The sequence below is a fragment of the Thalia democratica genome, chromosome 4 (genome assembly GCF_965202585.1).
Source record: "Thalia democratica chromosome 4, ktThaDemo2.hap1.1, whole genome shotgun sequence".
Classification (NCBI taxonomy): domain Eukaryota; kingdom Metazoa; phylum Chordata; class Thaliacea; order Salpida; family Salpidae; genus Thalia; species Thalia democratica.
The window spans coordinates 38058900-38128093 of NC_139168.1; the positions used below are offsets into that span (position 1 = coordinate 38058900).

General features: G+C 26.3%; 2 protein-coding genes across 3 annotated transcripts; one reads left to right on the plus strand and one right to left on the minus strand.

Annotated features, from left to right (window-relative positions):
• Positions 1–11327: 11327 nt before the first annotated feature.
• On the minus strand, positions 11328–30942 carry LOC145833878 (TBC1 domain family member 2B-like). 2 transcript variants are annotated; one of them, XM_082941116.1, is made up of 19 exons: positions 30622–30942; positions 30081–30180; positions 22597–22790; positions 21520–21691; positions 20478–20579; positions 20135–20224; positions 19813–19895; positions 19688–19745; positions 19224–19378; positions 18457–18588; positions 17843–17953; positions 17350–17546; positions 16931–17098; positions 16343–16456; positions 15585–15788; positions 15325–15463; positions 14853–15038; positions 13354–13475; positions 11328–12288 (listed from the first exon to the last, which is right to left on the minus strand). In XM_082941116.1, exons 1-19 carry the CDS (start codon positions 30673–30675, stop codon positions 12105–12107), a joined length of 2565 nt encoding a protein of 854 aa, XP_082797242.1. In that variant the 5' UTR covers positions 30676–30942; the 3' UTR covers positions 11328–12104. The 2 variants fall into 2 exon arrangements, with proteins under 2 accessions (XP_082797242.1, XP_082797243.1); XM_082941117.1 differs by lacking the exons at positions 21520–21691; positions 22597–22790; positions 30081–30180; positions 30622–30942 and having other exon boundaries at positions 11330–12288; positions 20485–20539.
• Positions 30943–68185: 37243 nt separating this feature from the next.
• LOC145833346 (serine/threonine-protein phosphatase Pgam5, mitochondrial-like) lies at positions 68186–68974 on the plus strand. Its single transcript, XM_082940527.1, has one exon. It carries the CDS (start codon positions 68186–68188, stop codon positions 68972–68974), a length of 789 nt encoding a protein of 262 aa, XP_082796653.1.
• The last annotated feature ends 220 nt before the right edge of the window (positions 68975–69194 follow it).

Here is a 69194-nt window from a genome sequence, read left to right on the forward strand (position 1 = left end):
TACAAAAACTTAAAACAATGCTTTTAACTAATTGGATTAATAGATAACAAGAGTAGCTGTTTTTTATAAAATATAATTTTTTACAGTTTTATACCACAAAAAATCTCAAACATTTAGTGAACAGTATTTAATTAACTTTAAAAATTTTTCGTATAAAAAAATTAGCTGATAGTTTATTTTTATTTCTAATGTCTAAATTAATTAGCTCTAAAAATTTAGTCGAGCAACTTTTTGAGCTGTTTATATAAAAGTTTAAAGATATCAAGGACATAAGATATACATTAAAAATGATAAATTTAAGTTAAAGTATAATGTTCTGTTGTATAAAGTGTATACAGTGTAAAGTAAATTATGTGTAAATTTGATAGTTTAGTAAACACTTTTTAAATAATAAAAATATATTATACAGGTTTCTTTGTATTAGTTATTACAAAAAAAAACGTATATAACTAATTAAATGCTTTTGAAAAACAGCTTATGAAAATTAATCAAGATAAAAGTTTTATTTGCTATAGAATATTTAGTACAAATCATAAAAATTTTTGGGCATAGTAAATTGCTTCACGCACACTCTGGTGTACAGCTGCTTTTGAAAACTAAAAATGCATGTACTAAAAATATATAAAAACTAAAAGGTTGTATACGAAGTAAATTAAATTTAGAACAACTATAAGTTTTTTAAACGAACAATCAAATTGAAAACAGTAAGAAATAACAAAAATTTATAGTAGAAGTTAAAACTACATAGTAACACTACATAGCAGGGACGTAGCTAGCTCAAAAAAGTTACGAATCTACAAAAAAAAATCAAGAATAACATGTGATGACGTCATAACGGGAATAGAGTAGTTTTAACTACCTTTAATTTTATATGAAAGTGTGCAGTTTTGTTAAAAATTAAAAAAAAAAGAATGTTGAAGCATAATGAATAACTGAATACAAGGCAATTTGTACTGCTCTTGACCCCCTATAATTTTTTATGTGTTGAGACTTTATGAACCTATAAAACCTTATATTTAAAATAAAAATATTAATTAAGAATTTAACTTTAATAGTATTGCTAATAGTCCAAAAATATATAACTTTAAAAACAGTTTCCCCAATTCAGAAAACATTTGCAAAAATTGTTGCTTTTATTAGACAAAAATCATAAATTTTACGAGTTAAATAAAAAACAAAAGAAATTTAAAATAAAAAAGTACACAACTTTAGATAAAAATAGATTTACAATTACTTTATTTTGTCAAAAATAATTCATAAAGAAAGAAAGAGTACACTTCGTTGTAAATGTTATTACTAGTTTTGGTAGCATAAAGATTTAAGCTGTAAGAGAATAAAACTTTGTCGTACTAAAAAAAATTGTTAAATAAAAGCTTTAATAAAGAATCAAACTTTTTTTTTTACAAAACAAACTTGTTAAATAAAACAACTTAGTTAAATAACCATAAACTTTGAATATTACTCATCAATGTTTTTCAGATGTATAATATATAAATAAATCAAACATAAAGATTTTTAATCATAAAATTTTTTTTTTTAATACTTGTTATGAATTAATAATACAACTATACACTTGTTAAAATAAATAGTATTAACATATTCTTTTTAATCTAAGATTGAAAAAGTTATATAAAACTTTTATCATTTATCAAATATAGATTAAAGAATTAAACTGATATATTTTATAAATTTAATAAACCACTCTAAAATTTATAAACTTATTTTAAAACAACAGATACGATACATATTCTTGATACGGTTAAAAAATAAATAAAATACAAAAATCTTTATATTGTATACAACAATGCTTGTAGAAAAATAAAATTTACAGTAATATTTAAAAACAAGTTGAAACAAACTTAATATTTTACATAGTTGTCTGAAAACATCATTCAAAAAGCTTTTTCTTGAAGTACTTATCTGGAAGTTTTTGTAACAAACTGAACTTCAGATTGATTGACTTTGTTAATAGCTTTGAGAAATTAGCTCTTAGGGTTAAGATATATCTAAACCAGGGTTTCCCAAAGTGGGCGATATCGCCCCCCTGGGGGCGATTTTAGTATTTTGGGGGGCGATAATTAGTAAGGGGGCGAAAGGGTGGGCGATAACTAGTAAGGGGGCGATAACTAGTAAGGGGGCGAAAAGGGGGCGATTTTAAAATTTTGGGTTGTCATAAGATTTTTACTTTTTTTCTTGCTATTTTACTATTTTTAGCTTGCTATTAATTATTTGACCCTGAGGTAAAACTTAAACAAAAAAGTTTATTTTATTTATGAAAAAAAAAGAAAAAAAATCTAGTGCTTATGACTCCTACTTTCAAGTAAATACTACAATTTCATTTATATATTTCCATATTTAACAATTACATATATCATAGACGATTGGAATCCCTTACACTATTTTATAACCTGACATATATGTTATTTGGGGTTATAAATGGTTTGTAAAAATCTATGTTATTTATTACTATCTATCACCTCATGATATTTCCAGTTGCTTTTTGAAAAGTCACTTAGTTAGACTAAGAAATAAAACTATACAGGGTTGCCAAATTACCTAGAAACCTGGAAAAACCTAGAGTTTGACAATTTAGGCAAAAAAAAACCTGGAAAAAATATGGAATTTTTAACAATTTTAACATACTAAGTAGTAAAATTTAGATATGACACAAAAAAGCTATCATATAGAATATAGATAAAAGTATGGATCCCTTCGAGGCAAATACTTTTGAAGGAAACGACTTACAGGAAACCTTCTCAGACTTACAAACTGACCTTGAACTTAAAGTAAATTCTTCCAAAGAACGATATGAAAGCTTATGGAATCAACAAAAACTAAGGCAAAAGTATCCAATCATTTTAGAGGAATTAAGATTGTTGTTTATAGCTTTTCCTTCTAGCTATGTTGTTGAGAAAGCTTTCAGTTCAGTTATCAACATCTTGAGCAAAAGGTCTAATCTAGATATTTATAAAGGAGGTGACTTAAGGCTCTATTTTACTAATTAAGAATCAGATTAGAAAAACTTGCAAGCAGTCATATTCCTCATCCTCCACATTATATTAGACTTCAGTAGCAGACATAATTTTATAAAAGTTTTTTAATTTCATTTGATCTTTTGAAGTATTTCTTATTTCACCTGGTTTGTATTGTATTTAAGTAGTTTTTTTTTATAATAACAACTTTATTAAGCTATTAATTCTACAACAGGTTTGCATAATGCCTAATAAATATTATTTACGGTAGACTTCCTCTTGAGTTCGCACTTTTTACCCAAAAAAAAGTGCAAATTTATATTTTATTAAATTTAACTAAAGTAAAGTCTATTACTTACTAAATATTAATAAAACAAAATATATATAATATTTAATAGCTTATATAGATCTTTTTTTTTTATGAAAGTTTGTTTTATGTTTTAATGGATTTCATGATTATTCATAACATCATTGCAAATGACATATTGAAATTTGTCATTTCGTAAAAAAAGATATGGTAATAATTTTTTGATTTTGCACTTTTTGATTTTTTTCAAAGTGCGAACTCAAGTGGAAGTCTACTATATTTATTAAATGGTTTATGTTTTAAAGATTTTAATAATTTTATTTTGACCTGGTTAATTTTGTAGTTGATATTCGTTGTTTTACATTACACTAAAATTTTTTAAAGCATAGTGATTAATTTATTTGTTTGAAAGACCTTTATTTGACAGGTTTTTGTTATTACTAGTTTAATATGTATACAACTTATATCACTATAAAACTATTATCTGATTGTAATATTTTGACAACCATTAAAGTTTTTATTTCTAATAAAATTTTTTTGGTTTTAAAAGAGTATAAATTTGAGGTTTCTATTTGAAATGACTTCTACTTTTTCATTTAAAAGTTTCTTAAACACAATTTTATTTTCTAACTTGATTTATTATTGTTCAAAAGTTTATTATAATATAAGGAGTTTTAAACTATTAATACAACTGTTTTTTGTTTTATCTTAATTCAATATATATTAATAATTAGAATATACTTAGTTTATTTTAATACTTAAACACTAGCTTTTAGTTTTTCACTATTTTCCTCTGTTAAATTATTGTAGGCTAGTAGCTAGAAAAAAAAACTTTTTAAACAGAATTAAATAAGCCATCAAAAAGACTGCTACAATTACAGAACAAAATTTAAACCTAGTTAAAAGTTTTTTTAAATTGATTACTTTCTGTTCACAGAATTAACTGTAAAACATTGGATTTTTTTTTTGAATTTCAATAAAGAAAAAAAATTGTTAGAATTAATGTTCAGTTCCCTATAGATTATTCCAAGTCAAATGCTATTTCATGGTACTCTACTACTAAACAAATAGTTTAAAAAGTTAAAAATTATTTTTTTAACTTTACAACTAACTTGCTTACAATATATCTTAGCATTGAAATTAGTAAGTTTACTGCATTAACTAAAGCTGTTGATGAAACCACTTTTCATGTGAGATAATCAACCAGTCGGTCAAACTTCCTTTAACTAGATCAGAAATAATGTTTTAATATTTATTTCATTTAGTGTAAAATAAACTGTTAATTCTTTTATAGCTTTTTAATCTCTGGTATAGATATCTAAAAAAAGCCTATTTATAAAGTAATTTAAGTATTTTGTGCGGCTCAAATAAGTTACTTAGTATTAACTTCTAAATGTCCGAAATTTGTTATATGAGATATTATTAAAATGTCAGGTTTAAGTTAAAATTTCAGGTGGGTAACGTACGGCTCAGATCCAGTCGCAGATCCAGTCGAATTTCGACCCGCTAAGTAAATTGAAAACTACTTGTGCAAAATAAATAAAATTTAGTTTTTTGATATTTAATATTTTGATATACGCTTTCATTTCGTTTTCAGTTCACAAATGTATTTCCTAGATCACAATGATACTAAATCATTTTATTACAATTTTGCTCGAGTTTTTTAACTTTCTTATTTGTAATTTTTCTAAATCATGCAGCCCGCAATTACATTTTCTAACGAGTTGAAAATAGAAAATGTTTTTTAGTAAATATGAAATGCTGACTACAAAAGTTGTCCACCACTGACCTAAAAGTTTCAATAGTTTCAAAACAGATCATATTTAAACAGGATTGGTTACAGATTACTCAAGGATTTTTAATAATTAAGTATTTTAATACTTTTACTGGGCTTCTAAGAAAATAACTGTAAATTATTTTCTCAAGCCCTGTAAACTACTTTGAAGACAAAAGTGCGTGCATAAGAAGTACAAGACTAAATTACATTTCGAATACAACATTTTTTAGCTCAAAAGTTTGTACTCAAAAGAAAAACTACTTTGTAAAATCGTGGGGGGCGATTTTTTTTTCAAGTTACTGAAAAGGGGGCGATTTAGTAAATGAGTTTGGGAAACCCTGATCTAAACATACAATGCTACCATGTCAATTTAAAAAAAAACTGTCCTGAGTGAACTTTAACTGTCTGAAAAGTCCTATTTTTTTCTATATCATTGAAATAAAACTAACTTTTCAAAATTATCAATGTTTTTGTTTACAAAATTGGTTATAAAATAAAGATTTATTAAAACTAGCCAGCAAAATCTCATTCAAATCTAGAAAATTATCTGTTATGACATTATTAACAAACCTAAAAATGTCCTTAGTTTTTCATAAATAAAAAAAAATATACTGAGTCAGCCTGAATTCAAAAGTAAAACTCTAAATATCCTAGAGTTATCCAGGATACTATGAGTGTGTGGCAACAATATACAATTTAAATCTTTTAACTTTGCTAAAAAATGCAATGAAAACTTTAACTAAGGTAAGCATTTATAAAACCTTTAAAACAAGTTTTAATTAAAAAATAAAAGTTCTAAAATACAATAAAAAAACTATAATTTGTTTATTTTAATCTTGAAAAAATAAAAACCTTAACTAACCTAAGCATTTATAAAATCTTTAAAACAAGTTTTAATTAAAAAATAAAGTACTAAAATTTAAAAAATGAACTACAATTTGTTTATATTATTCTTGCAAAAAAATTATATTATTGAGTTTTTCAGTTTGTCTTCTTGTTTTAAGCTATTTGTCTTATTGTGTTATTTTTTCTGATTTAATAGATTCTAATCTTCTTAATAAAACTTCAGGAAATGATATTGTCATCACTGTTTCAAAAGTTAATCATTTTTGTATATTTGTCAACCACAGAGATTTAATCTTAAAACATTCAACTCAGAGAGTAAATTTGATTTAAAACAAAAGTTAATTCTTTATGTTAGTTTAATTTGAGGTTCATCTACTTTAAAATTCATCTTGATATATATCTTCTATATGTATTTGCTCTTTTGTAACACAAAAAAATGTAAATTTCAAAAAATGTTAAGTTCTTTTTGACTCACCACAACCATTTCAATAGTACAAGATCCTCTCTCACACTTACTTTTTGTATTTACTCACATCATTTAAACCAAATCTATAGCTGTGCTAGAGAGTACCGTAAATGTGTAAAAAATATCTATCGAAGTGCAAAACTAAGTATAAAAAGCTAAATAAACAAGGTCTTAAAAGCTGAATAATCGAAAGAAAAGCGAGTTTTCGCACAAATGTTTACGTTTCTGTAGAATTGCAGAAACGTACCAAGCTACGTACCTGCTACATAGTGATAATCACAATAAAAACTAACAAAGCAATAAGAACTTTAAAAATAAGTTTTTAGTTATAAATGAACAAAACAAAACTCAATCGTATGAAGGAATTTTCTTTTTAACTACGAACTTATTATTTTGCTCTACTCAAAACTCAAATATTAAAACAAAAATTGATTTGATAAAATTGAAATAGAAAACGAAAATACAATTATTACAAAAAGTTTATTATTACAAAACTAACTAAATGAACTTATAAAAAAATTAAAAGTTAGTAGTTTTGAAATAAAAATACCTTTATTTTAATTCAGCAAAAGTAACTAAAAAACTAGAATAGTAATCAATAGAACCTTAAACAACTTTGCCTCTATAAAACAAACAAAAAGAGTTATTTAGGCTTTTTTGTACAATCTTCCAGCATTTTTTATAAGTTATTTGTTTTCTTTTCTTGTTTTTAATAAATTGATTAAACTGCTATAGCTTTTTCTAAATCTGTTGATTTGTTTATTATGCTAGTATAACTTATACAAGCTTTCGATTTTGTTCATATTTTTTTAAACTCATGTATACATATTTATTAATTTATTTTCGAATATGTAAAAAATTGTAAAGAATTCTTGAACAATTATCGATGTAACAAAAAGACTGGCTCTTTAGATTTTTGAACAGAATTGTTTTTAAGATAAGTTTTAGATTAAAAAATCTTTAACAGTTAAGTAGGTGGTTAAAGTATTTTAAAGAGGAATTAAAACTTTTCCCTTTAAGTAAAATATCATTTACAAAACCAGCGAATTTACGAAAACATCTAAACAATTATAGTCAAACCACTAAACAAAAACAAACAAAGACTATTTCCAGCAAAACGTGTAAAAAATGCGCACTTTGTGGAAATCATGCCCAACATAAAAACATGGTGTTAGATAAAGAAATTTAAACCATTTATAGTAAAACAGTACAACTGAAATCAATTCTGAAATGTAAGAGTTATGATATTTACGTAGCAGTATGTACAAGATGTGATAGCAAATATGTAGGAAAAACTAAAATTAGCTTAAATAACAAATGGACAGCCCACATACTTAACTGGAGTATATCAAAATCTAAATTTAATCCTAAAGATATATTAGATGAATATGAATTGTATAAACACTATTATTTTAATCATAAGAACAATCTGAAGAGACTTAATTTTAATGACGCATACGAAGTTGCTTTTTGGAACAACCAAGTTTTAAGAATCTAAACTATAGAGAATATTTTTGGATAAATAAACTAAAATCAAATATTAATATAGCTAAAACACAATACAGTGAAATTATAGGGGTATAATAGTAAAAATATATTTTGTAAGATAATGCATTTTTTATAATTTTTCACATATATATAAATTTTATTGTATATACATTTGTAATTTAATAATTTTTATCAGCTAAAATTTATTATCTAAAATTAGATATTAAAACTAAAAATCTATTAAAATTAGTACAACAATGTAAAAATAGAAAGCAAACTTATCGTTTATTTTGTGCCTTTATTTAAATATCAAATTTTTTCTTGTACTTTTTACAACTTTTTTTTTCAGTTGTTATTATTTTATTGAACGCCAAAAAAAAAAAAGCTCAATACATTTCTAGGAGCTGGTGCACCGATATCCTTTCGATTATCGAGTCGCACACCACGGATACCTCTTAACTTCTTCTCAAGGACAGCTATCTACCCGTAAGTTTGTTTTTTAGTGTATGACAAAAAGAAGCTTTTTTTTTCTATGAGGGTAAAAACAAGAAATTTCTGATATTTAAGTTATTTAATAAGTATCTCGCAAATTAAAGAATATAAATTTAATATTAAAACATTAATAATAATCAAAAATATAAATATATAAAATTGAATTTAGTTTTATTTACTACATAAGGATGCTTAAAAAGAATATTTATGAATTTTATTTATTATTTTTTTGATGTATCTTAGTCATACCAAAAATGTAACGTCAAAAAAGTTGACATTCGCCCAAATTTTAATCGTATTTTTAAAGGTTAGATATAAGGTTGAAATGCGTAGTTAATTTGATATAGGTCCAAAACTTTTTTTTATATAAACACTAAAAGTAGTTGACAAAAAGGTAAAGGTTTCAAATGAACTAGAACTTAAATATACTAAGTAAAATACTAATTTTTTTCATATTTATTTAAAATTTGTCGTAAAACAGTAGTTTTATTGGTGTAATTAAAGTAACATAACAGTAACTTTCTTATAAAGTAACAACTTTAGCTATCTAAATTCAAAATTTAATCTTCATTCAGAAAGTACGGTTAAGTATTAGTATTTAATTTGTTTAGATATCAAAAAAAAAAAAAAAAAATTTCTATAATATTATTTTTTACTTTTTTATTCCTAAAACAACTTAAGGCTTGACAGGGCTGTAATAAACTACTTTTTTATTCAACCAAAAGATAATCGAAATAAACCTTTTTGACGCATTCTATCAAAGAAAAATGCTGCTAAAATCAAAAACAATATTCAGGAGCTTTACAACAAGGCACCCAAATATTACTACTATATGTAGTTAAAATTATCAAATTACAACACATAATTTTAAACAATTACCTTGCTGAAAGTCACGTCAAATACTGATCATCTACGTGCGCCGGTCAAGATTGTCAAACCTAGTAAAACAAGTCAGCATATGTGAGTACTTTAGAATAGACGTCTGGGATGAAAAACCGTTCAGGATACTGGTTTTTGTTTAAATACATTTAATGTAACTATCACAATTCTGGAGTCCAGCAAAATTCCTTTTAACTTCCATGAAAAATTCAAAGTTAATTTCAGCGGAATGTCTCCATAAGGGGTTGTGTATGTCAGCAATTCTTAAAACGTTTTTTTTATGAAACGACAGTTAAGCTCCTGATCAGCAACTCTCATGCGACTATGTTTCCACTTTAACATTATCATTCGAAGTTGCTGTGAGTTTAAATAAAGATGATCCAGCTAAACTACACTCATATGGTTGTTATGCATATATAGTTGTTTACTTATTTTGATACAGAGAAACGTTTTTTAAGAGTAAAATGTGTTCTTATTTGATATGAACAAAAAAAACTACTATAAGTTCAACTACTTATAACTTACTAAAAATATCACCAGTAGTTGTTTTTTATATATCAATAAACCTATAATAAAATAGATACCCCTGGGTCAAATAGTCATGCAAAATTTGGTGATTAACTAGTGAATATAATTGTAGTAGTGTAAACAAAATTTTATGTTATACAAAATGCTTGTGTCTCATTGCTTAACATTTTATATAGCTTTAGAAAAAATAAGACTAAGATTACTTTATTTTGTTTTTTTAAACAGTACTTTTATTCATCTTATAGAAGTACTAACAGTTTTGTGCCAGCTTAAAAATTATAATATAAACAGATTTAAATTTATTAAAACTTGTAGTAATGTTTTCGATTTGATTAAATTAGAAGTCATTTGTATTTTGACAAGGAAACCTGTTTTATGTAAGCAAAAAGTTTTTGACTATACTGTTTCTTTATTTCCGTAACACTATACAATGATTGCTTTCATTTTATTTATGTTTAGGTTTACTGTAGATCACTTATAACGTAAGTGAACTTATTTGATATTAACTGTTACTAATTGCTTTTGTCTTTTATTAATCTCTTGATTACTTTATGATCACTTGGTTACTATATAAGTTTGTAAAATCTTATCTCTTTTTAGCTTTGTACTCTACTGATCAGAATTGCTCGAAATATATTTAGTGTTTTCAAAATTGTGTGTCTTGTTGTATAATCTAACCAAAAAAGTATACTTATATAATAATATAAGTTTTTGAATATCTTCTTTATTTTTATTGTATTTGTTTCTTTGTTTCAACATTTTCTAATGTAATAGATTATCTTTGAAACAAAGCAAACTAAAAAATAATACAGGATAATAACTGCTTTATAACCATACAACTGAATGTCTTTTTGGCACGAAGGCTCACCTTTACACAAATGATCACTTTTGCATAAGTTTTCAGTTTTGCACGGACTCAGTTTTACACGAGTAGACACTTTTGCACGGGTCTTAATTTTGCATGAGTAATCAGTTTTGCACGAGTCGTCAAATTTGCACGGATACAGTTTTGCATAAATCGTCATTTTTGGTTGACTTTTGTGTTATAAAAATAAAATTAAGTACATGGAAAGAGTTATTAAAATACACAATTAAACTATATAATATGTTTTATGTTTTAATTTAAAACTAGAATAACTTTTATTTAGATTCATAAACAAATTCTACTTATTAAAATTATAAACTTAGTTTTATTTGAGTTTCACAGCAATCATAAAAGTAAAGTTTATGCCGGGCAAATAAGACTTCTTGTGCAAAAGTTATTACTCGTGCATTTTCGCGCCTACTTACCTAATTATATACAGTACAAAGTTATACTATTCAAACTAATATTCAAAACCAAAATAAGTATACTTTAACTATTATTTTAAGTTAAATAAAACAAATTGAGTTTTGTAAAAGCACTATATTATGAAATTTATTTGTAAACATCTTGTACTTTAAAAAATTTTAGATGTAAAAAACAGACATAGTAATGACATATAAAGGAAAAATTTTAAAATTTTGTTCAAACTTATACAACTATACTTATTAGAGAAGATTATATGAAATATAAAATATTTTAATTTTAGCAGTTAAACAGTTGCAATCTTATCAGCATTAAAAATTTATTTTAGTCGATACTTTTTTATGATCAGGTATTAAACTTGACATACAACTATTAACATAAATGCTAAGGTGAATGAAAAAAAAACTTATTAAACGTTGTTATTTAAAAAAACTATAACACAAATTACTGCAAAAATAATAATTAGAACCATTATGAAAGTAGTAAAACTTTTTGCACATTTTGCTACCACTATAACACAAAAAATGATTATGTAGATAAAGTTTTAGCAGATATTTCCAGTAAGATTAGTATGATTAATTAGACAAAACATATATTTCTATCAGATATAATAAAAAAAACATTTGTTTTAAGTGAGAACTTTTATACGAAATGGCTTATTTAAAATATGCATTCTAACGAAATATTTTTTAAACATACAGAACAATAATGCTATATACTTTACAAAAAACAAACAGCATATAACACGAACTATATTGAATGATTACTGAGTATTGCAATATAAAAAACTAAAAAAAAAACTGTAAAAAACATTTAAGAAAAAAACATAATCTTATATTAAATCCTTCTTTAAACTATAATCTTTTTTTTCGAAATATTTCGATGTAGTAAGATATAAAATTTCTTAGTATACAAAATATTCAATTTCATTATAAAAAGAAACAGAATGTCATGATGTAATACACAATAACAAAGCATAACAACTAGAACATTTGTAATCAAAAATGACAGTAAAATAATTTTATATTTTTATAGAAATCTAAAACCAATACATTGAAAACTTAAGCTTCTTCGTCGCTATGGTGACGGGGGGTGGGAGGGTCAGGTATTTCCCTTACGCTTTGCTTGAACTTCTTGTACGTTTCAATTTCATTTTTTATTTCCACAAGGTGATGGTTTCTCAACCGTGTGATCCTGTGCATGGGGAAAGGATTCATTCCCTCGAAGGCGCATTGCGTCAGTTTCCTGTGTTATACCACGGTTTTATTGAACAAAAAAATATAATAACGTTTAGTTTTAATTATCAACCATTTTGTGATAGTTCGAGTAAAATATGTTCTGTATTACATAATTTTGTCACTCAAAAAAATTCAAGGTTTTTAATATTCAACTGTTGGGAATAAATTAAATTAGTTGTTAAAAACAGTTATACTCAATTTTAGTTATTTCCAACCTTATTTTTGTAGTCAAATTTTTCCTTAAATTACTTTTTTATTACAAAAATAATTGTTGATGGCTTGGTTATATTAACATAGAAATTAAACATATTACTGAATAAAGGGGTTGATCATGCCAATTCGTTCATCAGGCCACAAGTTTCTGTATACTGAGACCGGTTTCGTCCTTATTAGGACTCATCAGTCAGTCTCAACCGAAAAACTTGCAGTCGTCATTATACAAACAGTTTATGATGCTTTCACATGAAGCAACCATTTGCTGGCAATGATCAGTGACGTCAGCATTGTCATTTGCCGTGCAACGTTTAAAACATTGTCTACTAGGCAAGACATCTGGTACGCTCGTTTTAGTACGATCAACAAAAAACATCGGCGAAATTCTGCAGAGCAGAAGCCTGAACTTTCGTTTGCCGTGAGACAAGCTCAAGTTTAACAAAAGGGCTGATCATGCCAATTCGATCAGCAGACTTTCGCCGATGTTTTTTGTTGATCGTACTAAAACGAGCGTACCAGATGTCTTGCCTAGTGGACAATGCTTTAAACGTTGCACGGCAAATGACAATGCTGACATCACTGATCATTGCCAGCAAATGGTTGCTTCATGTGAAAGCGTCATAAACCGTTTGTAGAGTAACGACGGCAAGTTATTCGGTTGTGACTAACTGTTGAGTCCTAATAAGGACGAAACCGGTCTCAATCTACCAAAACTTTGGTCTAATGATCGAATTGGCATGATCAGCCCTTTTGTTAAACTTTAGCTTCATGGCAAACGAAAGTCCAAGCTTCTGCTCTGTAGACTTTCGCCAATGTTTGTTGTTGATTTTACTGAATAACTACTAAATTTATATTGTACCTAGAGTCGATAATGCTGTTAGTCATGTTTTTCATGAAATTAAAAACTTCAGCATGGTCATCGTATCGCAATATTTCTTCCTCGTTCAATTTGAACAAGGCCAGTGCAAAGCGAAACAGCACCTGTAAAAAACTATTTACTTATATTTGAAAAAAATCCCTTTAAACACTATTTTTATTTAATTATTTTACTTTTGAAAAAGAATCAGTGATAGATTCGAAAAGCTTTAAATTTTATATAATTTTTAAAAGTCTAAAATATATATATTTATTTTAAGTTGCAAGTGGTAGTTAAATACAACAAAACCCTTTCGAATATAGAATTATAATGATTATTTTTCATAAATATGTACATACGTACAACTTATATTAAAAAAATATACTTTAGTTTTTGTAAATTAATTTTTAAACACTTTTTACTTATAAAATAACCTAAACCTCAAAAAAAGATATTATCCACAAATTACTAAACTAATGAATTACTACAGTCATGATTTTATGTATGACGTAGTTAAGTTTGTGTGCAATTTATTGGACAATTGAAAGTAATTGTTAGAAATAAACATAGTATAAACTATTGCTCAACTAAGAAAAACTGTATTTTCTACATGTAAAAACCAAATTGAATGATTATTTATTTCGTTTTTTTTTCAGTTATTTTAAACAAAAAAAATATTTATTATATGTAATTTACTTTAGTAATACATATTTATTGTAAAGAAGAATATGTTAAGTAAAATAGATTCTAAAATGAACAAAAAAAAATCCTTTTATGTATAATAATTGTAAAAAAATATTAACAAGTAGTAAGCTACTACCACATGAATTGTTAAAATATCATTATAACCTGTTACTTTGACCGAAACTTAGTTTGTAAAATATATTTGACCGAAACTTAGTTTGTAAAATAAATTCTTGAAAGAATAAATTCATAATCTGTTATTAATAAAAAAGACTTGTCTATACATATATTTATTTATAAAAATAAATATAAACTTTCATGTTTCCTAATAATATTAACTTTTAGCAAATAATTATTTACGAAGCTGAAATATCTTAATTAAAACTTTTTTTTAAGTAATAGTAAATTAAATTACGAAAATAATTTATAAAATGAAGTATTTAAGTCTCATTAACATACTTTAAGTAAAAGTATTTTTTTAAAGTTTATAAATTTTGGAATCAATGTTTTACACTGTTGAAACTTTCTTTTTATGATAAAAACCTAGACGAGGTTGCCAAATGTTTTTGGCAAATTTTTTCCTGGTTTAAAAAATTTCCTCCAGGTTTTAAAAAGTACACACTTTTTGGTATATTTTTAGTTTAAAGTTTTCTGCAACAACAAACTACAATAAAACATACATACTAAATAAAGTACAAGGCAAGGAATTTTCAAAACTTTTGCTTTACACTTTTAAAAACTACTTCTAATTCATACATTTAAATATAAAATTTACTCTTATGTTTATGGACAACCATTTTAGATAAAAAAATATCTACCTTGGAACCTTCGTACAGGAAAATATCCCAAACATGGAAAGTTATGTGATGGTGTAAGTTGTCACAAAATATGCACAAAAACCAGTTGAATGTTATCAATGTGGTGTCCATTTTGTGCGACGTCATGTGACGCAACAATCGAGGTGACTTTTCGCCCAACAAGTCCTTAAACACCCGCTGGTCTGCCTACAGTTCAATTAAATAGCAAGATATAAATTTTTAATTTTTTAAAATTGTTTACATAAACTTTAAAAATTTAAGTTACTTTAAAAAAAATAGTTTAAGTTTTATAGTAATAAATTTTGTACATTCTCATCGATTACAAGGTAAATACTTTTAGAAATTTAATATCAAAATCCGTTAGCTTAGGCGAAAAGCAACCTAATTAAGTTAAGCCTAGTTTTTTCTCACTAGATTACATTATTTTATTACTATTTATGTAACAAATCTTTAGCTCAACATGCGATCTAACTTGAGAGGCAATCAAAGTTTCACTGTAGTAGCCGTTAGGAAGTATGCACTCAATAATAGCGACCAAAGTCCAAAATGCATCTTCTTCATTAGTGAATAGCAATGCAACTGCAGCGAGTCTGTTCAAACCCTGAGTATATCTGTTGTTTGTACGTCCGTTTACTTAACTTGTTTAATGATAACATGATACTTTTCTACTATGATTTCTTATAATGAAAATAAACAGTTTTTTAAACTTAATAACTCATGTCATTCGTTTACCCAATAGCGGGATTGTGATTACTGTAGGCACGAAGAACTCTTCTCAACGGATCGATACCGGCAGCACTGTTGGAGTTGAAGAACTTGTTGTAAGGAAGTGTTCTCAGCAAGTCCAGTTCTATTTGTTTCGCTACGAGCTCCGGTTGTGCCAACTGCACCATTTGCTCGTAATAATCTTCTCCGAACTTGCTCAGGATTCTTTCTCTAAATGTAGAATATAATATCAATTTTGAATTTCAAGTAGCAATTGATGTCGTACAAGTGGTAATTAAAGGTTACTACAATCAATTTAAATGTCTATTTCTTTAATCAAAATATAAAGAAAACTTTTTTATACGAAACTTAACTTGCAATTTTAAAGCAAAAACTAAAACTTACTATGAAAAATTGCTACAAAGGTAATTAATAATATTCTCTTTTTGTTAAGGATAAGAAAACTGAAATTTAAAACTAGTAAATTCAAAGCAACAACAAATCAACAATATATATATTAAAATTTTTAATTATTTAAAAGTTTGTAAAGTATTAAAAAAAATTAATAGCTATTTAAAATAAAAAATATATATATTAACTTACTTTTTTAAATAAAAAGTATTTAAACACACTTTTTTTTAAGTATTAAAAGTTATTAAAAAGTGTTTTCAAGTAAACAAGTAAAAACTATCAAATTTCACTTTATTAGTAAAAGTTAGTTTTTGCAAGATATGCTTCATACTATCCTTTACAAGAGATAAAATAAACTTTTTCTTGAAACTAACTGGATGTGTCTAGTTCTCTGTTTAACCATCCAGCCCCAAACTTTAGATCTCAAACTATTTGGTATTCCGTTTCGTATTAACATTTTCAACTCATAAGATCTTTCCAATTTTTCACTGAATAGTTAAGAAGTTATGACTTAAGCTTATTAAAGTGTAACTAAATTTATCAGAAATTAAAAAATCTTATGAAAAAAATTAGATGTTAGTTATTTTTAAAATTACTAAAACTATAACTTTGGTACTATTAGGTAAAACTTTATCTTAAATTTATCGGTTGTTGGACAGACGGTTAATTTCTTAATCAACATAACATATGAACTAGTACATACTTTATGTAAATAACAATTGTTTTAAAATAAGAATAGTAATTACTATGTTTAAAATTTCTACCAAATAAGAACGTCAAAAATTTAAGTTTAAATGTTTTGTATTATTTAATTAGAATTAAATAAAAAGCATGTAGTCAAAAGACTTTACTAAATAAATTTAAATATAAATAAAACGTTTAGAATGATACAAAAAGTGCCCAGTCTTTATTTAAAGTTATCAGTAAAGCTTTTATTTCAAAATGACAATAAAAAAGCTAACTGGTTGTCAATATATTGCTTCCAATTATTTATGTGCTGTTTCTTTTCGGCTAGAAATTTCTTGTCCATTTCAAGCCTCTGTATAGCGGAATGTTGAGCCGCTTGTTTTAAACTGGTATCATCTATCGTCAGTCTTTTGCTAAATCCATACTCATCATATTCACCACCTCTGTAAACAAAAAAGAATAACTTCAAAAACATTTTTTTTAATGACGCCCTAAACAGCTTTTTAAAACTCATACAAGTTTTGATTTTGTCACTATAAAGTTTAAGTAAATAAACATTTAAAAATAAGTTGAATAATGTGTGGTATATTTAAAAATTCAGCTCCTAGCATACTTACTTAACTTATTATTTAATTGTTTAAACACAACCTGAGAAACAAAAACTGCATTATTGCTAATCATACAACACACTGACTTTGCGCTGATTTGTACATTATTCTTTTCAATTTCGTTGTTGATCAAGTTCCTGATGTTTTCTTTGCGTTCCGCCTCGTCAAACCCGAGATTCGCGCCACCAAGTGAGGAAAAGCCCTGTTGGTCACGTGACTTGTCTGACAGCATGACCAGGAATTTGCTCTGCATCTGCAGGAATTCTGCGTCGCGGTTGAAGTACTGTTTTGTTGGTTTGTTTTTATTATTTACCTTTAAGAAGTATTATTCTTGTTAGAACGTAAATATAGTTATTTTTATTTATAAAATAAGGAAATCAGTTATGCAAAAGTCATGCTTACTTTTAAAATATATTACAATTTAGTAAAAATAACAATGGATATTATCAATAGACAAAACCTTTAAAAAGGATAATATTCGGACTAAAACTTGTAAAAAACAACACCAAAATATTTATTTTTTGGTTTAGTTTTTAAAAGACGCAATGTAAAACTATACTATTGTTTACTTTTAATTACCATGATTTCCAACTCTTTAATTTTTTCTTCATCTTTCTTTTTTATTTGAAACAAATCTACGATTTCATTGTTTAAAAATTTGTTTTGCAACTTGTAAGCTTCTAAATTATTCTGAAATAAAAATTACCTAAAATTTAGCATCATTTAGTTGTAATTTAATATGCAAATAGTTTATATATTTCTTTTTTTTTTTGGTTTTATTTAATTTTTGATTAGACTTTCATACGCAACTTCAACTAAAAAAATATGTAGTTAAACTATTTTTAAGTAAAAAAAATATTACTATGTTTTAGATATAATTTTTAGTATTTTTTGATTTAAATATACTTATATAACCGCATAAGCTACAAAACAACTTAATTGCATAATGATTATATTAATTTTACTACTTAAAAATTCTATAAATTAACGAAGGTTAAATATTAAAAAATTTCAACAAAAGATGAGTTAAAATTCTTTTTTAAAACTACCGTCATAATTAATTTCAAAGCTCTAAAACTTACTAGTTATAGCTTAGCACTTACACTTAACATTAAAAACTTTTTAAATTTAATTGAATTAAAGTTAAAGAAAAAACAATTCATTTCAGTAAACAAAACGCTAATGGTCTTCACCTTTAAAACTTTTATTTCTTCAGCTTGTGTGTCAACATAGACATAACTGCCTCCTCCCTCTTTATTCAAGTGACATTCCCTGGCTAAATTATTCGAAGAATTAGACGAGATATTTCCAGATAATCGTTTCAACTATAAACAAATAAAGTTCATGAAATTCAATTATTTTTTGTTATTTAATGAAACTGCAATTTAACGGATAAGAAAACAAAAATATATATAAAATAATTACTAGACATATGTACTTAATACTAATACAAAATAATTTTTTAAAGTTTAAAAATTCAAGCTTTAAAGGTGAAATATAACTACTAAAAAAGTTAATTCAGCACATTAGGGCCAGGGGTCGACAAACTGCGGTCAATCAGGTACTTTTCTGCTACGAACACAATTTTTTAAAACAATAAAAGCAAAAGTTTTTGTGGTGAAAAATCACAATTAGACTGTTAATTTAATTATTACCCCTTACTAGTTTCTTAAAATTGCTTATATTACATTTTGGTTAAAAATATAATTTTTATTCTTAAATAATTTTTGAATTTTTTTTTCATGCTACCCGCGACTTATGAAAAGCTGCCAACCCCTGGGCTAGACCGATTCTTTAAAATTAAAAAATAAATTTTATTATGTTTTTATAACAAATTTATTAAACAATAATTTTCAACTTTAAACTCAAATAAACCTTTTAAATTATTCAATTTAAAAAATGAAGCACAAACATAGACTTTAATTATTAAATAAAATTATTAAATTAATTATTTTTTAACTTTTTGGTCTAGATCGTTAGCTACGTTTTCCTTGATTTTAACTTTTTCTTTTAGCATTTCAACAGTCTCATTTAAACTGAGAACTTGCTTTTTAAGTTTTTGATTTTCATCTTTTAGTACATCTAAGTCATTTGCATATTCTGAAGAGAGGTTTTCTAAAAAAATGTGGAATTTAAAACTGATCAAAATAGAATAAAATACCATACATTTCTTTTAAATAAATCTAATCTCTGTAAATAAGAAAATGTATAGAAAACAAGAATGTTAGGTAAAAAATGCTGGGACAATTAACTATTTAGTTACATATAAAAAATTAGATAAGTAAAATATTATTTTTTACAACTTAAAATTAAAATTCATACAAAATCATAACCTTTTACAGTAGTATTTTTTTTAATTTACAAACAAATTTTTGCGCTAGACTATTAAAACTTTAGAGTATTCTAACCTATAATCAAACTAACCATTAAGAGATAAACTTTCGTATTTGCTAAATTCTCTTTTCAACAACAACATTGCTTCCTACAAAACATACAGTCAATTATACAAGTTAAACTACAACATTCAATTTCAAAACTGTTACTCTAACCTCTCTTGCATTAAGTTTTGTATTGAGTAATTCAATTTCCATGTCTTTATCACGAATAATACTTTTTAGTTCCTCTACTATAGCTACAAGTAGAACAGATTTATAACAGAAATATGTAAAATTTTTTTTTTACATTAAATTATCAAAAGTGAAAACTTTGTTATGTTAGCAAAGTTTTTAGAATTTATAGTAAAAAGTTTTTATCAATATATGAGTAGTAAAGTTAAGGCTAGAAAAGATTTAAAACTAATTTAACATTGTTTAAAATTAACAGCAATATAATTTATAAGTTTCAATTTAAAGTAACGTATAAAAAACATACGTAATTTCTCCATAATTTTATTTTTTAATGGATCAGCTCCTTTTGAAATTCCAGATTTTAAACCTTTTAAAGCGTTTCCCATCACATGTCCTACAAATTTTACTAGTAGTTTTTTCTCTTAAACTTCTGTTTTATATTTTAAAAGTAAACTTTATACAATGAATATCAAAATTGCATTATTTAGGTTAGACAAATAAAAAAAATTAACCTACTTATTTTCATTAAGATATATTTAAACAAAATTGTGTTTAAACGGTATTGTAACTATTATAATAAACGGTATTATTATAATAGCATATTTGTTATGCGCATTTACAAAAATTTCAAACTGAAAAAACCAAACCATAAACTTTTAAGTCGCTGGTTGTTCTAATGTTATTTTCCGATGATTCATTGTTTTTTGAAATAGTAGATGAAAGTTCAACTAATGAGCTGTTTTGTTTTTCTAAAATATTAAACAAAGTTTAAATTTTTAAGTAGTGTATGATCAGTTATAAAAATTTAATAAGTTAGAACCTATAAAAAGTCAACACGACTTAATTTGATTCCTAAAAGTAAAAAATAATAGACTATTAAGTTGTTATCTGTAAAGCAGAATTTTGATTATTGAAAAATTAACTTTAATTTCTTAGAAAAATCTTCAAATAATTTTTTCTTTCTTTTTGAGTTAAGCTGATAATTTTCAAGCAGTTATAAACAATTTAACTACATATTTGTACCCAAAGTATAAACATTTTCTCATAAAAAAGTATAAAAAAATATTGATGCAAAAAATGTAAAAATAATAAATAATAACAAATTAGTTTTCTTTTAGTTAATAAACTAAATTTATTCAATAAAAAAAATTTACTTAACATGTCAAAAGTTTTCAAACCAAGTACTTTTTTTCTCTGAAAACTGATAATTTTCAACGAGTTAGAGGAAAATTTGTTTTAATGAATACTAAAATAAATTTCCACAAAATTCATAGCTATAAGTTTTAAAAAAAATTTAAAAATATTATACTATATTAAAATAAAAAATCCTGTATTTGTCTATAATCGTTAAGTAATTTTTGTATGTTTAAAAAAGATGTTTTAGTGTTCAATCATAATTGTAAAACTATCATTAAAAAAATAAAAGCTTTCGTTGTAAATGTTATATGGTAAACGAGCATGTAAATCTGACATGAAAAACTAAACTTTCTACCACTTAATTATGTTTAAAGTTGATAACATCTTTATGTATAAAATTATGTTGTTTGACTAGTTTTGTGAACACTAAAATCTTAATCATTATACCAAAGTATTTTTTTAGAAAAGTTATTCATTTAAAAGAATTAAAACGAAAATAAAATAACAACTAAACTTGTGAAAATTAAAAGTTATACTTTTAAAACAACTTACTGCATTTTTTTGTTTTGTTTGACAATGAAGCTAGTAATCCATCTGTAGTGTCATTTTCATCTAAATAAAAAGTTGAGTTTCCACTTTTTTTAGGAAGTTTAATATTACAATAATTTGTTCTCATTTGCTGTAAATTTTCTACCCACCAAGTTAATTCTTGAAGACTATCTGCCTAAAACGGAATTACTTTTTAAACTATAACAAATTTTATATTTAGTTAGAAGTATGTTTTTAAAGCACAATTTTTCAAAATAAGCACCTGTACAAAGTATTTTGCATAAAACCAATAGAAACTTAATGTCTAACTTTATTATACTTTTTTTTAATGATGTTTTTTTTAATTATACTTCACTTTTAAAAACTTATTTTTATAGTTCATAATATAATGAATATATTATAATGAAAGCAAAAAAATTAAACTTGACAATTCGAATTAAAAACTTAAAGTTTCTTTAGTGGCTTACTATGCACAACAATTTAAAAGTTAGAAAACCACTGATATAAATACTTGTGCTTAAAACTAAAAACATACTCAAAATAGGTAGAATATAGTTTTTAATATATGTACTTTGTTGTAATGTATGCTACTACTTGTCTAATATATTGCTGTTTAATAATATTATGTTTTGTTTTAGTACTTAGATTACTTATTTATAAATACCACAATACTTGAAAATTATTTTAGTAAAAACTTTAAAATATGTGTTTGAATGCTTAATTAAAAAATTAAAACATGATGTTTTTTAACATTAAAAAACGAAAAATGTTTTTTTCTGTCCACATTATTGTAACTTATAGTTTACAGCACAGATTGTTCTATTAAACTGTAGAACATACAACAAAAAGTTTTAAGTTTGATTTCACAACATAAGAGTTGTTATTTATTTGTATACAACAAATTTTTACATCTTTTATTTAAAGTTAGTTTTCTTCCTAAAAATATAATTAAAAACTTTTCATTTTCTTAGTATATTAGTGTGCACAGCTTTTTTTATCTTTAATAAACATATTTTAAAAAACTAAATAAAAGTTATAGAAATCTTGATATAAATAGTGTTATTTGATAAAATTTCTTACTTTTAGCTTGTGAATAACATTGTTAGTTGTGGTTATTGTAAATTCATCAACAACATCATCTAACAAAAAACTGAATGATGAATTTCTTATTGGAATTTTTTCAACAAAATCTGGTTTAAACACCGGGGTTTGTTGCTTGTAAGCATACAAATGAAATGTTTCCTCATCAAATAAGAAGTAATATTTTTTTTGTGCTTTAAGTTATACTGGAATTATTCTTTGAAGTTTTTTAAATGTAAAAAAAAACATACATACTTAATACATAACATTAAATCAATGTTGCAAAAATTATGTAGCTCATTGTACTGTATTTTATTAATGAGTTACTTAATATACTTTTTTACATAATCTTAAATTTTTATAACTAAAGCTAATATGTTGAACAAGGATTTGCTCTTCATCCACAATCCTCAAAATTAACGTGGTTGTCATTAAAAGTACAATTCAGGGTTGTAACTATCAAACACCAATTGAACCATGTAATACTGTATGTAACATTTTTATTCTTAACAAAGTTGAGCATAATCAGTTGTCTAAATCAGAGCTATTTTGGCCAGAGATTAACCTAGGGATCATTCAAGAGATGAGTGGTTAATTTTTATTAAAATATGAGAGACTTTAAAGAGAGCATCAGTTACAAACAACAAAAAAGCAGAAATTAGTTTATTCCACTGTGCACACAGCAAGCAACTAATTCTTAACTGATGGAAAAATCTAAGGACTAATTTTCAAACCTAACGGAGTCTCAGTTTCTTTAATTAAAGTAGCAATTGATGTGAATAGAACAGAGCTTAGAAGCCTGCAATATGACTACAATTATTAAACTGAACCTTTCCAAACGTTTGCCACTTGAGTAAAGAAGTAAGGTTGAAACTTGCAGATTTACTACAGTAAATGATTGAAAATATTATTAATAGAATGTAACATGAAAAAAGAAATAAGGGATATGATGATTGCAGGTGTTGGAGACACTGACATTAACAAAGAAACCTCAAAAAAAATTGTTAACACTATTGAAACAATTTACTTTATAAATTCAAACATCAGCAGTTCCCTATTCTAATGTCATAACAAATAAGGCAAACTTTAACACAGGGAGTAATTACCACTGTAATCCTTAACAAGGCTGTAAAAAGATATTTTATATTTTAACAAAAAGGTAATGAAAAATATAAACCTTTTAGATACTGTCATTTTTTAAAACGCAGTAGAGTAAAGAATAATAATTCCATCCAAACTCAAAATGATGACTCTTAAGTATTTTACAAGAAGATAACCAAGTAATGTCACTAGATGCTTTTGAATTTTAACATAATTAACAAAAAAAAGCTGGCCTAAAGCCAAGGCAGCTACTGATCATCCTTGTACGTGAGTAATTATTGTCAAATGTGATACAAACAAGTCTGCATGGGTTAGTTCTTTAGCTAATACTGGTGTTTAACCAAAACTCTAAGGATGGAGAGACTTCTAGATGATAGGTTTTTGTAAAAATTTAATGCTTGTTGCTGTGACATTTTGAACTGGAAATAAATTTCTTTTAACATACTTGATTTCTTCAAAGCTAAATTTAACTAAATGTCTCAAATAACGAGTTAATTACATAAAATTGTATATGTCAACAACTCTGTGAAAGGATCTTTCCTTTCTCATAAAACCATGGTTAATCTCCTGATCATAAATGATGATTTACCTACTATTACCTCTAACACCTTATGAAAATTTGAAAGTTGCTCTGAGTTCAAATTGTGAAGTTCCTTGTCAAAAACTTGATCATAAACCGTTCCAGCAAATGAGTAGGCTTTCACTAATAGGTTTACCATTTGATGGCAACTACATGGAACAAAAGTTCAAAAAGGACAAAATATTATAAAGTACTTTCAAAAGTAACCAGGAGTATAAAAGAAGTTTAAAGAAGGATGAAATATTGTAAACTTAGTTTAACAGGGTGGCCTGTGGTATTTTAGAATTTTCTTTCAAGTTTGCTGAATTACTTCCATGTTTTTTAAAGTACATGTTTTTAGGTCACTTTTAGTTTAAAATTAAGTTTACAATAAAAAATGTGTTAAATAGTATAAAAACATTGAAAAGATATTGTAAAGCTACTCTAAGTGTGTTTTTTAACAAAAAAATTTTTGATGCTATTGCTAACATGAAATTTTTTATCTATATGATAGACTTTTTGTGTCAAATCAAAATTTCACTATTAAACATGTAAAAATTGCTCAAAATTCCAGGTTTTTTAGTGTTGTTCAAAACTCTAGGTTTTTCCAGTTTTTTAAACTAAATTGTCAAATTCTAGGTTTTTCTATGTTTTTCCAGGATTCCAGGTTTAGTGGCCACCCTGCTTAAAGTGTGATGATATCTAAGTAAAATATTGTCATTCTCTACCAGGAGAAGGGATAGATTGATTTGTCTTAGTGTAGAGTTACATTTAAAAACGCTAATTTTTTCAAAAACTAAGTGTCTATATTACATTCTTAGAAACACTGTTGAACTACTACCTTTAGTATTTTTAGACAAATATTTTGATGATATTAAAATAAGGACAGTTTGATTTTTAAATGCCTAGCATGCTAAGGAAAAGGAATAGAACAAGGCAAAATAAGTAAAACAGTCTGTTTAATATACCAGGAGTATACTTTGAAAGCTTAATTCAAGCAACATTGAGCAAAAACAGTTGCTTTATATTACTCTTAAGATGTATAACACTTTAATTTTAAAACTTGTTGTGATTTATTTTATTTTTAAACAACTATTATATGTTTCACTGTTTTAAAGAAAAATAAACAACCAGTTTTAACAAGGTAACTTTGTCACTTAAACTAGAATTGCCAACCTGCAAGTTATTTTTAATAATTTTTTCTGTGACCACCAAATGCCTGCTGATACCTGATCCCTGTTTTTTTCTAAAAGTTAGTTGAAGCAGTTTCAATACTATTAAGTATTTGGTCAATTTACTGGAATGAATATATGTATTGCCTTATTAAATATTTGTATATTTGTCAGTGTGTAAAGAAGTAAAATAAAATGATTCAATTAACAATTTGATACATAGTAACTTTAATTTAAAAAAACAATTAGATGTTAGCACTTTTTTCCAACTGATTATGTTGTTTAAGTCTGTTGTAGCATTTGCAATATATTTACTTTTCAGTAACTTGTTTTTGTATCTTCAGCAAAATGCAGACAGACTGGCAAAATTAGTCGGAAATCTTGTGTATGACCACTGCAACGGAAGAGGAGAAAAGTTCTCAGTGTGATTTGTTCGATTTTTTGTTTTTCAAATGCTTATTTTAGACCAAAACACATTAGCTGTGAATAATATTTCGCATTACTTATCGTTTTCCGAGCAAAATATTAGCGAGGTTTTCAAAATATAATTTCCGTTGGTTTATTAGAATGCTAATGTTGGTAAATCATTTCCTGTGTTTTATCTTCTGCTGTAAAAAACTGATACAAAATAGTTAAGTTCAAGTAATTTAATTCAATTTTTTCTACATGCGCAACTTTTATAAATTTAAGCTACATTTAACCTTCAACCACAGTTCCTAACCTTGAAATATATAATTTTAAAAGAGTTTCTACTTAAGTTAATTTATTTATATAGCTTTATAATAGAAGTATTCACCTTGTTTTATAATATCTGCCATTAAAAAAAGATGTTAGGTTTTTAACTAGTTTTAAACTTACTTAATGCTGTAAATTCAAAGAATACTGTATTCATTATTATCTTATACTGCATTTATCTTATACTGTTATTTTAAAGTTTTATAAACAGTAAGAATTTTATGTAGTGTAATTGTAATATTTAGTGTGGAATTATTAAGCTTTAGCTCATTTTAGTTTATATGTTTATACTTGTTTTATCTCAGATATTTACATTGTTATTAAATTCACTTAATTCAACAATGCAGCTACCAAACGCTAGATGAATTATGTGAGTTAGTTTGCAGGCTTCTGGACCTGCATAAAATTGAGCATGAAAATAATTCTGGTTCATCAAAAAGTGTATCAATGCCAAATGAACCTCAACTGATTCGGCCAAGAGTGGACCATAGAATCATCAAGAAACATGGCTTGCTTTCATTCGCAGGTGGGAGGCATTCAAAATTGGTTCAAACATAAGCAGCCAGAATGCAAGCATACAACTGTCTCAATGTGCGCATGACAAACTTGGTGATCTCATGTTGACAAATTATCTTAGGTTAATGGCAAAGTTAGAAGATTATGTAGCTAAATTGATGGAGTTAATAGCGGTCATGAAAGTTGCAGTTGGTGTTAAAAGAACAGAACTAGTAAGCTTGCATCAAGACCACGATTAGATTTTTGAACATTTGCAACCCGTGTTCAAAGTAAGGCAGAAACTTGTAATTTCACTACAGTTAGTGAGTTTGAATGTGGAAAGAAAATGTTGCAAGTTATATAGAAGAAGAAATTAAAGACGTGATGCTTGCAGGTGTAGGTGACAAAGATATTAGAAGAAAAGTTCTAATCACTGAAGATATGTTGTCCAAGTCATCGTTTGAGATAATTTCCTTTATTGAAAGCAAGGAAATGGGTAGACATGCAACAGAGAACTCTCGGAATGTATCAGCAGTATCTTCGTTTCAACGAGAGAAAAATAAATCTTTTAATGTAGGGGATAAGTCCCAATATGTATCTTGCCAGCACTATAAAGAGTTGTTTCATCCATTCAAAAGGAAAGGAACTCAGAATGTAAAACCTTTTAGATACTCATTTTTTTGTTGATGCAGCCAGTCAAAGAAGGTTAATGCTGTTCAAACCTATGATGATAGTTCCTGTTTTATACATTAGAATACACAAGTAATGTCATTACACGTTAATAAACAAATTATGTTGAACAACATTATTTCTGACAAGAGAAATTTGCGTAGAGCCTAGACATTCAACATTCCTCAAACATCAATTAAAATTACTAAATACAGCAAAAACAAGTTTGTTATGGTTAGTGCGTTAGCTGATAATGGTGCACAGTCAAATCTTTGGGGATAAAAAAATTTTCAAGATGCTGGTTTTGGTAAGAATAACCTACTTCCTGCATCAATCAATTTTCCAGCTGCTAAAAAATTCTAATAAACATTTTAGGTGTTTTCAGAGTTACTGTTAGTGGAGTGTCTCCAAAAAACAAGGTAGTCAGCTGCAATAGTGTTATTTATGTCAGTGACTCAATGACTAGGTTTTTTCTCTCATATAAAACAATGGTTGAACTTCTTATCATAAATAGAGATTTTCCCACTATTGGCTCTCATCTGCCTCATCAGCATTCAAAAGTTGTTGCAAATTAAAATGAAAAAGATCAAAGTAAACTCAAGTCACACGAGGTAACCTGCAGTTGCCCAACCAGAAGCAAAGTTCCAGATAAACCATGCAAGCTTCCATTCAAGGCTACAAGTGAAAATGTGAGTAAGATGTGTGAGTGGCTTCTGCAAAGATATGCAACTTCTATGTTTAATATATGACCAGTTAACCAAATGAGTGGGCCCCCACTTGAAATTCATTTGGAATACTAAACCTCTTGCTTTTCATACTCCAGCACACGTACCAATTCATTGGTAAAAGCAAGTTGAAGGGAATCTCATAAAGGATGAGAAGTTAGGTGTTTTGGAAAGTGTCCCATTTGGTGAACCTGTAATCTGGTGTCATGATATGTTTGTCACAAAGAAACAAGGTGGGATACCTAAAAGAACTGTAGATCTCCCACCTCTTAATTGTATTGCAAGAGAGAAACATATGCTTCAGAAACTCCATTTAAATTGGCACACAGAATTCCAAAAGCAACATTCAAGACTGTAACAGATGCTTGAAACAGGTATAATGGAGTTCTGTGAGAGAAAGTGATAGGCATCTCAAGCAGGTTTGCGTGGTTTGATTAAGTGCCTACAAGACTTACTTTTTAAATTTGAAGTACCTGAGGAGATATCAAGTGATGGTGGTTCAGAATTTTTGTCTAGACCAACAAATGAATTTCTTAAAACCTGGGATGTTACACATCGAATAGCTTCAGCATACTATCCAAGGTCAAATGGAAGAGCAGAAGTCACTGTAAATTAAGCTAAAAAACTCTTAAGGTCCAATGTTACTGAATCAGGTAGCCTAGATTTTTGAGTGTGATGCTTCAGTTGAGGAACACCTTTGACAACAACTGTAAAGTATACCCAGCTGAAATTATATAAAGACAACAGCTGCAAGATGATTTTGCTTTTTTAAACAAGCTGGACAAGTTTTCTAATCCTGCGGTGCAACCTGTAAGGAGAGAAGCATGGAAATTAAAAGAAGAGGCAGTGCGTACAAGATTTGTCAAAATTGCAGAAGCTATCAACCACAAAGCTAGGAAGTTGTGACCTTTGTAGGTTGGCAGTAGGTGTCTACTGCAGAACCAGAGCGGCAACCATTCATGTAAATGGGACAGGAGTAGAGTTGTTATGGAGGTCCTTTCACATGATCAATTTGTAGTGAGAATCAATGGCTCACGGAGATTGACGTAAAGGAAAAGAAGGTTTTTGAAGTTGCACAACCCAATCTCAACAAGTATTGATGCAAGGGCATCCTATGGTTGGTGTTGAGATCAATCTAGCTTACAAGAGCACAATGTAAGTCATCAATCTCCTGATTAGCTTTCAATGTTTTCTAATGATTTGAATGATGCCAGAATTAATAAGACAAATGAAGCTGATGGGGATCATAAGAATGTTGAGGAAGAGCACACTACTGCTCCTATGGTTTCCATAAAAAAAAAAGTACCACTTACTCTGTGTAGGTTAAAATATTTTAATGCCCCAGGTCTAAATTGGTTATATAAACAAAGACAGAATGAATTGACCGTAAATTAAATGTTAAGTTTTGTAGAACTTAATTGTATTGTTTTTTTTTTTTGTATTAGGGTTATATTATTTATTTGTTAATCGTTAATTTGTTAAAGTTTTTTACTTGGTTAAAGCCAAAACTAATTAGTTAATTAGTATATTGAAATTATCAAAATTTTTAATAAATTCCTTTTGTTACTTATCTAGATTTCCTCATTTGAATTTTGTTTTACCTTAAGTTTATTTTTCCTTAAATGAGCTGAAGGGGATGTAGAATTATTAAGCTTTGACTCATTAGTTTATATGTTCATACTTGTAACAGATTACTTACATTGTTATTAAATTCAATTAACTCAACAAGGAGTTACTCTTCATACAGGTTTGCCACAACTTGATACAAAAAAGCCAGCCTGAAGGGCAAAAATTTGGCTTTAGTTTATCAAAAAACCAAAAATAGAAAGGGGGATAATTAAATAATTACTAATAACTAAACTCAAAAACTTTAAAAAAAAATTATAAAAAAAGACTAAATATATAAACAAATTTTCTAGAACACTTTTATTAAAATAAAAATTAAAAAATTACAGGACTTCACTAAATTTTGAACAAATAAAAATGTATTTAAACCTTTTTAAATAAAATAAATAAGCAATTGTTTACTTTTTATAGGACCAATACTGTAGACTTTTGTTAGGAATCCCTTCATTTCTTTTGGCATAACAGTAGAACACTTTTTTTCATTTGTCTTTTCATTTGATTTCTGTTAGTAAACATTTCTTAAAAATAAATAAACTTCAAGTAAATAAATTTAATAAAAATATAAAAACTTAAAATGATTTTTTCTAACTAATATTTTTATGTAACAAAATATAAAAGTATTCAAACAATGCTAATTACACATGTATTTATAATGTAGTTCTTAAAAGTATTCCAGACAATGTTATAATCTCAAATATTGTTTTAAGACAGAAAATAGTTTAGAAAGGACTAAGTTTTGTTTTCTTTCTTATGAAATATGATAATTCTAAGCAAAAAAAACATATAATATAGATACACTAAGTTCTATTAAACTGCTTAAGAAGTTAAAATAAACCATGTTTCTCCAGTAAGGATCAAACTAGTAACTCTATAATATCAGATAAAAAATTTATTGTGTTTATAAACAATATCTTTTAGAAAAAAATAATATATAAAAACAAACTTTTTCTGGACTAAGGTCTATTAAATTACCAACTGGCACCTTCTTGCTATCCATTTACTCAAATTGTTTCAGTTTCAGAATGTTAGCTGTATTTTAAAATGATATGAAGTAAGTCATTAATTAGGTTTTAATAATAAATGATGAAATTTGCTTTTCAAGTAATTCTATTGTAAATTTCTTTGCGCGGTTTTATGATGTTCTTAACCCTTACTAAAATGTAAGACAATTTCAACTAGGTGTACCAGTCAATTTCGGATTAAAACTTTCTGAAGTAAATGTTGTTGAAGGAATCATGTACTATACTGAACAAACATTCATAGTTGGGACTTTCCCATTAGAAACTACTATCTAAAATGGATGTGATCAATTTTCCCCAAATATTTTTTAAAATCCCCTAAATTATGCTGATTAAGCAAATATGCAATATAGCTTTTTCAATGAGGTAAAATCATTCAACCGTATAAATTGGTGCTAACAGCTAAACAATCGTATATAACATAACATTTTTTGAGTGAAACAATAAAATCTTACAATATTTAAATTTTAGAACAGTAGAAATGGTGACACAGTTAATAGCACATAAATAAATAACATTGATGTTAGCCTTATCTAAGAGCACTATGTAAGATTACCATGTATTGACCTGACTTAGAGTTAATACTTAGGTTTTCATTTAACACCTAGTATTAAATTTTGTAAAATTTACTAAAAATATATACCATAAGATAATAATTACCATAAAATAATTTTCACAGAATAGAAAATTCCTAATTAACTTTTGTACAAAAAGTTTCATGAAAATATAGAAGAACAATTTTTCATTGGTGATTTCCTCTAAATTAAAAAAAAAAGTTACTAAAATACTGTCTTCTTCTTAGTTTTTTAATAAATTGACCTCATATTATCAGAAAGAGTTCATGCATTAGTAGAAAAGATCTTATTTTAACAGTTTGAAAAAAATTAAGAAGCTTATGACCAAACTATTTATTACTAACCAATTTATTATATTTTTTAAGGCCATAAGGAGTCTGATTTTTTTTACAAATAATATAACATTGACTCTTCTTTGAAAGTTTAAAATATATACTAAAAGATAATATTCATAAAAAAGAATTATTATAACTAAATTTTATAATTTTCTTTACTTTATTTAAATTATATGAAACATAAAATTTTTAGGATCCGGTCGGATCTCAATTAACAAAAAAAAATCTAGATCCAGTTCCGGCTGGATCTTAATTTGAAAAAAGATCATCCGGTTTAGGTCGGGTATTAAATTTAAAAAAAGATCCGGATCAGATCTTAGATCACTAGGTAACTCAGGCTGCTGATAGTTTTTATAACTTTGTTTTATATCTAAAACAATTTTTAAACAACCAATATTCTGTTTTACTACAGATCTGCTTACTTATTTAGATAAAAATAAAGATGAAGGTAATAGCAAAGTATTATATGTGTACAATAGTTTTTTCTTATCATTTAAATTGAAGTCAAAAAATAATTTTTCCCCCTCCCCACCCCCTATGCCTTTTATGTTTTAATTGATATTATTGATAAACCAAAATTCTTTAATTAATAAATGTAAAATTAACACTATTTAAAAAAGTCTAAGCATATAAAAGCTGATAAATTATAACTTTTTATTTAAAGAAAAAAATGTATAAAGATTGTTTATTTAGTCCTTCTATAAAGAACCCATTGAACTTTCATCTTTTTACCCTCTTATCTCAATAACTAAAGAAAAAATTGAAAATAAAGTAAAAGTTTTTTGCTGGTAAATTAATTTCTCAGCTTCTGGTGTTACATGTAATACACTTTTCTTTGAGAAAAGATCTATATTTTTTTCAAGTTGGTTTTCAAAGTTTTCAAAAAAGATTGAATTACAGTAAAAATTAGTTTGAAGCTAATTTTATAAAATATATTTTAATAACATGTTTTATATTTAAAAAAAAAATAAGTGTTTACATTGATGGATAAATAGAAAAAATTTAGTACTAATAAAATTTGCTGATGACAGGATTCAAGCCGCTGATCATGATTTCGATTAACATAACAGTGTGCCGTCTTAACCCGCTCGGGCTCGGCTATATCTACTCGTCTAAGCTTTACTTTTTGCGTTTATATATTTAATAAGTTGAACAACTTAAAACAAATTTGTGAATTACTCCTTATTCCTAGTTGTTATTTACTAAATATCTTATAATATATTTAATTACGTACTTTTTTTTGTTATTTATTAATTTTGATCCGAAAAAGTTACAACAAACAAGATAACTTACAATTAATTTTTCCAAGAGGAAATTTGAGTATAAATAGTATTTCCTTTTATTTGAATTGTTATACCGAAACATAAGCTTAATATTTTAACTTATACTTGCAAAATTCTAAAAAACTTTGTTCCTTACAATCTTTTTATCTATTTTATATGGATCTAACAAAGTTTACTCTTTTTTTTTCAGTACACACTTATTTAATTTTACATTAGTTTTTTTAACCAAAATATTTCCTGTTTCTTTTTATAAAAAAAAATGGTTAGAGCAATCAAAAAAGTCACTGTCTACAGTCTTTTACAAACACTTCGAAAAGATCTTTCATTTCAAATATTCAACTTAAATAGATAATTCAAATAGTCAATTCTTATTCAAATATTTTTTAATAAATGGAAGATATTTTCGAAGTGTTTGTAAAAGCTTATTATCTAAAAGTTGACTTATTACCAGATTTTATAATATCCTGCTTAACTTACATTTTAAAATATTTTTTTTAAAGTTTTACAAACATCTGGTTAAGACGATCCAAAGTTTTTTTGTATTCTTCTACTAAAAAATTTGATATTTTAAGGTTTTTTATAATAAAGATTACTTTTTGCTCAAGTTTTACTAAGAAGTTCATTTTTTGTAAAAACTAAAATATCTAAAACTGACTTTCTAAACCTAATTTAAAATTTACTCTACATCCAAGCCAAATTTTGTAGACAGTTTATGAAATTTAAAAAACTTCAAAGTAGTAAGAACTTTAAAAAATAAAATATGTAAATAAGAAAAACAAAAAAGATGCTGACTTAAACAAAATGGTGTTAAATTTTTCAAAATATTCAACGATATTTAATAATCTTTAATCAGTTGTTTTATTATACACTTATAAGCTAAACGACGCTTGGGATCGGTTGTTTGACCACTTGTTCAACGTAAGAAAAAAAAGAATTTTAACTAAGTTTCCATCATCCTTTGTATAAAACTTAAGTTTCGTTTCTGAACATTTTGTTTTAAAACAAGGCGCAGTTTCTGCACAGCTTAGCGCAATATATTATCAATGAAGAGTATAGATTTATATATAAATAAATAAAACTAAAGTAGAACTTAAACAGTAATTTTTAAAGCATTTTAACTTTTAATATTTTAATGTTCTATAAAATGTATTTTATTTACATATGTAAAAGCTTTTACAAAAAAGCTTACAATAGTTAAGTTCAACTAATTTTTACATTTTTGTTAGCATTAAAAGTTATGTTTAGTTCTATAATCAGTTTTAATCATAAGTGTAATAAATGTTTATTATGTCATCAATTTTATTACGTAGTAACAAAAAACATTTAATAATATTAAGTACTATGTTTCTATTTTTCCTCCTAGTTAAAAATAATATTTAGTTTTACAAAAGTTTGCGAATCTAAGATCTACTTGATTATTACTATATTTATTTGAATTACAGTTAAAATTTATGATTTAGAATGTACTATAAAATATTTTAGAATATTTCATTAAAATTTTATATTTAGGAAAGCAAAAGTTTTGTTAGTGCTAAGTTAGTGCTAAGCAAAAACGTATACACTTACGGTAAATAAAAACCATGAAAAAAAATATTTTGAAATAATTTAAATTTAAACGGATTTGCCATTACGCATTAGCTTTTCAGGCCAATTCAGACTAGTTTGAAGTTAAAAAGCTGATTTAAAAAAAGTCATACTGATCCAGGCTTGTTTACAGTTTTATAAAAAACCCAGGCTTGTTTGGATTTGTTTTCCAGAAATATCTAGCTAACATTAATAACTTCAAAATGTTTACCTTTCTTATTAAGTTATGTTAATTTTGTTATTCAAGTTATGTTTTTTTACTATCATGAATTTAAGCACTTAGCTTAGTTAACCATAAGCTTAGGTTTTGGCTCTGAACACTTTTTCACTTTTATAAAAATCTCAGGCTGGCTTTATTGCTATAAAGAGTTGCAACTACGCTAAAAACTATGCTTTATTTCTTAAGATAAAAACTCATACATGATAAGCGCAGAACTACTAGCAGTTTAAATTCAAAAGGATTTTTTTTATTGAACCTGTGGCTTATTAAATAAAAAAGTTGTAAAGTATGCTTGAAAATTTAAACAAAGTTTGTTTTATAAAATCAAACTTAAAAAAGCTAGTCTGATTAAAAATGATTTTGTATTTAATTTATAAAACGACATTACTTTTATAAAATAAGATCTGTTGTATGTTACTATTTTTCTAATTCTAGTTGTTAAAGCCAAGTTACATTTTTAAAATTAAAATAAATTAGGTTTGCTTAAATTCAGTGGAAAGATTAAACTGTCTAAAACGCTAAAATGTGTTTGAATAATTTCCAAGCCGCAGGTATTAGAAAATGAAACTCAACACAACACAACATGCTAAAAAACTACAGAATAAATAAATTTATGTTACAAAGGTTAAAATAAGCTTGAATTTTTATGTAGGTTTAATTAAGCTTATTAAATATTTTTTTAAAAGGTTTCGCTATTTTTTTTTTAATCAATTGACTAGATTTATTTTCGATATATTTCATTATTGGCATAAAATATTAAAAAACTAAATCCATGCTACTTATTTATTATACATATCGAACTATTTACTTCAATTTGCTCAGAAAATTTAAAAATTCTAGTTAATTTATAGCAATACTTATTGATGAATAGAAGGTAGCACGTAAAGTTTTTGAAACTTTTAATTTTGTAAATTGTTTGTGCATCAATGATATGATCAGTCTAAATAAACTTTTTTTTTTATAAATACTTAAAACACTTAGGAAAACTCAAGATACTTTGAACTTTTTAGAAAAAATTAGGCTAGTTTGTATAGTGTTCCTAAATCTCAGGCTAATTTTTTTTTTTTGTGGTTTAAGTTTAGTTAGTTTTTAGACATTTTATTATCATTATTGTATTTTTTAGTACATAAGCTTGATTAGCAGTAAACTTAGATCTTAACTGTGAATATTTTTTTATTTTTTGGTTTGTACTAGTGATGTACCGGACTCACTATCCGGGTCCGGGTCCGGCCGGATATTGCCACTTTTGTCTGATATCCGGATCCGGCCGGTATCTAATTTGAAAAAAAAGTCCGGATCCGGTTCCGGCCGGACTCTAATTTGAAAAAAAAGTCCGGATCCGGTTCCGGCCGGATTCTAATTTGAAAAAAAAAGTCCGGATCCTAACAGAGATCCGGCCGGACCCGGATCTTGTTAGTATAAAAGAGCATACTGAAAAGTATTTTTTCAAAAACAAACCCTGTGTAAATTAATAAGAGTAATTTTTGTCAGTTAAAATTAAACACCTACCGTGATTGGCTCATTTTGTACACGTGACTAATTTGCATTTGTATACATTTAAACTATGAAATAAACATTTCAAAAATGCAACTCTTTATATATGTTGTAAAATTGAAAACTTTGGAATGAATACTTGCATTATTTATTGTTTAAATTTGAGCTCAGAGAATATTTAGAGTAAATACGGTTGAATGTACGAGCTAATGAGAATCATATGACGAAATGTTTCAAACTATATACTGATGCAACAAAACATTAGAACATAACAGGCAGATTATATGTAAGCAGTTAATTAGTTTGGTTTGCAGCTTGAAGCAACAAAATATCTTGAACTTTTTTGTGAATGCTTATTGGAAGTAGTGTTTTGTTTTAAAAGTGAATATTTCAACTGGTGTTTAATTGTATAAATATTTAAGCCAGGTTTATAGTTTAATAGTTAATTAAAAATTTTACAGTTTCTTGTTTACTAAAAGTTTTATTTAATTTTTAGTTTATTGTTTTAAGTCTTTTGATATAGATTTAAATAGCTTCCAGTTTTTAAAGTGTTACCAAATTAATTAATAGTTTTGTATATGCTAGTATTTCTTGTTGTGTTTTATATAAAAGATTCATCACTCAAAACTGTCGTGTCTGATTATAGAAAATAGTCTCAGTTAGAATTTAGAATTTTTTAGATATTAATTAAATAAGGTAGGATTTAGTTATGATGGGTAGTACTAATAAGTTAAGTGTACCACAATCAGTCCACAACTTTACTACCAAGTTGTCAACCTTTGCTAGCTGTTCTACTGATTATTAGGTTAAAGTATTTTTTTCAGTTTTTAAAAACCTCATTCTGACTCAGGCTGATTTATACTCACTCTAGCGAGTTTTGTTGACTTAAACAGTGGCAACACTGCTAGTTTGAAAATTTTTGGGAATTTTAGAAAATCTTGGACTGCCTAAGGCTAGTTTAGTCTTTTATAAAACTCAGGCTAGTTTTCTTTTAGATTTTGAATGAGCTTGAGCTGATCCAGTTTTCAATATTTTGTAATTTTCTAGTGTATTTTGTTCAAGAACTTGATTTCAGATTTTTAATTGTAAATAACACCTAAATTTGTAAACCTTGTGGCTAGCTGTTCTACTTATTATTAGATTAAAGTTCTTTTTTTTCAGTTTTTAAAAAGCTCATTCTGACTCAGGCTAGTTTATAGTCTAGTGATGTACCCGGACTCACTATCCGGGTCCGGGTCTGGCCGGATAATGCCATTTTTGTCTGATATCCGGATCCGGCCGGATTCTAATTTGAAAAAAAAGTCCGGATCCGGTTCCGGCCGGATTCTAATTTGAAAAAAAAGTCCGGATCCGCTTCCGGCCGGATTCTAGTTTGAAAAAAAGTACGGATCCGGTTCCGGCCGGATTCTAATTTGAAAAAAAAGTCCGGATCCGGGTCCGGTACATCACTAGACTTTGTACTGATTGTTTTTTTTTTTTCTTTTATACTAAAGTCGACTTATGCTAGCTTGGTGTAACTCTGGCTATTTTTGTTCACTAAGGCCTTAAACTTTAAGTGGTCGGCACGGTGTACACTGGTGCACACTAGTGTACATGAAATTTCTTTTAGGGTGCACGAGACTTTTTGGGTGCATGAAACTTATTTTGGGGTACATGATTTTTTTTCGCGCAGAAACTAAATTCAAGTTTTTAATTTGAATCTTTCCACATTTAAGACATATTCAACCTTGATATCTAATTGACCATGTTCCAGATCAACAAACGAATTTAGCTGTGATAATTTTTCATGTCGTTTTTTTCGTTATTTTTTTGTGTCATTTTTATTTATTTCGTTATTTGTTTGTGGCAATACCTTTGTTAAACACAGATAGTAATTGCTTAATAAAAAAACATTAAGTTAAGTAAACTAAATATTTAAATTTACCATTCAACAAAAAGTACCAAGACTACTGATTGTTAGTTGGAGTAGTGGCAATGTATTAAATTAATCTAGTTAGTATTTTAGACTTGGGTAGTACAAGTAAAATATTGTTGTAAAAATTAGATCACCGATTTTAAAAGTTGATTGAAATGGATAGGGTAAACTGGTAAATTTAAAGTTAGCGTGTAAAAATCATCTGGGTTTTACCGAATTATTAGTAAAAAAAAATGATTAAAAGTATTTACATATTATTAAACACTAGCGGCGCTAGAGAATGAAAACAGGGATGCACATAATTTTAATTTTGTGATTTAGGGCTCACGGATTCGAAGTAGCGTGCCGACCACTGCCTTAAAAAGTGGCTTTTAAACACTAATTATTGATCTTGAGTTATATCCCTTTTTTTAAGTAGAATTATAACTAAAGGCAATATATTGATTATAGATTTAAACTTTTATTCAATTTCATAAATGTTTTGTTTGTTCTATATTGTGATAAATTAGTAGTTTTTAAATTATATTTTACTGAAACTTTAAACTAAATTTTGATAGTTTAATTAATTTTTAACTTAGTTTTTATTTTAAATAAAATTTTTACTGTTTTAAAATTTACGTGCATTAAAATGTCTTTTTTGTTCAAAAGTTTTTGTTTGTCACTGGTAATTTTGATATAAGTTTTGGTCGGAAAGGTAAGTGTGTATTGTGCCGATACTTAATAGTATTTATTTAAACAAAAATACTAAGTATAGTAACTGATATTTTGACTTATATTGATTTGGGTGATATTTTGAACTAAGCTACTTACTTGTTCTTTACAATTTTGTGCTATACAAAACGTAAGGTATTTGCTTGATTAATTAAATAATAAACAAAGTTCGAATGTGTTTGAAAAATTAATATAATTGTCGAAAAACATATATTAAGTTTTACAACATTTGAAAAGGTTTAAACAAATTTTCAAAACACATTATTTTATTTGAAAGTCATAAAATTTTGTCACAACAAAAAACACTCATTTCTGTTAAAAATCTAAGTTACAGCACAAACTTTCAAACAAATAGCGCAAAGTTTAAAAATGACTGTTTTGGCAAATTGTTTTTTTTTGAAACTTTGCGTCATGTATTCTTGTGTAGTATATATAGAACAAAAAATTATATACTTATAAAGATCATAAGTCTTCAACTGTTTTGTTTTAATAAAATTTTTGACTTAAGGTTTTAAATAAAAACACAACAGCTAAAGACTTATGAGCTTTATTTAATATAAAAAAAATCAACCAAACTTGCTCATAACTTTTAAATTTTTTTAAGGAGTAAAAGTATTTAAAATTAAAGTACTGCTTAAAGTAAATAAACTGTTATACAATTCTTAAGACATCTAGAATACACAATAATTGAATACACAAGTAAAGGAATGAATTTAAAATCAGAAATTATTAAAGTCAGTAATATATTTAGCTATAAAATTTTAAAAATAGTTTAATATTTCAATCAAATTTTTATTAGAGAAAAGAATGTAGAATTTTATAGACATTAATAGCTCATTAAATGTGAGGTTATAAAAATATCTATTATAATTGTAATGTTTATTTTTAATATTTTAATACTTGATAAATATCATACATATGAAATCAGTTTTTCGACGATTGAAAAGATTGGATCGCTTTTTATTTATTATTATACCAGATATTTAGATATTGTAGCGATTTATTTAGAATAAGAAAAAATTATGAATCTTTTGATGAAAACATTTTTGCAAATGTAAAGTAAAACCAATTGTTTTTTATTTTTCTAATTTGGTCCAGGTTAAGAAACCTTGCTGTAGAGTCTTTTACACTGTAAGTTATATATATATATCTTTTTTTGAATAATTTAGTCAATTTTAGAAACATTTTACATAGCTTTTTATAAATAAATAAAAAAGTTATACATAAGATAACTATTACTGAAGTTAGCTTCTTAGTATTTGAATTTCCAGCAATTAGCTAAATTTTACTAATAATACATATTTACTTACTTTTGATATAAAGTTTTAGAATAAAAGTAATAGTAAGTTTTTTTAGCAGATATTAGTTCAAATACTTATAAAATTCAACAACGTTTGTTTAATTGATTTAGAGGGTTACATGAGTATGAAAATTCAAATTTGGACAACTCAAATTCTGACAATTCAAGTTCTTGAAAAAATATTTAAAACACTATATCTCAAAAAGTAACAGAAAAAAAAAAATATATATTTAGATCTTATCAAAACCTACAAGCAATTATTTTCTTTTTTGCAAAATCTTAAATATTTTTTAACATATTTTAAAACTACCAAAAAAACTATATTTTTTACTTTATATAAGTCATATCTCAAAAATGTTTAATGTTTTGCAAAAAGAAAAAAATGGCTTGTAGATATTAATAGGACCTACATTCGTATTTTTTTTTATTTGACAAGTATGCATTACTTTTTCAGTTGTGACCCTTTCAATTTTTTGTAAGAACTTGAATTGTCAGAATTTGAATTGTCCGAATTTGAATAGTCGTGGTGCACCCGATTTAGAAGGAAAAGTATACTTAAAGATCAATCTGATTTGCGTATTTGCTGAATTAAAAAAAAAATCAAGCCCTTTTAATTATTTAGTTTTGATTTATATTTTTATCCATATTCTACCTTACCCAAACATATTAAAAATTAATCAAAAAAAAAAAAGGTTTAATAATTAAAACTAAAAATATTTTTTTTTGCAGACTCAGCAAAATACAAAGCAGACTGATCTTTAAGTGTACTAGCCGTTAGTAATATCAAACAACATCAGAAATACTCTAAAATACATTTCCATAATGAAAAGAAATAATAGCTAACAGTGTTAAAAAAGTTTTAAATCACTGATTTTTATAGAGTATGGATATAAAAATGTTTACTTTAATTACACATTTAACAGCTAAACTTAGTTTATTAAAAACTCTTTTAAACAATATATTATTTATAACTTAGTATTTTTTATGAAAAACTTTTAGAAACTGCATTAAAAATTGCATTTTATTTATATAAATATAAAACTCAAAACTATAAAGAACATTTATGTTTAATTTGATACTAACTGTTCTTTTAAATACAATACAAATACTCTTAAAAAAAATACAACAATCAAAAGTTTTGTATACAAATTATCAAAATAAAGTACTTAGCTGTTTAAAGGGTAGTAAGCTAAGCTTAACTGATTAATATGATTGTTGTTTGTAAGTTATTATAAATCAAGACAAACTCTGTTAAACAATGCTACTTAAAGTTTTATCTAGAAAATTATTAGCAATAAACTCTTAACTGTTTTAAGGAGTTTTATACTATGTTTTAATTGAACTATAATGGATTTTAAATCATTGTAAATTGATTTTAATTAGTTTTTTTGTTTTACTAAAACTAAACTAACTACCATTTTTGTATACAAGTTTAAATTTTTTTTAACGTTTTGAATAAAAGTGTTAACAGCAGCTTTGTATATAATAAATATTCATAAAACTTTCTCTCTTTTTGATAGTCAATTTTTTAGTGTTCTAATAGTTGTACAACATGGAAATTTATTTTTGGTAGCTATACTTTAATATCTAATTTAATGATGTTTAATTGTTTCAAAAGCCTCGTAAAATAAGTTACTGAAAATTAACTATTTGCACAGTAAAATAAAAAAATTTTATTAAAAAAAAATTGCTTTTATATTTTCAGTACTATATTATACTAACCATAATTAAAAGCTTTTTTGTTATTTTTTAAAACAATAAACACAACAAACATCATTTGAAAAAACGAAAAATTTTACTAAGTTTTCTGTGCATAGTAAAACAAGTTTTATGCGAACTATTTTTCAAAAGTGTTTTCCATAAAGACTTAATTAAACATTAGATACATATTAAATAGTTGTTTTATCAATATATTTTATATGGTATAGTTTGAAGAAATATTAACAAACCAAAATTTTGTATTGTTAACTAATAGTTGTGAATATTTTGAACATAATCATTCAAATATATCAACTATTGTATCAAAATTAATATTTTATGACCTGAATTTTAGTTCAAAATACTAAACAATTGTTTTGTTCAAGTTTTAAATTTAACAAAATTATATTCAGGTTATTAGTAGTTAAATTTGTTGAGAACAGTTCATCCAATCCAGCAATGGTTAAGACTACTAGAGGTTTGCACTTATTTAATTAATTTGTTATTTTTATATACTTTTTATTAAAAAATGTTTGGTTAAATACATACTACACTCAATATTTGTTTTTGTAAACACTATTTGCTTTGTTTTATATATTTTAAAAAAATTCTAAGAAACTTCCAGAAAATTGTATTTCAAAAACTAATTAAAATCTCTACCGTTTTGTTTTCATTGTCTCTGTTTATTTCACAGTATAAACTTTGTTTTGTTAATAGATAATCTTAAAAGATTAGATGCTAAAAGTACATAAGACTACAAAATTTTACATTTTATTTTAGTGATTCTTTTGTTGTGTATCATATCATCAGTGCTTTCAAATTCACTTGGATTTAAATGCAAGGGATACAAAAACACCAAATATTTTGATTCAGATTTTGCAGTGAGCACTAGCAAAGACTGTAGTGTTAGTTTTGTACTTGAACTAAAGTAAAATATTAAAATGTATATATTACTGCTATGAATAAAACAGTTGAAATTACATTCAGCTAACATACAACATGTTATAACATCTAACATTTAGAAATTAGTTATGTCTGAATGATTTTTAATTCTACTACAAGTATTTAAGTAATGTTAAATAAACAAAAAAAATAATTAAGAAGTTCAGCTTTACGTAGTAAAATATTATAAGGTATATCGTAGTTCTTAAAAGCAAATACTTTCCTAAGTTTTTAACTGAGCTTTTTGAATTTGAGTATTTAGTATGAGTGCTTAGCAGAAGGATTCTACTTATTAGTATATTTACATAGTTGTTTAATATTTTAACTTGTTATAAATTATTAAACTTTCCATCTTTGTTAAACTTTTTTTAAGTATTTTAAACAAATTTATAAACAACATAATTTTCAGAACACAAAATAAACTATATACTTAAACTTGAAATTACAAGTTTTGTTGCTTTTTTTAACAAAAGCTCTAAATTTTTACAATTTGTAACTGAAAATGAAAAACAGAACAGAATAATATTTTGCACACATCGATGTATATGAAAACTTATTTACTTTCTCAGTTCAGAAAGTATTATAAACACAAATAAGTTGTACACATTGAATTTGTAAAAGTTAAACAAAAGATACTGAAAAGAAAAAATATATATAGTTTTTTAATAAAGATTAAGATCCTAACCGTTTTGTAAAACTTACAGAAAAAGAACAAATTAGAAAAATGCGATTACACAGACACCATGATGTGCAAAGATACTTGTGTTACTATGGTAAGAGAACAAAAAAATGGATCTTATCAAAACATTTTCAAAGGATGTTGGTTTAATGATGTTTCTTGCTCTGAGATGAAAAAAAAGTTAGTCTAATAAGCTTTTTAACATGAAAAACTTCGCAGCAATTAAGAAATAACCTGAAAAAATTTGTTGTTAAACAAAAAATATAACTTATAAGTACAGTCTAAAATGAAATGTTTTCAAAAGTGATCGAAACTAAATACTACACTGTACACCAAAATTAACTAATGGTAAAAGTAACGTTTCAATAAACTACTTGAGTCTAATACACCTTTGAATTTTTACTGCACTTTATACATAAGAAATAAAAAAGCTATTATTCAATAGTTTCTGTTAAAGATATAATTTAAAATATCACTTAAAAAACATGGTACATAAAATTTTCAAAAGGTTTCTGAAAAATTGGATTTATTTTACGCTTTGAAGTGTTGCGTAAATCTTCCTAATAAGGGCTTGTCCTATTTATTTGGTTAATAAAGATAAGTAATAGTTTTAACAAAATGAATTAAGAACATATTTCTAACACAATTTCAAAAACTATACTTTTTTAAATTAAAAATTCCAACTTACTTGTTTTACTACGTTACGTACCCTACTACTTTTTTACTGGACAACTAGTTTGAATTAATCTTTTTGACGAGTGAGTTCAAAGTTTTTTCAATAACAACTAATACAAAAAACAGCAAAATGTACTGCCAAAAGTCTACAGTACCTGAAGGTGAAAATAATAGTTACGTTTGCAAATGTTGTGGAGAAAATTGCAACAACAGAGACGTGGGTAAAGAAAAGATGAAAAAGGCAATCAAAAGATACAATTCTTTGTACCCGCATTAACCAAATTTATACTAAACACTTGTTTTCTGCTTCTACCTTGTGCGATAAAATAAAAAAATAATTTCAAGTACTTAAATGATAATGATATAAGGGATTTTTCAAACACAAGGTATTAATTCTGTTTTTTTTTTTCATTCAAAGTAATAAACTTTTTAATCGACATTTACTTATTTATGTCTTATTTCTATTTTAGGTAAATAAAATATTATTAATTTAATTAATTTTTTTGTGGTAATTTAGTTTCAAATACTCTATACAAAAATTACTTGTTTTTTTTTACAATTCTTAAGATAAAATAAATATTAGCTTTTACCGACTATTAAAGTTTAAATTTTTTAAATTGAAAGCAATAGCTAATTTTCTTAAAAAAACGTATTTGTTTATAAACTTAGTATTAATAATCTTTATTATATAAAGTACAATCATAAAAAATGAGCGTACGAATTAAGTTTTTAGATTACTATAAAAGTATCTATTCAAATTTATAACTGTTTTATTCCTAAAACTTTTTTAATTGATGCAGCATAAGTATCAACATATTTAATTGTTATATAATACTTGATTTTTAGAAGTAGTAATAAACAAGCATGCATTTTAGCACCTATCAATAAAGTACAGGACTATAGGTAAAGATAGGTAAAAATAATAAACATATAAGGCTCGCTATAAGCCGAAAAAACAGATTTATTTGACAAATTAGACATAAAAAAATAGTTCAATCTGCATTAACCATTGGTTGTAAATACATGTCAATCAGTTTTTATATTTTGTAAAATTTATAGTCAAAGTTACTAATATAATTAAAAATTTTTTTTTTGGTTAGTTATATACAAAAGTATTTTTATATATATAACAAAAAAAAATCTAGAAGGTTATTTGATTTTAAAACTAATAATTTAGTTGATAAACAGTTATTCTACTAATACCAACGTTAAAATACACAATATATAAATACAATGATAAAAACAACACTTTTATATAAAAGCAACTGCTTGGTGCAACATTTAGATTTTAAAAAAGTACAATTTTTCCACTAGTTTTCGTTGTTAAACAAGCCAGGTTACAAATAACTATGAAGTTTCTGATGACACTTGATTTTTAAACTAAACTTGATCTTGTTTACAATCTTGATTATAGTTTATTGAATGACAAAAAAGAAGACTCTCAAAATATTTGGTCCTAGTACCTGGTGCACAAAGAACCTTTCTCTTATCGAGTCGCTCATTATAGATACCTTTTAACGTCTTTTCCAGGACTATGAAGTTACTATGAAGAGATAGATATTTGGTGTATAATTCTAAAAGATTTTTTTTGTCAATTAGACTCTGCTGTTTAAAATTGAATATTTATAAATTACAAATACAGTAGTTCTTTAAAAAAAATTATTTTGTGATTAAAAATGTGAACACTTACAACTAAGGTATAATGTCTACCTACCACTAACTTTTTAGAAACTTTCTTAGGCTGTTTTAGTATTTCTGAAAATAAAAAATATTTTAGGTTAAGAATAAGTTTTAAAAACTGAATGTAAAGAAAGATGTTTACATGACTTAAAATGTACCACTTTATTGCTAATAACCATACTTTTCCTGTTTAACATTTTTTTTTGTTTTTTTATATAAAATTTATACTATTTATTTTGTAAAAAATTTTTCCAACAGAATTTCCTAAATCTATCAAGGAACACTACCTGAAATTATGATGTAGTTATCTTAAAAAACCTGGGAGAAGATAGGTTTCTAGTGATTTCTAGTTATTTGCTGTTTTAGTTTGAGCCTCCCATAAGGAACCTATCATTGCTTCAAATTTTGACTGGCTATATATCAAAAATTATTTTTAGTTTTCAAAATCTGTAAAAAGCATCTTGTAGCTTAGTAAAACCTATAAATAATAAAATAAAATTGTGAAATAAGTGTTTGACCCCCCCCCCCCCCCCCCTTTATTTTATTTGGGAAACATTACAAAAATCACTTTGTGCAGAGTTTTAGCTGAATTTATAAAGTTTTTAGATAGGCAGCTCTGATTTTTTCAAAACAGTTCCAATTTTAACTGCTTGGGATCAAAAATGCAACCTCAAAATTTTAAGCTGAAAATTGTTTAACATGTAGATATTATTAATATATTAAAAAATAAAATTTTAGATAAAAAAACAAAAAGTTGGTGGTTTTTTTATTAAGAATTCTATTTATCAAAATTAATTTAATTCTTCTGCATTCAATATTTTTTAAATTCAATAAAAGACTTTCTGTTAAATTTGAAAAAGACTACTTAAAAAATGAAGGAGGAGACATATTTTTATTGAAAGGTTTTTTTTTTGCATTTTTAGTTTGCGTCTTCCATTAGGAACTTATTGAAGTCACTGACTTTGACTGCTTATGTCTAAATAATTACTTTGAGTTTTTAAGCGGTTTAAAGTGTCTAATAGCTCAGATAAAACTCTATAAAATAAGATCAACTTGTAAAAATCAAGGTGGACCTATCTATGCCCTTAACTGTTCAAAAATATAAATTTATTTATCTTACCAATGTCCCATTTAAGAAAACAATAGACATTTGTATTAATGAACTTTACAACACAAATCTTAACTTACCAATTATCCCCAAAGATGTAGTTAAAAGCATGTTAGACATGGCTGTGAAGAATGTTGAATTTAGATTCAACTATTTTGTTTAATGTGTTGCTATGGGAAGTCCTTTAGGTCCTGTATCAGGGAATATTTTTGTCAGGTATTTTGAATCTATTTTATTTAAGAGTATAGATAAGCCATTAAATTACTTTAGATATGTAGATGATATTTTTATCTCAAACAAAAAAGGCTACAACATGAAGATTTATTTATTAACATTTATAACTTCATTCCTCACTTAAATTCACTCATGAAAATGAAGTTGACAGTTGTTTACCTTTTCTAGATGTGTCATTACAGCAAACATCAACTTCTTTTATTACATCTATATGGGAAGCCAACATTTGTTGGCCAATACATCTCATGGAAGTCCTACTTCACAAAAAGTAAACCTTATTTCATGCTTAGTTTTTCAAGGGTATAAAATATGTTCAAAAATCAAATTAAATGAAGAAATTGATAATATTAGTAGTATCTTCAGATCATTAGGTTACCCAAGGGATATTATCAAACAAACAATTGACAAGACCATCACAAAACTCACTAGTCCTGCAAAACAAGACCCAAAAAAGTGCCCAGTATATTTAAGACTTCCCTATTTAGGTAATTAAGTTAAGTTCCTGGTAAATAAATTAAAACACACAATAAATAGCTCATTTAGAGTAGTTAATCTTCAAATTAGTCATTTCACTAGAAAACTTCTAAATGGAATATTTAAAGACGTTACTCCAGATCTTGAAACAAATAATGTTATATATCAATTTAAGTGTCACTGCGACAGTAACTACATTGGGAGAACTTCTCAGATATTCCATCTGAGAAGGGATAAGTACATTTCAAAATCCCTCAGAAGCTGGATGGCCAATAGAGGTAATAAACTGACCAAAAGTCCTTTAGCAATTGGAGATCACTTACTTTACTAACCGGAATGACCCAAAATTATAATATCAACAAATTAACAATTTTAATTAAAGGACGTAACATATATCATTTAAGTGTTTTAGAATCTCTTTTTATAAAAACCTATAAGCCTAAGCTTTGTAAATAAAAGTTAGTTTACAATACTAACTTGTACAAACTGATATATATTTTTTAAATTTTATTTAAATTATTTGAAAATTATTTTGTAGTTTACTTTAAATACTGTTTTTTAATTGCACAAGTATATTTTAGTGTAATTGTTCGGAAACTTTAATTATTTTATACTTTAGCTTTATTCCTTTTAAACAGTTATATTAATTAAATTCAGATAATTATATTTTACTTCAATTGTTTTCATAGATTTTTTATGATTATTATTTACGTTAGTATAATTTTAAAACTTGTATGTTATATACTTTATTCTAATATCCTTTTACCATCTTAAGTTTTCTATTTGCTTACTTATGCTTAAAAGTTTTATGTATTTAATTTTTACCAAATTCTTATCTAAACAGTATTTATTCCACATTTTTTATTTAAACTTATTATGACGTGTCCATTATCTAGCTTTTTTACATGTTAATATTATGTTTTATAACTTATTTAAACACATCAGTAGTTATTTTTGTGTTTGAAAAAATATTTTTTACTTAATAAAACAATACAATACAAACAATTAACTTGACATATTTTGCAGCACTTGCAGTGATATAATTGAAAAAGTACAATATCATAGTTTCAGATGGTAATGAGTTTGGTGCAACAATGAGCGTTAGTAAAAACTAAATAAATAACAAAAATTATGATACACTTTAAAAGTTTAAGTTTATTTGAGTAATTTTTAGTAATTAAATTATTGCATTTATAAAAAATTACTAATTCTGCCCAGGGTTATAATAAATAAATAAAGAAATCCAAGTACTTAATAGATATTAACTTAAAATGTCATACTCTCATAAAAATTCAAATTGCTCTGGCCTGCCAAGGACTAAATTTTCCTGACCCTCCACATTAAAAACGTTGCCCACCCCCAAATTAGAATGTTTTTTATTTTTTATTCAAATAACTAGTATAACCTCATAAAGTAGATAAACACTGTACATAGCAGAGTTGCCACACATCTGATTAGTTTGGAATTTAAAAAACTCAGACCAACTCAGGCTTTTATAAATTTATGAAAAATATCAGGCTGGTTTCTGTTACACTTTAAAAGAATTAAAGTTGATTCAGTTTCAAGTATATGAAATTTTACAATTAACTTATATTCTACTATATAACATTTTGTTAATTTTACAGGTTTAATTCTTGTTTGTAGGTAAACTTTTACGTCTTTCTTCTAGCTTTATGTAAAAATAACAAAGTTATTTTTCAATAAAAAGTTTGAAAAAAAATTTTTTGATTCCATAATTTAGTGATTTAAAAATAAAGTATAGTTTTACAGCATCTGAAAAAACTGTGCACAATAAATCACAAGTATAAGTTTTAAGCATACTATATAATCTTATTTTAACTTTTTAAAACATAAAAATACTTTTAAGGTTAGTTGACTTTATAATTTCATGAGATACAAAAGTTTTTTAATATTGTTGAAAATATGTTAAAAAACAAAAGAAATCTGATTATGCATACATTTAAATATATATTTTGACAACAAATATTATCCCTTATAGACAGGTAAGCCCTACTCTGGGGTCCAAAAGCAAATCCAATTAACTATTGTTTCAGACAAAGCTATACTAAAATTTTCAAATACAAAAAAGCTAAAAAATAGCCCTTAAATAGCTGTCTAATGAAACAATAACCAAAACACTTTAGTTGCAAAGCTTTTGTCCTTTATTTAGAATATTTTCAATGCAAAAATACGACTGAAAAAACAAAAATTAAAATATAAAATACAGTAACCTCTCGCATCTTTATGCACTCGTGACGTTACGCACTCTCGTTTTGTTACGCATTTTAGAATTCTTAAAATTCATAATATATATTTTTTTTTTTAGTATTGCTCAATTTAAGTTTATTGTATATTTTTAAATGCTAACTCACCTTTGTATATCTTTAGACTTTGTTTACTTATGTTCGTTGACTAGTTGATGAACACTTACTTAAACCTCAGTATAATAGAAACTTTGTTAACAAAAAGAGATTAAATTTAAGTTTTTCTTTATGTGGGCAAAGGTCAAATTAAAAAAATTGTAGTAACATAAACAATTTTTATTAAACATTTTTTTATATCTTATATATTTTTGTTAAAAAGAAGAAATCCGTTACAGCACCAAATGCATATTTTTGTAAAAGAATATAGAAACAGATTTCAATATATACATCACACCATTTCTTAATTGTAAACAAATGCTTAATTATAAATTGAATTTGCTAAGTACAATAGAATATAAATGTTACGTATCAAATAAGTCACATATAAATAAAGATTAAGATAAAATCTACTTGATATTAAAATTATAAAAAAAATTCTACAAGTATTATTATTTTATATAAATTTAAATCCTTTTTTTTAATAGATGTATAGTTTTATCTTTTGTTTTCATATTTATAAGTAAACAAGTTGTTAAAAGTGGTAAAGTCCCAGTCTGCTTTTAACTAGAAGCAATATCAAAAAAGAGGAACTATAGTAAGTATCCTTGGTACCTCTCGTATCTTTACGATCTCTCATATCTTTACGCACTTTTTCTGTGGACACAATGTGCGTAAATAAGCGAGAGGTTACTGTATATATATAAAAAAAATGTTTTTAATTGATAAAATGACATCTATTAAAAGCAAACAAAACACTTTATATAAAGAATTTTTTACTAAATAAAAAACACATTTACTTTATTCCTATAATATTAAAAAGAGTTTTGTTTTATAAAATTAGATATGTAGTTAATATATAAATGTATGTTAAGATCTACTAAATAACACAAATATATACAAAAAAGTACAAAAAAGATGCATCTAACAATATGTACTTTAACTATTCTACCCCTATAAATCACTGTATTGTGTTTTAGCTAAATTAATATTTGATATGAGTTTATTTATCCAAAAATATTCTTTATAGTCAAGATTCTTAAAATCTGGTTCTTCCAAAAAAGCAACTTCATACGCTTCATCAAAACCAATTTTTTGTAGATCTCTTTTGTTTAAAATAGTACTGTCTATACAAGGCATTTTCATCTGATATATCTTTTGGGTTAAAATTTGACTTTGATCTATTCCAACTAAATCTATGTGACGTCCATCTTGTACTGAATCTATTTTTAGTTTGTCCTACATAGTTGCTATTACATTTTGTGCATATAGCTGCGTAAATTCCATAACTCTTGCTGTTCAGATTCGGTTTCAATTTTATTGTCTTACCCTGAATGTTTAAAATTTCTTTATCAAATACCATGTTTTTATGTTTGATATGATTTCCACATAGTGCGCATTTTTCACATTTTTGCTTAATTTAGCATTCGTTTGTTTTTGTTTTGCAATTTGACTAAAATTGTTTAAAAATGTTCTTAGACTCGCTGGTTTTGTAAAAAATATTTTACCTAAAGTAGGGGTAGGGAGTACAGCACATTTTTTTGGTCATGTTGTAAAATCCATATGAGGAGTCTTGATTTGGATGTGTTTTGGTATCATTAAGAAGAATTAAAAAAAAAGATTGATAAAATTCCTAAAAAAAAAACTGCACCCCAAAAAACTGATCTGGAACCCAAAAATCGAATAATTTTTGATGTTTTGACTTAAATAGTAATAAAGTCACTCATACACGTCCTAGACTTATATTTTATATCTTAAATGAAAGCTAATAATTATAGGCATACACTTAATGACATTTCAACTGCTTTTGGAATATTATGACGTCATAATCACACAAAATATGTAAATTTTATCTGTAAAATGGTGCGTTTTGAAAAATTAAGAAGCATAGCTGGTTGTCTAATCTAATTAAAACAAAATATTTTAAAATAAAACTTTGTAGATATACTTACTTACCTTTAAAATTTAGGTGATGTTGTATGTATATTAATGGGATATTTGATGTCATAATTCATTTAGCTATAAGTATTTAAAAATAACCTAAGAATGTTATTTAATTTGCATTACAACAACATAATGAATTACAAAAAAGTTATAATTTATTATAGGCAACATAATGTTGTATGGCATTAAACATTAAGTTAATGATTGCAAAAGAAATAGAGACTAGTATAATAAAGAAATAAAGAACATTGCATAATAAAACGAACATTGCACTGTATCATTTAGTATTAACACTTAAGATTACTGCAAAATGACTGATACTTTTAAAAATACTAGTATAAAATAACTGTCAAATGATTGATAAAAATCTAACTGACTATATGTACATAATACTCATAAAAATACATAAAAACTACTTTTTAACTTTATGTAAAAGACATCTGTTCTACTTACAAATCTATTTGGACATGGTTTCTCAGTGAAAAAGTAATAGATCTTTCATTAGAAACATCCCATTCCCCATCAACTTTACAATCAAGAATAGAATCTAAATGCAAGTTTAGCAAATCACATTTAGATGGGTGTTTCCACTTCAAATTTCTTCTGTCTTGAACTCTCATGAGGTGGTCCATCTTATAAGTCCCATCATCATTTTTACCTTCACACATAGCAATATACCATGTGTCTGATGACCCTTCACTAATTAATGTGACATAAAAATTCCCTTCCATAATATCTTAATTTTTTTCTTTCTGTATATTGGGGGAAGAACCCCCTACAATTAATAATGCATCAGTGTTTGTTGGTAAAGAACATAGAGAGCACTCATCATCTTCTGCAACAAGAGCACATAAGTTTAGAAGTCTTTCTTTGTGAGTATTACCATTAACTTTAAAAAGTTCAGGATTGTATAACACTTCAGATTTGTGAGACTCTCTAAAGTAAATTAACTCATTATGAACAATAACTTCATTTCAATCAGGATGAGATTTTAAAATAGAACGCAGCTCTTCCACGCTCACTACAGGCCCACCCCAACTTTTACACAGTTTGAGACGTTTCTGCACATATTGATCCCTTTTTTTCCCTTTTTCAATTTTTTCATTTATCTGTTTGAGCTTTAAATTTTTTTGATCTGCTACCCACCTTTGCTCCATCTCATTCAAAAATTGAACAACTTTATTTTTTTTTTTTTATGCAAAGTTTGAAAAGAATCAGATATAAGTAATGTACAGTCATTTCTTATCCCTTTTGCTGTGAATCGTTGGTTTCTAAACTTTGCCACTGCTGCTCGCCTTCCAAAACCAGCAAGGTGTCTTTCAGATTCCAAGTTGTTTGTTGGGAGTCCAACCAGTTCTTCATTACTTAATAGGTTGAGCTCAGTAGCACGTGGTGGATTTGACAAACAAAACTTTCCAAAACCATATTCTCTACCTGTTTGGCGATCAAAAACTTGAGCGGCATGGAGACACATCTTCTTAAGAATTTTACAACATATCTCAGAAGTTAGGTTTAACACTTTAATATGTGGATAATGTACAACATAGGCATCCAAAGTATTTATTATTCCATTGCTGAGATCTTTGTATAGTTTAGGAAATACTTTGAGAAGGTCTTGTTAAGAGCTAACCACAACATAGTGTAAAAATGGTAGTGTTACCTTGTGAGTAAAGTAAGAAAGTGCCTCAAGTTCAGTCATTAGAAATTCAGAGTCAAGCAGTCGTTTGACAACTTCCACATGCTGGTTGCTTAGGTGCGTTTCATTTATAAGCATGCGAATAAACGGAAGGCTTTGCAAAATAGATGAGGCAGAATACCCAAGTTTGGTAAACCTGCGTTCGTGATAGATTGCAAGGAGATTAAATTGGTTTTCTCTGTTTAAAATGTAGTCAAAGAGATCTGCTTGATTTGTACTGTGCGCTGACTTTTCATGACTGACCAAACTTAATATTGATGAAATTGCACACTCAGTTATACTTTTTTTTCTTTGCAAAAATGGTTTAACCGATAGATTTAAAGCTTGAAGCTTTTATCGAAAATCTAACTTTGATTCTATAACAGCCAATACTGTCAAGTTAGAACGATCAAAGGCCTCCACTGGATGGGATTTGCACAACAAATGAGTTGGTGGTGGAACAGTTGATTTAAAAACTTTAGAAACTTCCTCCCCAATGGTTAAGTTTTTGCTAACAGAATCTGTCATGATCGAAGTTGTATTTTGTCAAAGCTGAACAGGTTTAACTGATTCTTGGGAAGAAACAGTTAAACCAGACAAAATTTGCATATTTTGTGTAATTATGACGTCATAATATATCAAAAGCAGTTGAAATGTCATTAAAGGTATGCCTATAATTATTAGCTTTCATTTAAGATATAATATATAAGTCTAGGACATGTATTGAGTGACTTTATTACTATTTAAGTCAAAAAATCAAAAATTATGTGATTTTTGGGGTCCAGATCAGTTTTTTGGGGTGCAGTTTTTTTTTTTAAGAATTTTTCATTTTTTTAAAATTCTTCTTAATTAGACCAAACCACATCCAAATCAAGACTCCTCATGTGTCTAGCAAACATCACCCAAGGTACTCCCTACCCCTACCTAAAGGGAAAAGTTTTGTTTGCTCTTTAGTGAAACTTACGAGCTTCTTAAATTGAGTAGACCAATATACATTTTCGTTTGTAGTTATGTCTTTTTGTTCAATTGGAACGTTCTTATTCTTATTTTTGCAATAAATTTTCTTAAATTGGTCTTCTTCTAGTTTGGGATTGAAATTGGATGCTAGACATTTAGTTTTAAGTTTTTTCAAACTCTTATAATAATCTTTTTTCCTTTCATTTATTCTTTTCATTCTTTTTTATTGCCTGTAATTATACCTTTAAAGATATTCAGTGGGTGGAAAGATTTTCTGTTCAAAAAAGTAGAATTTACAGTGGTAGTTTTTGTAAAATTTCTGGTATAGAAAAAACTTTTTTTGTTTACTCCAGTAAGAATGTGCTCAATATCTAGGAAAGGCAACTTATCTAGCTCATTTTCTCCCGACATTATTGTCGATGTCAAATCTAGATCATACTCTTTAAATGTTTTCTTAAGATCTTTTATTATTTCTTTTGATACTGAAATACTCTCTGATATCAATAATATATTGTCAATGTAACGTCTTACAAATAGTGATTTATTTAATTTAGAAGCTTTCGTCATTATGTTATGTAAAGTAATATTAGCTATGACAACGGTTGTTATCACCTGTAATTATACCTTTCTTTTGTTTAAAATATTTTTCCTGGAAAATTATAAAGTTGTTGCGTAAAGCTATTTTTGATAGCATTACTAAGTATTTGATCATTGGTGTCTCAAAGTCTGAGTAAATTCTAATGCTTCCACAAGAGCTTTGTTCACTAAATCTATTGATAATGATGGATACAAATTTACGACATCAACTGTACTTAAAATGCAATTTTTATCATCACATGACTTTTTTCAAGTCTTTTAAATAACTTTTTGAATCTTTACAATATTCATTTATTCCATTTTTGCAATAAATAACACTAATCGATTCCAATATTAGGTTGAGTACAGCTGTCAACCTACTTAGATATGTATTACCAGCGGCTTGAACTATTCTAGTTGGTATATCTTTAATACTGCAAATTTTGAGATTATCTGGATTTAATTTATGAGTTTTCCATAAAGGATATTTATACCCGCTGTTATTATTAGTAAAGTATTTCGCAGATGGTCCAGAGACTTTTCTTAAAGTACCAGTTTTAGTTTTATCATACCAGTTGTGATAAATAGCAAGTTATTGTCTAAATAATTCTTTTTCCACTTATCAACTAAAATTTGACTTATATTTTCTTTTAATTTTGTCATTTTTATTAATATTTCTTTCTCATTGTAAGGCAGTTCCACGTAGTTTTCATCTAGAGCTTTTGTAATTAATGAAATATAATATTTGTAATTTATTACAATAGTTTTGCCGTCTTTGTCAGAGTTTCCCTTATAGACATAGATTTAAAAATAATTATACCACAAACTTATTTTTTTTACACTCAGGCTAACTCTGACTAGTTGGTTTTCACTTATGCTAGTTTGGATAACTTTTATAAATCTCAAACTAATTATTTTAGTTGTTAATTTTTGTATTTTTAGGTGCTTAAACTTAATTAACAATTTTTTAGATTTTTGGCTGGTATTATTATTATTTTTTCATTTTCTTTTAAACTAAGGCTAACTCAGGCTAGTTTATTGTCACTCAGACCATTTTTTGTATCAAGGGGTTGTAACCCTGTATTAATAAAAAATGACATACAAAACCATGACCTACATAACTCTACTTCCTCTAGCTCATTTAAAGTCATAATTAATGGGATAAAGCACTGTTATTACAAGTTGATTTTAATTTGTAGAGTTTAAACTAAGCTACAAGTTGCTTTTTACATGATTTTATAAGTCAAACATATAATCAAGAAAAAGCTTGCTAAAATTGTATAGTACAACAGGTTTCTATGGAAGGAAAAAACTAAAATAGTGAATAAATTAAGATAAATAAAAAATCACTAAAAATCAATCTTATCTCTTATGTTTTTCGGCAAAGAAACCTCAAAATTTTATAAATGTTTAATACAATATTTTGAAAAATCATTTGCAATATTTTTAGTATAAATAATATATATATTAATATATATATTTAATATAATAAATAAAACTCCTAAAATAGAGAGAATTTTTTTGTCATTTTATGGTCTTAAGTACTGATTTTCTTTTTTAAATCTGTTATGACAAACTCTATTAGATATACGAATAAAAAAAATTCTGAGTTTTAGGTACCTATCTTAATACACTGGTAGATACTTTTTTAGTTATTTTCATTTATTCTCTGTTTCTCCTTGCATTATAAATTTATTCTACTCTCCATTTTGAATTAGCTATAGTTCAGAAGTAATTGTAAAAAGCAACTTATTGCTTAGTAAAAACTGTATTAATTAAGATCAAGTTTAAAAAAAATAATTGCCCTCTCTATTTTTGACCTAAAAACAAAAAAAATCTTGATGGGTAGAGATTGAAAAATTAATAATCAAGAATGCTCTGATAAATGTCTATTTCTCTTACTGGTAACTTCTTTTTTAAGTCTCTCTTATGCATTATGATCTCAGAATTTAAGTAAGGCAGAAGACTCAATACTTCTGACTTTCTCTTGAAACCTCCAAAACAAGAAAACACTCATCTTCTATTTAATTTATTACTGGTTTATCAATGGTAGTATCATTAGGGCAGTCACCAAAACCGTTCAGGAAACTATAAAGTTCATGGCTGGTATAATTTCAGTAGCTACCACGTAACACCTTAGAATCAATACTGGTTAACAAAAGATTGTAAAACTTAAAACTTCCTGTTTCTCCAAGTAATTTTTCATAAGTTGTGGATTCTCATTGTTTATTCATTTTGTTAGCATGTAGTAGTACCTTAATTATTACTCCACTACTGTCCCATTTTTGTGGATGAGCCTTTATTTGATTGTTTGGTAGGCATTAGTTATCAACATAAAAGATCACAAATCCCTAACTCTAAGTCTCTGTTTAAGTAGTTTTGAATTCTTTACAAATCTTTTGCATAATGCCTCTTCTTTGAGCTTCCATTCAAATGGGTCAAACTGCTGTATTAGAGGGGGACAAGTAAAATATGCACAAAGGGTCATTTTTTGTACGACAGTTTGTTTGTAAAAAAAAAAATAATAATCGAGGTCAAGGTTTAGGGGTAAAAGTCATAGTAAAAATAAAGTTATAAAAATAAATAATTAAGAACATTAAGATAAAATATTACTTAAAAGAAGATACTGACCAAGAATAAGGTTTAGGGGTAACAATGATAGTTAGAAAAAGAAAGAATAAATAGAAAAAGAAAATTAGTCAAAAAAATAGAAAAAAAACGTAACCAACCAAGGGTAAGGGTTAGGGGTAAAAGTGATAATAATAAAAATAAATAAATAAATAACTGTAAAAAAAAAGTTAACCCAAGCAACCCTTTGTGCATATTTGACACTTACCTGTATTAGTGAGTTAATTAATCTTGTTTTAAAATGCAAAGCTATTTTGCATATGACAGCAATATATGATTTAGCTGGGAATAATCGATAATTGCTATCACAAGTATTTGTTTGTTTTTTAAGTCAAACAAGTCCTTAATAAAAAATAAATTTAGATCTACTGGATTCTAGTTTGTGGATTGGGTTGATCATTACTAAAAAAGCCTATTGAAATGTCTTACTTTTTCCACTTATAATTGTGTAATTGTTATAAAATTAAGCTAAAATTAAATAAGTGAATTAAAGTGTGTTTATATTTCAAATAATAAGAATTTAAAATGCAGAAATTTAAAGATAATATTCTCTTAAATTACAGCTGTAATTATTTTAACTCTTGTATTTTGCAGATCTTTTATTATAGTTAATGAAAAAAAATGTATTTTTGGAGAACCTCAAGTTTTGCAGCAATCAGTTGTTTTATTATTAAAAAAACTTATTTTGATGGTTGTGATTACAAGAAGATTTTTCAAATTTCTCTTAACAGTTCTGACTTTAAAAAAAAGTGCTTTGCCAAATCTTTAGATATAGATACAAATTCCTTGCATGAAAAAAAGCTTAATTTGAAGCAATGTTTATATATTTCTGATGATGATAGTTTTAAGTGTAATAATGATGAGTGGTTGAGATCAATAGGTAAAAGTTTTCAATGGAACTATAATTGGTTTGACCAAACAAAAAAAAGTGAAGGTAATAAGTTTCTTATTTTTGTTAGTGCTGCTGAAGCAAATTTGGGCAACTCAAAAGAGCTGTCAAAGTTAGGAAAAAGACAAACGCGCTGTGCTGCTAAGCGGATACATGAAATATTGACTTCAGAAATGAATTGTAATGATTGTAAGGCTTTTATGCTGTATTCAGATTCTCCATTGACTGAAGAGATGGTGAAAGAGCAGCCAGCATATTTTAATAATGCTTACAAATCACAAAACTTAAGTGAAGCAAATCCTGGTGCATATTTACCTTTTAAAAGAGGGGAAAATTTTGTAAAGCAAAATTTTATGGACAAAAGATATTTAGAAGAAAGTTTTCGAGAACACTTCTTCACACCAGTATGTAGTGACACGAAAGAAATAAAGGTTTTTTTAACTCATCCTAATATTATAAGATACTTGCTAATGAAAGTCCTCCAGTTTCCAATGAATGCTTGGAAACGTTTTCAAGTTTCTCCAGGTTCAATAACAATTGTAAATGTATACTACACAGGAGCTGTTAGTGTTAGTCAAATAGGTGCCCATTTTTTCCAAAATACCTATGACAACAAATACTTAGGAAATGTTTATGAGAATTAGTTTGTTGATAATTGTTCACTAAATAAACTATAAATTACTCTTGATAAAAAATTACTTACAAAAAATATTCAAGTTATCTGAATATATGTGAATGAAATTAAAATATAAATTATATCATTTAGGTTACATTTAAAATACAATTTAAGTTTGCTTTATAAAGTTTAAAGCTGTTTAAACTATAAAGACAAAAAGATAAAAATAATATATGTAGCTTTAAATTCTAACATTCAGATTAACTTTTATCTAGCCTTTAATTGATTTATAAGAACTGTCAATTTTTTTTGCTCAGAACATTGTAAACTACAAGTAAAAATTTTAAGAAGTGTTTTTGAGAAGTAAAGCATAAATTTTAACCTAAAAGTTTATTAAAAGTTAGATGAAACTAGTTCGTAGATATATATAGCCCAAGGAAAATGAGTGAAAATTTTAATACTGTAGATGCAGTTGTTAATATGAATTTAGAATTTTTGTTTAAGAGTATGTTTTCTACTTCTGGAGTATTTAAGTAAATATGTTTTTTAAACTCATCCAAATAGGATAAAGTGTATGTTAATGAAAGTATTTCAGTTTTCAATAAATGCATGGGAAAGTTTTTGAACTTCTTCATGGTCAACCACTATTGTAAATGTTATGACTAACATGAAGGTATTTGTTAACCAGATAGGCTCCCGCCTTTCTTTTTTTAACAGACTTTCCCAATCTTCACGTCCAAACTTTTATTCATTTTTTTTTTAAGAAATTGTTAGTAACATAATAACTAACAGATATTCCATTATATACAAAAGCTAACTGATAAAGTTTATAGTTTTCAATTAATTCTAAATGTATAGAAGCTTTGATTAGAAGTATCAGTTTTGTTAAACTGATTGAAATAAAAGAAAAAACAACGAGAACTTATTGTTAAGTATTTTTTCAAAGGATATTTAGAAGTAAAATATTTTTGTTATTTTGTTGTTATCACATGATAAACTAGTTTGAGTTGAAATTTTTACATTAAAAGATGAATTAAATTTATAAATTTATGTAAATTAATTGCATACATTAGTGTATGTATTTTTTGTTTTTGTGTTACTTCTACATAATTTTATTTTGTAACTGTTAAGTTTGAATTCTAGATATAGAAATTTTATACAGTATGTTAATCAATTATTATTTTGTATATAGTTTACTTTACTATTTTTTAGAATTGTTTTAAGTTGTCAAAAAAAACGTCTAGTCATGTTAAAGAAGTGTATTGGGTCTCTTGGGATAGTAGCAGCCAGCTGCTACTTAAAAAGCAAGAACTTTACTAATGACTTGGAAATATACAAAAGTTTATCATTTTCAAACTTATGCTCTGCTAAAAATTTTGACATGAGTCTAGGAATGCATAGATGTTTTGCTGAAAGTAACATCAGTAGAAATGCATTGCATGAAAAAAGTCTTACTCTACAAAATGTTGGTTACACTATTGCAGATGATGATGGTTTTGATGAAAATGGTTTTGACAAGTGGCTAGTTCATGAAGGTGCTAAGTTTGATTATAATTACGATTGGCGACCTGCAGCTTCTGCTAATACAAAAAAGTTACTTGTTTTTATTGCTGCTCCTCATGCAAACAACTGTGGTAAGCTAAGTGCACTTGGTTTGACTCAGAATGAATGCGCTGCTGATCGAATGCGTGAAATTCTTGCACCACGTCATCCAAAATACAAACGCGCTTTTTTATACAAATCAGAAACTCCATTAACTGCTGAAATGGTTTGTAAAAAGTCTGATGTTTTTAAGAACTGTGGTACAACTGAGATCGCCAATGAAGCTAATCCTGGTAAATTTGATCCTAAAAAGTGTTCGGATTTTAACACCAATCAATGTGGCTTTAGTACAGATAGACAGCGTCTGGAAGACAGCTTTCGTAGAATGGTTGCTGGTAGTACTTCGGCGATACAAGTTTACTTAACTCATCCAAATTTGATCAGGTATATGGTGATGAAAGGTCTTCAATTTCCAATGAATGGCTGGAAGCGGTTTCAAGCGCCTCCTGGTTCAATAACTTTAGTTGAGGTACTTAGACGAGGTGATGTAATTGTTACACAGATAGGCGCGCACTTTTTTCACAAGACGAAAAACAATGAGTGGCTAAGAAATCAATATGAAGACTAGCTTTGTTTTGATCTTATGTTTTGCAAGAAATTTAATGTTTAAATGAAAATGTCTACTCTTTGTATATATTTATAAGCTCAGAATGTTTAATAATTTTTTTTTAATGTTTTTTAAGTTAAAAAAAGTTGATTAAGTTTTAACTTTTGTTTATACAAGGACAAAAATATTTTATGATTTGAAATAAATAATTTTTTTTTATTTATGTTGAATTTGTCCTTAGATCACAATAGGTTATATAAGTATTTACATATCAAAAGAAGTTTTTCAATGAAAGAAGTATGATACAAGTTTAGTTTGAAATTACTATACAACATCTGATAGTTACAGTGTGGTAATGGTTTGTAGATTTAAGTTTGGCTTGTATACCAAGAGAGATTCAGTTACAAATAGCTAAGTATCATACCTTAAACCAAAATTTATTTAAATTTTTAAGTTAAATATTTCAAAAGAAAAAAGATTAAAAAATTAGCAGTTTTAACAAGAATGTTTTTATACATTTTATATTTCTACGTTTATTAAGTGTACAGGATCATACTGTTTAGAACTGTTATATAAAAAAAGTAAACTTATGGCTACCCACTATGTACATTTTTTACAGCTACTTTTGATTATTAGCTGATTTTTTTTTGTATTGGAAGTATCATAAAAATACTCTGTTCAAAATTTTAGTTGATTTAAAGAAGCTTTTACCTTGGCACCACCTGATTTTCTATAAACCACCTTAATGCAAAATGTATGGGATCCGAAAATTGCAACCTAAGAGTTTTAATCTCAAATATTTTTTACATGTTGCTAATATTGTCACACAAACATACTGTGAACAATTAAAACAAATTACAGAAAGTTATATAGTATAATGTTTTGCTTAGAAAAAAAACGGGAAATTAAAAATAAGTTACAAAAAGTGATAAAAATTACATAAAATTAAGAAATTCCACCATAAAACTTTTTTTAAATCGTTATAAATTGTTCAAATAAAAGTGCTTGTGTGACAACTAGTCACACGTAAAAAATAACTGAGCTTAAAACTCCAAGGTCGTAATTTTCGGATCCTATACATTTTGCATTGGGGTGGTTTATAGAAAATCAGTTGGTGCCAAGGTGAAAGTTTCTATCAATCATCTGAAACATTTTACAAAGTTTTTTTATGGGGTAGCTGTCAAATTTGCACGAGTGTTTAAAATAGCACAAGGGCACAAAATTGCACTAAGACACTTTGTACAAGCAGACAATTTTGCATGGATTTTTTATTTATTTTTTATTAATTTTATTTTTTATTTCAGTTTTTTTTTTACTTTTATTGTTACCCCTTACCCTGAATCAGTAACTTATTTTTTTTATTAATTAATTTATTTTACTTTTTTGTTTTATTATCACTGTCTTCCCTAACCCATAGTTAATAGCTTTTTTTGATTAATTTATTTTCAACCATTCTTATTTTCTTGTTTTATAATAACTTTTATTAACTATTTTTTTTACTATCACTGTTACCTCCAACCTTTTTTTATTTGCATAATTTTAATTTTTATATTAATTTATTTCATAATTTTGCATTTGATTTTTTTTCTGTTTTAATTTTTTTTTAATGTTGTGCAATTTTGTCCCTTTGTGCCAATTTGTCTTCGTGCAATTTTGTGCAATTTATTAACCTCGTGCAATCTTGACTTTGTGTAGCTTTGACCCGTTCCTGATTTTATGATATTTCCGAAACATAACATTTTTTCTAGCTAGCTAATCAAAAGTAGTTGTAAAAATAAACAATCTAATGTACAAAGTGTTTATTATTATTTTTAATAGTAAATAGTTGCCCGTGTTTTATTTTTAATAGAATAGCATCAGCTTTAAAAAACAATTATTAATAATATAAATTTTCTCTATCCTTTCAAAGTGTTATGTTTAACAATTCTGAAAACTTACTAATGTTATCCTTTTTATTAGGTTTTTTGAGTTTTTTAATTATTTTAGAAAGATTTCTTATTTGTTTGTTATATTTATTTTCATTGAATTATAGTTTAGTTTTACATTATTGTTAGATTTATGTATAACTTTAGTGGTGTTTTCCTATTTTTTTGTGACTCGTCTTGGTGAGAAAAAAATCTGATGTTGTCAAACAACTAGCAAGATAGTGAACTGCACTCTTATTGTTTACATGTAAATCTGGTCACAAATAAAGTATTAATTTAACATCCTTTATATAGAAAAATAAATATGAATTTAACATTAATTTAAAGCTAAATCAAAAATATACACAAGCTCTATACTTAGTAAATTGAACAATATTTTATAGTCTATATCAAGGTTTCCCAAACTTTTTGGCAAATGGCCCCCTTTAAAGAAATCAAAAAAGCCATGGCCCCCTTCAACAAGATTACTCAAAAACACCTAAGACCTTTTTTTTTTGCTTTTCATCTGCAACTCAATAATATCTAGTGGAGGTTTCTAAAGATTATGACTTCATGGCCCCCTATGGCCACTTTACTGTTCATGTCCCCCTTTTACCCCTTTGCTGTTTGTGGCCCACTTTGGGAAACCCTGTTCTACATAGATAATTGAATATCTTTTTGTAATAAATTTACAACAGTTTAATGTTATTGGATTGGATTTAATCAATGTTAACAGAAAAAGGTGTAGATAATATTTTAAATTCTATTTCTACCATTGATAACTAAGCTAACTACTTGCTTTTAACTGTTTTGTAAAAATTCATAGAGTAACCTTGAAATAGATATAAATAGTTCAAGTTAAAGAGTATTATAGTTTTCTGTAGAAAGCCCAAGCTAAAAATGTGAAACAAAATTTTCTTTAGAAATTTTTATAAATTTTTAGTAATCGTTTCAACCTTTTTCAGTCTAGTCATTATAATTTTTTTCAATATTTTTAAAAACACCCTGTTAAATATTTTAAATAGTTTGAAGAAACCTTCACCTTATCGAAATTTGATTTTCTGAAAACTACCCCAATCAAAACTGTATGGGACCCAAAAAGTTCAACTTGAAATTTTTTGCTAAAAATTTTTATGGTGGAAGTTCTTGGATTGAAAAGAAAAAAATAAATTCAAGAAAACTTACAAAAGAAAATTACATGAGTCAAGAATTGCCTTAATAAAACTTTTTTTAATCGTCTTAAATTGTACACAATGTGTTAGTGTGATTATTGCCACATGTAAAGAATTTCAGCGGGTTTTAGAAGACGTTTTGTATTTCATGAGGTCAATGAATACATATTTATCTTATTTTTATATTTTTGCTAGAGATCCTAAATTTTCAGAAAGTCTTTATCAATACTAAATAAAATATTATTAATTATATAGTATTTATACCTTTGATGAAGAAACAATATTAAGTAAAAAAGTCTCACAAAGTTCAAATAATGTTATTAACTGGAAAAAGGGAATGAAATTTCTTCAAAAATCTATGTTTGTAAATTTTTACAAAAGATATACTTTTAGTAATTTTTTAATATCCAGAATATTGATAATGAAAATTTTGCAGTCCATACTTTTGTTTCGGAAACTTTTTACAATAATTGATATAAGTTGTAAGGCAAATGACTCATTACGTCCTGACTTTCTCTTGAAACCTTCAAAAAAAGAAAACACTCTTCTTCTATTTGATTTCTTACTGATTCATTGACAGTGGCACCATTGAGGCAGTCACCAAGACTATTCAAAGAATTATAAAGTTCATGGTTGGTATCTTTTCAGTGGCTACTATGTAACACCTTTGAATCAATACTTGTTAAAATAAGTTTTTACAGCCTTGAAAATTCCTGTTTCTCCAAGTAAGTATTCATAAGTTGTGGATTCTCATTGTGTTTACACCTTGTTAGCATGTAGTAGCACCTGAATTATTATTCCACTAGTGTCCTATTTAAGCGGATGAGCCCTACGCCTAACTTTAATTTTTTGGTAGGCGTTAGTTATTAACATAATAGATGACGAGTCCCTAACTCCCAGTCTCAAATTCTTTACAAATATTTTACAAAATGCATCTTTTTTGAGCTTCCATTTTTTCCTTAACATGGTATTACAACTGCAGTATTGAAGATCTTATCGATTTTGTTTTAAAATACAAAACTATTTTGAATATAACAGAAATATATGATTTAGCTGGTCATAGTAGACAATTGCTACCACAAGTATTTGTTTGTTTTTTAAGTCAAACATGTCCTTAGTAAAAAGATACTTACATCTACTGGATTCTAGTTTGTGGATTGGGTAAATCATCACTAAAAAAGCTAATTGAAATGTCTTACTTTTTCATTTATAATTGTGTAACTGTTTAAAAATAACTTAATTTTCTCAAGTTATTTAAAATATGTTTATGTTTCAGATAATTAGAATTTAAAATACATTAACTTTAAAGAAAAATTTTACTAAAATTACAGCTTTAACTATTTTAACTTTTATACTTTGCAGATCTTTTATAATAAAAAGCAATAACAATTATTTTTTTAGAACTTTTCTAGCAATCAGTTGTTTTGTTAAAAAATAAAACTTGCTTTTATAATTGTAATCAAAAGAAGATTTTTAAATTTCTCTTAACAGTTCTAGCTTTAAAAACAGTGCCTTACCAAATCTTTATAGTTCCAAAGTCCTTGCATGAAAAAAAAACTTAATTTGAAACAATGTTTATATGTTTCTGATGATGATAGATTTAATTGTGTAATGATGAGTGGCTGAGATCAATATGTAAAAGTTTTCAATGGAACTATAATTGGTTTGACCAAACAAAAAAAAGCAAAAGTAACAAATTTCTAATTTTTGTTAGTGCTGCTGAATCAAAATTAAGCAACTCCAAAGAACTGCCAAAGAAAAAGACAACTGCGCTGTGCTGCTAAGCGGGTAAATGAAATATTGACTTCAGAAATGAATTGTAATGATTGTAAGGCTTTTATGCTGTATTCAGATTCTCCATTGACTGAAGAGATGGTGAAAGAGCAGCCAGCATATTTTAATAATGCTTACAAATCACAAAACTTAAGTGAAGCAAATCCTGGTGCATATTTACCTTTTAAAAGAGGGGAAAATTTTGTAAAGCAAAATTTTATGGACAAAAGATATTTAGAAGAAAGTTTTTGTGAACATTTCTTCACACCAGTATGTAGTGACACAAAAGAAATAAAGGTTTTTTTAACTCATCCTAATATTATAAGATACTTGCTAATGAAAGTCCTCCAGTTTCCAATGAATGCTTGGAAACATTTTCAAGTTTCTCCAGGTTCAATAACAGTTGTAAATGTATACTACACAGGAGCTGTTAGTGTTAGTCAAATAGGTGCCTATTTTTGCAATGCTTACAATTTTTTAAGTTCTTAAGACAACAAATATTTAGGAAGTGTTTATGAAAATTTGTTTGTTTAAAGTTTTTTTTCTAAATAGACTATAAATTACGTTTGATAAAAAATAATTGACAAAAAAATTTAAGTTATCAGAATATATATGAATAAAATTCAAGTATAAATTATAATATTTAGGTTAAATTTAAATTACAATTAAAAATTTCTTTATATACTTCAAAGTTGTTGTTAATTATGAACATAAAAATAACCTCTTTTTTCAAATATTGAAACATAAGTGACCAGTAATTGTAACAGTAAAATGTTATTACTTAGTAGCTTTGTACTCCACTGATGAGAATTGCTCGAAATATATTTAGTGTTATTGAAATTGTGTGTCTTGTGTAACTTATTGTATAAAAATAACCTACATAACTTTAACTTCTAACATTCAAATTCACTTCTATCCAGCCATCAAGTAATTTATGTGAACATCGAGATTTTTCTGCTTAGAACATTGTTAACTACAAGTAGAAATTTTAAGATATGATTTTGAGAATTAAAGCATAAGTTTTAACATTAAAATTTATTATTAGTTAAATGAAACTAATTCTTAGATTAATCAGTAGATATATATAGCCCAAGGTAAGAGAGTGAAAGTTGTAATACTATAGATGCTGTTGATAATATGAATTTAGAATTTTTGTTTAAGAGTATGTTTTCTCCTTATGGAATATATAAGTAAATACGTTTTTTAACTCATTAAAGTAGAATAAGGTATTTAATAAAAGTAATTCAGTTTTAAAGCTTCACCAGGGTCAACCACCATTGTAGATGCATGAAAGTAGTTGTTTTCCAGTTAGGCTCTCTATTTTTCAAAAAGACATCATTAATAACTTTATTGCTAACATATATTCCATTATATACCTAAGTTAATTGATAAAGTTCATAGTTTTCATCAGTTAATTCTAAATATGTAGAAGTTTTGATTATAATTATCAGTTATGTTATATCGATTAAAAGCAAAAAAAAAAGAAAGAGAACTTATTATAAAGTATCTTTCGAAAGTTATTTAGATGTAAAATATTTTTGTTATTTATCACATGATAAACTAGTTTGAGCTTAAAATGTTATACTTCAAGATAAGTAAAAATTAATTGCATACATTAATATTAGAAAGTAGTTTTTTTTTGTGTTTAGTTTAACTTCTACATAATTTTATTTTGTACGCTTTAAGTTTGAATTCTAGATATAAAAGTTTTGAACAGTATATTATTCAATTATTATTTTGTTATTGTTTACTTTATAATTTTTTTAGATTTTTTAAAAGTTTTCATTAAAAAAAAGTCTAGTCATGTTAAAGAAGTGTATTGGGTCTCTTGGGATAGTAGCAGCCAGCTGCTACTTAAAAAGCAAGAACTTTACTAATGACTTGGAAATATACAAAAGTTTATCATTTTCAAACTTATGCTCTGCTAAAAATTTTGACATGAGTCTAGGAATGCATAGATGTTTTGCTGAAAGTAACATCAGTAGAAATGCATTGCATGAAAAAAGTCTTACTCTACAAAATGTTGGTTACACTATTGCAGATGATGATGGTTTTGATGAAAATGGTTTTGACAAGTGGCTAGTTCATGAAGGTGCTAAGTTTGATTATAATTACGATTGGCGACCTGCAGCTTCTGCTAATACAAAAAAGTTACTTGTTTTCATTGCTGCTCCTCATGCAAACAACTGTGGTAAGCTAAGTGCACTTGGTTTGACTCAGAATGAATGCGTAGCTGATCGAATGTATGAACTTGTTGCAGATCGTCATTCACTTTACGATCGTTGTTTATTGTACAAATCAGAAGCTCCATTAACTGCTGATATGGCTTTAAAAAGATCTGATGTTTTTAAGAACTGTGGTACAACTGAGATCGCCAATGAAGCTAATCCTGGTAAATTTGATCCTAAAAAGTGTTCGGATTTTAACACCAATCAATGTGGTTTTAGTACAGATAGACAGCGTCTGGAAGACAGCTTTCGTAGAATGGTTGCTAGTAGTATGTCGGCAATACAAGTTTACTTAACTCATCCAAATTTGATCAGGTATATGGTGATGAAAGGTCTTCAATTTCCAATGAATGGCTGGAAGCGATTTCAAGTGCCTCCTGGTTCAATAACTATAGTTGAGGTTATTAGACCAGGTGATGTAATTGTTACACAGATAGGCGCACACTTTTTTCACAAGACCAAAAACAATGAGTGGCTAAGAAATCAATATGAAGATTAACTTTGCTTTGTTATTTATGTTTTGCAAGAAGTTAAATGTTTAAATGAAAATGTCTACTCTTTGTAAATATTTTTAAGCTCTAAGTGTTTAAAAAAATATAGCAATATTTTTTTTGAAGTTAAGAAGTGTAGACTAAGTTTTAGCTTTTGTTAATGCAAGGACAAAAATATTTTGTTACTGAATATAAATAAATTTTATTTATGTTGAATTTGTCCTTAGA

Bases quoted from the DNA above. Each gene is read 5' to 3' on its own strand.
- LOC145833878 (XM_082941116.1), bottom strand. From the start codon at position 30,675: ATGGATAGCAAGAAGGTGCCAGTTGGTAATTTAATAGACCTTAGTCCA. The intron at 21,692-22,596 runs GTAAGAAATTTT...ATTCCGTTTTAG, and splicing joins ATGTTATTCACAAGCTAAAA to GCAGATAGTCTTCAAGAATT. The intron at 19,746-19,812 runs GTTAGAGTAACA...TATGTTTTGTAG, and splicing joins CAAAACTTAATGCAAGAGAG to GAAGCAATGTTGTTGTTGAA.
- LOC145833346 (XM_082940527.1), top strand. From the start codon at position 68,186: ATGAGTCTAGGAATGCATAGATGTTTTGCTGAAAGTAACATCAGTAGA.